At 42.4% G+C, this 72089-nt stretch overlaps 4 protein-coding genes across 8 annotated transcripts in view; 1 reads left to right on the plus strand and 3 right to left on the minus strand.

The window, feature by feature from the left end:
• Positions 1-4057: 4057 nt before the first annotated feature.
• On the minus strand, positions 4058-23996 carry strn4 (striatin, calmodulin binding protein 4). Its single transcript, XM_071543053.1, has 18 exons — positions 23431-23996; positions 15976-16079; positions 15723-15799; positions 15420-15498; positions 15076-15261; positions 13767-13944; positions 12759-12915; positions 12058-12153; positions 11179-11297; positions 10909-11084; positions 10628-10675; positions 10393-10514; positions 10121-10288; positions 9895-10035; positions 9107-9205; positions 8903-8989; positions 7748-7936; positions 4058-7536 (listed from the first exon to the last, which is right to left on the minus strand). The coding sequence occupies exons 1-17, from the start codon at positions 23725-23727 to the stop codon at positions 7767-7769; spliced, it is 2304 nt and encodes a 767-aa protein (XP_071399154.1). The 5' UTR covers positions 23728-23996; the 3' UTR covers positions 4058-7536; positions 7748-7766.
• Positions 23997-25904: 1908 nt separating this feature from the next.
• fkrp (fukutin related protein) lies at positions 25905-29062 on the plus strand. Its single transcript, XM_071543057.1, has 2 exons — positions 25905-26112; positions 26515-29062. Exon 2 carries the CDS (start codon positions 26673-26675, stop codon positions 28278-28280), a length of 1608 nt encoding a protein of 535 aa, XP_071399158.1. The 5' UTR covers positions 25905-26112; positions 26515-26672; the 3' UTR covers positions 28281-29062.
• A 1044-nt stretch (positions 29063-30106) lies between these two features.
• On the minus strand, positions 30107-40863 carry slc1a5 (solute carrier family 1 member 5). Of its 3 annotated transcripts, XM_071543054.1 has the most exons (8): positions 40131-40863; positions 34655-34697; positions 34469-34537; positions 34192-34358; positions 33808-34041; positions 33513-33707; positions 33077-33211; positions 30107-32857 (listed from the first exon to the last, which is right to left on the minus strand). In XM_071543054.1, exons 1-8 carry the CDS (start codon positions 40667-40669, stop codon positions 32620-32622), a joined length of 1620 nt encoding a protein of 539 aa, XP_071399155.1. In that variant the 5' UTR covers positions 40670-40863; the 3' UTR covers positions 30107-32619. The 3 variants fall into 3 exon arrangements, with proteins under 3 accessions (XP_071399155.1, XP_071399156.1, XP_071399157.1); XM_071543055.1 differs by lacking the exon at positions 34469-34537; XM_071543056.1 differs by lacking the exons at positions 34469-34537; positions 34655-34697 and having other exon boundaries at positions 40199-40863.
• A 30218-nt stretch (positions 40864-71081) lies between these two features.
• Positions 71082-72089, minus strand: part of egln2 (egl-9 family hypoxia-inducible factor 2) — a 20278-nt gene continuing 19270 nt past the window's right edge. For all 3 annotated transcript variants that reach the window (XM_071543050.1, XM_071543051.1, XM_071543049.1), the window contains one exon: positions 71082-72089. This exon is cut by the window's right edge and continues 1134 nt beyond it. The gene's annotated coding sequence lies outside the window, so the exon portion shown is untranslated.

A 72089-nucleotide genomic window follows, 5' to 3' on the forward strand; every position in this document is an offset into this window, starting at 1 on the left:
GTGAGAAAAGTCACAGGCATGGGTGGCTTTTTACAGCTGAGAGATAAAATCACAATGATCTTAGAAACTGAGATGTGAAACTTTACAAAAAATTAAACTCATTACACAGAACAGCTTTCTCTATCTGTTCATCGCAGCTTAGATCAGCATCCAAGTTTGCTCCTGAACGTTTGCCAATTGGCTTCACATTCGCAGACAGTACTCAGATTGGTGTTAATCAAACTGATGGAGTTCAGATAGTCAAATAAGATTTTCTGATTTCTTTTTGTTTATCTGCAAGTTTTGAGACACACTTGCTTGTTTTTCCGCTTCTTAATAAGGTGAGATACATTACAGTATTCTTAAGTGTACAGGCCCACAATTACTGAACTATATTTCCTGTGTTAAAACCTCTTAATACATGTTTTCTTCTTTCATATACAACATACACCTGCTTCCCCATGAGTGAGCAGCCAGGTGAAACATACTGTGTCCCTTGTCTCAAATACTCAGCCCATCAAACATCCCTCTACCAGTCTGCTGTATTAGATGTGGCATAACAAAGCCTAATTGAACATGGTGTTCCCTTCCAACTGTGCAAGGAACAATGGTAATTGCTCTAATTAGAGTGGAGCTAAAGGTGACAAAGTTTTGTACATTGCCTCAAAATCTGCCACAGCTGTGTGGTACTTTGTGTACCTGCATGTTCAAAATCTTTCATTTAACACCTATGAGAAAGGTACAGTGTAAATGTGTGTGTGTCTGTGTGTGTGTGTGTGTGTGTGTGTGTGTGTGTGTGTGAGAGAGCGAGAGAGAGAGAGAGAGAGAGAGAGAGAGAGAGAGAGAGATAGAGAGAGAGAGAGAAATAGACAGAGAGCTAGAGAGAGAAAAAAGGCAAATTTACGACCCAAAGTGATCATTTGGGAGACAGCTCCAGCACACATATGAGAGGTTGTCATGGGGGCCTTCACGGAAACACAAGAGCTAAGCTATTATGCAAGTGCTTCCACCTGGAAAAAACATACTTCCAGTTTTACTCATGACATGACACTCCCCATCCCCAATACAAATGTGCACACACACACAAACACACACACACACTTCCTACCTTGGTGTCAACAATCGAGCAGGCAATCTGTTTAACATAGGCCAGGTCAGCAGTCTGGGGCAGCAGGACAGATTCTCTGGTCAGGCCAATCTGGATGATGAAGGACACCCCTGCTGGGGTGGGAGGTCCAGGGGGCATCATAGCCCCGCCAGGGCCCTGCCCTGCCCCCATGTCCACCACAGGAAAGCCCCCCTGAGTAGGGGTAGGGGGCATGGACATTGGGGTTCCCTGCTGCATCACCACGGAGCCTGGGGGCGAGGGGCCCCCAGGGGGGAAGAAGACCTGGGCCATGGGCCCTGAGGGCATACATTGAGGGCTAGCGTTGGCCATTTAGGGTCCTGTCTGCTGGCCGCCTGAAGCTCACAACATACACACTCACAGACACACACAGGTGCAAAGTCTAGAATTCACAAAATCCCCACACTCATTCAAACTCTCAGTGAACGAGAGAGTGAGGGTGTGAACACCCTGGACTACACACACTCAAACATACACACAGTCAAGCAGGGAGTCCCGGTTCCTCTGTGTCCTGTGTCCACCCCCTCCCAGTGGATCAAGGAAGAGATCCCTATCCAGGAAGCAGTGTTTTTTCCTCCTTTCTGCCCTTCTTTTGCGCTCTCTCTCTCTGTTCGTGATCCGTTGTCAGACTTCTGCTTTCATTGCCCAGGCATGACAAGCATGAGCAATGTGTGTGACAGACTCATGAAAGAAAGACAGGCTGAGGGCAAAAACTACCCTCCTACTGGTTTTCCTGCTCCACCCCTCCCCTCTTTCACCTCTCTTGTCCAAAGAAGTTGTTCTGCAGAGGAGAAAGTCCAAACTTGCTCAGGAAACTCTCAGCGGAGGGAGAGAAAAACAAAAACAATGCCAAACTTTGTTGTGCTCTTCTCCAGCCTGAGTGACAAAATGGCCTCCTTAAACAGGAAACTGTGAGAATGAAGGAGAGCGAGAGACTGCACTCCTTTTACGAGTTAACTGTTTCAGTTTCAGCCCCAGTTCAGTCTTTTCTGTAGAAAAGCAGTGAGAGAGCGCGCGAGAGAGAGAGAGAGAGAGAGAGAGAGAGAGAGAGAGAGAGAGCTGTGTGAGGGTACCTCCCTCTCCCCCTCCCTCCTGCCCTCTCATCTGTGAACTTGCCACAGCCAAGGAGGAAGTGAAATGACTGATGCAGCTCTAAACCAATAGCATGTCAGGAAAGGTGGAGTAATTCTACTCAAATCTTGGTGATGTCACAGGCCCGCCCCCTGACTCCCTAGTCTACTCCCAAGCTTTTCCCTCCTCCCTTTCCTCTCTCTCTCTCTCTCTCTCTCTCTCTCTCACATTGGGGTAATTTGTCTTGTTTACCCCCTCTCCTAGTTGTGGCCAGCCTGGCTCCTCTTACACTGCCTGAGGGCCCATCACCACTCTCATAAACCCTCCCATGTCTTTCTCGTCTTCCTTCTCTCTTACTGCATACAGAGGAGCCTCCCTCTCTCTCTGTCCCTCTGTAAAAACACAGTGTTTTCTCACTGTCCTTCCTCTTGCCACCTTCTCTTTTCTCTCTGTATCTCGGTAGACACACCTCTGCCAGATTGCAGAATAGGACCACACCTATTGTTGAACTCTATTCACGCACAACTGGCTGGTCTTTAGTGGGAATAGGCCACAGTAAAATGGAGAACTCCACTTTAATGGCCTTGGAAAGAGGGAGTGGTAGGCTCCTATGTTACACACACACACAAACCAAGGAGTGTTTAGAAATTAGGCTTTGTTACCACAATCATCAACATGACAGTGACTCCTCCCCAGCCAGCCTCATCTTTGATAGAAAGCATGTGCTTTCCCTACAGCAAGGAACATGAACACTCCCTTTGGTCATGAAAACCTCTCTATATGGTAATGCTGAAAGTATTTGTTCACCTCTGTCTTACTTCTTGCCAGACCCATTATGCCATGCTACTCATAGTTGAATCTCACATTTTCTAATTTATTACCATTATGAAACTAGCCAATCATAGGCAAGCTACACTTTGCTTAAACAGTGAGGTGACAAAGAGAAACCTCCATTGAAGTATTTACTTACCAGCCAATATACTGTAGATAGTGGTTGCCAGGATCCTACTTTTCACCACAGGAGGGCAATGTTTCCATGATAGTTGGACATTGAATAATTTATACCAAATTAAAGATGAAGCTTGTAAAGCTAATTTGTTGGAGTTTTACCTCGAGATTGGTTTCATATTACAAATAGACAACCAAAACCACATGAATAAATAGTACAAATTAATTCAACAATCAGTGTTTGTGGACAAGATAATATTAGATGATGTCAAGGGAAGTTCTGTTATATATCAACAGTTGCAGTTGAGATGTACCTTGATATGCCCGGGACCTCCATGAAGATATGCCAAAAACGTAGCAAATCACTTGCCTTTTTTTTTTTTTAGATTTAGGCTGAAAGATACAAATTTTTGATCATTTTAACAATCTTAAGACAAATATTTTTGTTAAAATGTTAAAAGATCCTAAACCCCTACTTATTTGTGTGCTCAAATTATGCAGATTATCTATCATGAGCATTCATTTAAGATTACATGGGGCAGTGGTCAATTTTGGGAGGAAAAAAGTATATAGATGTAGTCTTTCGTTTGAACCCAGGTAGACCAAACGTAATATAGGCTCTCTAACAACTAAGCCTGCCTGCACCAAAGAAATTCTTACCCACCACTTTCAGTACTTTTATTTAAAAGTTAATTTTAAGTGGCTGAATTTCCCCAGACTACTATTCCATTATTATCATTTCCATTTTTACTTATTACTTATATACTTATATTTACTAAAGGATTTGTGTATTTCCATGTGTGTCAGGTTGTTTTTGCAAGCCTATAGTTCCTTATTGGGAGGGAGAGACGCTCACCACCTCATAGACAGCTGTAGAGCTATATATGAAAAGTCACAGTCAGCATGCATGAAAGATCACACAAAACACAGCTCTCAATTCACTGTACAAAACTTTCTTCATTTTTTGTGTTTTTCTTCCTTAATAATGACATACAACAGGGGACCCGTAAACAAAAAGAGAAAATGTCATTTGATACAAGCTAGAATGCAGTTCAAAAATATATATAATAAAACAAAATTAATAAAAAGCAGGTCTCTTATCCCTTGTAGTTAGAGGAAATAGTTTGAATACAGCTTAATATGATGTACAAAATATCACACAGTGATAAATTGCTATTAAAAAAATAAAAACACAAAGAAATGAGAGTCCTTTACCTTGGCCTCTGACTGATAACTGTCTTTTTTTGTTTTTGTTTTTTTACTTATTTTCTTCATTTTTCATGTTTTTTAATCATTTTGCTTTTTTACAAGTTATACATTGCCATTATCAATCACAAGCAGTTTCTATGCCTAGCAAGGAAGAATGATTCACTTATGATACTACAGTATTCTTACATCTTAATAATCATATTCATAATCAAAGAAAACAAATGCAACAAACAAAACATGAAAATGATGGACATTTACAGCACATCATGGCATCGCTAGTCTTATCATTTACAGCCTCCTTTTCAATTTCTTTTTCTTTTTTGATGTGTCATACTGATTTGTCTATTCTCAGAAAGGGGACATGGCTCCGAATGAAAAGAAAGCATCAGTGGATTTACAGTAAATCTAACTGGCAATAACTGTGGGCCATGGCCAGTCCCATGTAGTATTTACTCAACATTGGATAAGAAATACCTGCAAAACATTATTTCTGCACCCTGTCTGTCACCAATCCTAACCATCAATGAGATGTAATAATCCAGAGCTCATCTACTATTAGATGTAGTGCAACATGTAGCCAAATAGTAGTTAAGTGTCACAACAGTACACGATGCCCAGCAGCAATACAGTATTGTCGTTGCACCTGGTCGCTCTCTTTGACTGTCAAAGCAAAAGATGTACAGCTGAAAAACATCTGGTGTAAATTTGGATAAACAGCAGCCCACCGCCCTGTTTGAGAGAAAAATGTTTGAACTAAGATGGCCAGTGTCCCCAAAGATTGGGAGGGGAGTGTTTGCCTCTAGGCTCTGAACACTTAGATCTGCCCTCTGACCCCAAGAGTGACCCTGTAGTCTTGTTGAGGAGGTGGAGGCTGCCCCTTAACCAACTGATTATTTGATGAATCTTCTCATGGCTGTAGGGTCAGGAATGCTTATCAACTAATCTGAAAATAGGTCAGTTGTTAAGGGGCAACTTTTACCTAAAGCTATGTGATTGCAGGAGGGAGACAGGTGAGAGGGGTTACCGATTCTAAATGCGCTCCTGCAGTACTGTAGTCCCTAATGAGCCACTCTCGTCTCACAGAAACATTGTTTTCAGAATAGCACAGCAATGACAACAGTGACAGGAGAGGGCGGCCAGGAGCAGACTGGATGCTAACCGAGTCATGTCACCTCTGACCCGTACCGACACCCTCACTTCTCAGCTCAATGCAGTTCCATCTTTTCTGACTTTGATGAAACGATGGCAATTCTGTCTGCTTAGCTTAAGGATTAGGTAGTGCCAGGTTTCAAGTCTTTTCTAAAGAGAAGGGGGTGAATTTAAGGTGGGTTTTATTCTTTTGCCCTGGGGGCATTTTCCCCAGCATGCCTCTTTTGACACAGGAAGGAGAGACAGTTTCACACCATTAGCCCTCTGGGTAATGTGCTACTGTGCAGCTGCTGCACGTCATACAAGAGGGAACAGGAACCTCACCTCAATGCACAAGTGATGGTGATGTCACATGATAAGCTTCTCTAAAAACCTGAATAAATAACAAACAGGAACTAACTAGCCAGAACCAAGCACCACCCAAAAAACTGGCACTGACTTCAGGATGAACTGAAAAAGACAATCTGAACAGTTGTCATTACAAAACCATTTCAGTCAAGGTGGTCCTCACTGTGATATAACTATCATCAGCTCTGTATACACCACAACAAACCAGCCATCAATCCTGAAATGATAAAGGCCAACCTTATTCACATCAACCCAATGAAAAATAACCTGTAGGAACAGTGAGTGTTATTCTGAAAAATGGCAACTTACAGTATCTCAATACAGGTTAATGAAATGATTCAACAATGAAGTGTAATTTAAAAAAAAAAAAAAAAGCAGATTTACTCAATGAAGATCTATAGCCCAGTGAGTGAGAAACAAAGTCTCTCTCTCTCTCTCTCTCTCTCTCTCTCTCTCACACACACACACACACACACAAAACAGGTCCCTGATTCTGACTCAAGACTAACAAGGTCTTTCTTAGCACCGTGATTTAACTAGTGCACATGCAAACACACACACACACGCACGCAAACACACACACACACACTCTCTTCTGTACAGTAAAAAGCGCCACATGGCATAATCTGTAGCACTTCCTTAGAGTATACAGACTGACCTTCCACCCCTCTAGCATAGAGACAGTAACTGCGCTCACATGATATCTATCTTTAGTTGGTTAACACTGGGTGAGAACGGTCGTCTGCAGAAAAAGAGCGAAAATTGTACATCTGTCATGGTGATGATAATGCTTCCTCAACAGTGGAAATAGGTTCAATCATCTGGTACAGCAGAGTAACATTTCATCTCACACAAATGCGCAAACACTGTGGCAAGCAGACATACAGGTAGAGGCAGAATCATGCACACTGTTTAAATGGGGACACTGTAATACCCAGACATACAAAACAATGACTTGGTGTCTTGGCGATAAAGTTGAAATTAAAGCTATTTGTCCAACACTGGTTAGCGACTGGCTAGTGTCTCCTCACACACAACTAAGTATGACATTCTCCAACCCCAAATACTACGACACACACACTCGTCTGGAGTCTTTGGAATGTAATACATTGATTCCCTATGTAGTGGTTGGTCAGGTGGCTTCTGCCATCACTGGGAACGGTACTGTACTTAGGCATGCCTACATTATGTTAGCCACAAGTGAGTTAAACTTTGTATTTATTATAAAAAAAAAAAAAAAGCAAGACTTCAAACGAAATGTGGTGGTGCATTTGTGCGTTCCGTGTGCTGTGCACGTGCATGTGAGTGTTTCCTTGGGGATTCTCCGTAAATGTGAGTAGTGTCAGCAGTTCAAGCACACAAACACACACAGTGCCTTGTAATAACTCGGCGGACTGAAAAAAGCGGAACTGAATATTGTAGTGTAGAAAAGTGTTACTCCAAACATTAATATTTGAAAACTGAGCAGCCAGAAACTTGAAGTTATAAAAAGCGGTATGATTAGTATCACAACAAGTCACTGAGGCATCATAGAACAGTGAGGAATTAAGGGAAGTGATGTCCTGTGGCGATGACCCAGCCAGTGGGGTGCAGGACGAGTGTGTGTGTGTGTGTGTGTGTGTGTGTGTGTGGGCGTGTGTGTAAGCAGGTGAGGTTTGTCCTTTGTAGTCTTCAGTCTCTTTTGGCCCAGTTGTGGTTGTAGGACTCTATAGGCAGAAAAGGGAGGTAAACAATATTAGACCAACAGCTATTTTGGAATTGCTCATGTCAGTCCTGCCAAGGCAAACATTTACACCCATGTAATTAAAAGTATATCTGATGTGGTAATCTATAATTGCAAAAATGCACTCAATACTGAGTGTCAAGATAGACAAAATACACAAACTCAAAATCCTCCTTGTCCCACACCCCTCTCACCAGAATGATGATAGTGCTGTCAGACAAAGATCTTGGCAAGTGCGTCTGCGCCAGCGCTGGCGATGAAGGGCTGGGAAGAGTGGAAGGCCACATCGTGGATGGCCTCGTCATGCTTCTTCCTGTGGGCCGTGATCTCCTGCACGCACGTCCTGTTGTCGAGCATCCATAGGCGCACTGAGCAGTCGTGGCCTGCAGGGGGCAAGGGGGGGCAGACACAGTTATCAGGGGGCAAAGGTCACAGTAGAATACATGATACAAGGTTTTAGAAGTCAGATTTAATACACTGCTTCTTCTAGATGCATTTTGCATGGTAACATATTAGTCTATTCTAGTAGATTTCAGGTTGTTCAGTATTTTTTTGTATCAAAACATGACCTCCCTTTTGCTTAGTCTGAGGATGTAGAGTAGAACTGTAGTGTTTTTTAATAGTTTCCATGTTTTGATAAACCAGTATTTTTTTTAACCTCACTTGCAAAACACTGTCCTTTTATCTCTCCTCTATGTTTTTTCCCAATTTGTGTTTTTATCAGTACTATGTTTTATCACTGTGCAAACTAACTATTTATCAGAGCCTTAGAGCTCCAAACTGGTTTGGAAAATTTGGCATAACATTTAAAATATCATAACAGGAAAATATATTCTACTGGTTGTGTGTAATTCTTACAATGTCCTTGATTTTTTATGGAGCCAAAAATAGCTGAACTGCAAATTAGACTGTGCAGAACATTTCAGAATGCTAGTCAATACGTTTCACATTTTGAATAAGATTTTGATTATATTTTGAATAAGATTTAGATTCAATGCAACTCCTTATCCTATGGGAAGCCAGTGTTTTCCAGTTGTGTGCCACCACAGCAAGGAAATTACCACCACTGCTCGAGAAAATGTGACATTAAAATTAGCATTGTAATATAGTCTTAAAAACTTGTCTAAAACAAAAGTAAGTGCAGTCCACATAGTTTAGAAACATAACTTAGACCCAAACAGCGACAGATATGGGACAAAACTAGAATTACCCCCCCCCCCCCCAAGCACCACAACTGCATAAAATTACAGAGCAAACACTGAAACTCCATTCAGAGATGTTCAGATAAACAAGGTTCTATTGTGTTATTGTGGTAGGAGTGTTAGTAATGGTAGCTGTTTGGTACTCACTGCCAGAGATGAGGTAAGTGCCTTTAGGGTCTGTAGTAAGACAGGTGACAGCATCCAGGTGGGCCACCATTGAGTGGACCACTTTACCTGTGCAAACACACAAAACCAAATCAATCATGCACATTCACATTCCAGAAAAAAAAGTATTGTCTATAGATCTTAAAACCTTAAACTGGGAATTAACGGATTACATTATGTACATACCTGTCTTGTTGTCTAGGAAGCGGATGGTGCGGTTCTCATGTGCAGTGATGGAGATCGGCTCAGATGGGTGACTGACCACACGGTTGATCAGCTCGCTGCCTGCAGAGGAAGACAAAGACAAACAACTCATTCTACTTTCATCTCGTCTCTCACTTAGGAAAAAGAAAAAAGGACAAGAGAATATAATGAGCTTCAGACACGCTTATTAGGAGAACATGTTTATACAGAATGTGTGATAGCTACATTACAGCTAGGGGGGGCAAGAGGACCGAGGAGACATGGGCAGAAGTGGGCAGAAGTCACATGTGCAGTGAGAATAGTAACCTTGAGGTTGCAGACTCATGCTACATGAGCTGCAGCAGCAAGCAGAGTCTCGCAACCAGAGCAATGCCGTTGAGGAAAATATAAAACATAACAAGGTAAATATTGGACTTTTGGACCTACAGTACAATCGTTTGGCTACAAAACACTTGGATTATGCTGCACAAGCTGTTTGGAGAAATTTGATGCACATTTTATGCTTTTTTGAGCTTTGGAAAAGCTGGCTCTGTTAATAGTTTGGGAGACGGCCAATATAGAACTACGGGGGCTAACCTGCTCTGTGTTTGGCAGTCATACAAGTGGAGTTTTGACTGACATGGGAGTGAGTACATAATGACTGAATCTCCATTTTGGGGTGAACTATTCCTTTCAGGGCAACAGACAGAAATATCACTCAAATATATTGTTACATCAGTCTGCTCAGTCCTCTCAACAGTTACTAAGTAGGTGTTGGGAGCAGAACATACCATCCTTGGTCTGCGTCTCTAGCACCATGATGCTCTGCTCTGTGTTGAGGTCATAGAGCAGCGTCTCACCGCCGTCAAATGACACCACCACCTGGTTAGGGTCAGAGGTCACAAAGGCCACCGAGGTGGGCGTGCCGTGCTCTGGGAGAAGATAGAAGAGAGGTTGGGGTTTGGATACAATACATACATACAAAGCACACACAGTCACGCACACCAACACAGCTACCTTTCTCCTTATTGAAGACGGACAGGCAGGGTGCAGAGTTCTGGGGGTCCCAGATGCGAACAGTGCCGTCGGCCGAGCACGAGGCCAGACGATGCTGGGCTGCAGAGTAAGCCAGACCCCACACACTGTCCTCATGACCTGCCAGCACACTGCTCTCGATGCCAGGATCTGGGCAGACACACACACACAGACAGAAAATAAGACACATACTTCTGACTGAATATTAGTATCACTTGGGGGTGATTCCTGAGTAACAGGCAGCTGAGACTGACCGTAGTTGTCGTAAGGATCCACGTTGAGGTCTGGGATCTTCCAACACCGGACGGTTCCATCCAGGCCTCCGCTGTAGCAGGATTCTCCGTCCTCACCCATGGTCAGAGACAGGACAGCTCCACTGGACAAAAAGAAAAATGGATCAGAGGGCGCACTGTATGGGTGTACTTCAGTGACAGTGTGTGCGTGCGTGTGTGTGTGTTTGGTGTGTGTATGCGTCAAGACTCGGCTCACCTGTGTGCTCTAAATGTGTAGATGGGCTCAACATCCAGCGCTGCATTCCTGTGGAAGGACACAGTCTATTAGTTTTGCTCTTAATATTAATTCTCCGCTGTGTTCTCCGTCTCGTCTTTACATTCGTATCTGTCCTTGTGCTGCTTGTAAAGCACCTGGAGCTGCATTCTACATGCTTGAAAGGTGCTAAATAAATAAAGTTTATTCATTATTATTATTGATATCTTTTTCCTAATTTTTCCCCTAGCATTCTGTATGGATCTAAGGATTGTTGTTCTTACTTCTTGGAGTGCATGGCCTTGTTGAGGTTCCACAGTTTGAGCGTTCCGTCCTCGGAGGCTGTGAGCAGCACCGCCTGGCTGGGGTGAAAGGTCAAAGCGCGGATGGCGTCAAAGTGGCTGCGTAGCGTGAAACGAGGGTTCCACGTCTTCTTAAACTCCTCCCTGTTATCCTGCATCTGACAGGACACACATTTAAAAGGGATGAGTGTGTGCGCGAGTATTTAGGTTAGATTATACCCTGGGTGTCAAACAGAACGTATGCGTAATTACATCCATGGAGAGATCGTTGTCATTGGCAACAGTGAGGTCGGCCAGCTCGCCCAGGTTCATGTCCCCTCCCCCGACAGCGTCCATGATGAAGACGTCAGAGGAGAAACCCAGGGCGCCACCTGCAGGTCCGCAGGAGGAAGGGCACAACAGTCAATATTGCAACATGACTCTCCGTCATCACCCTACCACTACAGGCTAAGATTACTGTAAAAACTAGCACTGCTTCTCAGAACTCTTTGGCAAATTCATGCATCCTCTCACCTCACTTGCTCCCACAACACACTACCAGTCAAATGTTTGGACACACACATTTTTCTTTATTTTTACTATTTTTCACACAGAACAATAGCTAAGACATCAAAACTATGAAATAACACAAATGGAATTGGGCAGTGACCAAAAAAGTGTTAAACAAATCAAAACTTTCTCATATTTTAGATTCTTTAGAGTAGCCACCGTTTGCCTTGATGGAAAGGCAAAGGCTTTGGAAAGAAATTCATACATAGGCATCAACTTCACTATTTATATTTGTCTAAGAAACACATTTCAAGCATTTAAGCATAAGCCTTTAGATCAAAATGGCTTTAAGATAATGAAAAACATAGTACATTCAATCAGGTCCAAACATTTGACTGGTAGTGTATGTACTGGTGCAAACACTGGTGGGTATGGGAGTTACCTAGTAAGTTCACCCCTAAGTGAGTTTTAAAATTGAGACAAAGGGAGAGGAAGCAAGACAATGTATAAGTTTGAGATTCAACCTATATGAACTACGATCATGCGACTAGGAGACAAGGGAGACTGCGGGAGAGGACTTGGGCGTAGTGTAGAGTCTAAAGTTTCCTATGATGCATACGGTCGGGTTGGGGGGAGTCTTACCTTCCCCGGATCGAGCCTGTCCCGACACAGAAGGGGGCGGGGTAGGTTTAGGGGGGAAGTCCGACATCATGCCTTGTAACTTGTTCCTGCGGTTCTCTGAACCCGGCAAGAGGAGAGAGACACAAAACATCCAGTCATGCAGAGAGGTGGAAGGAGGAGAGAGAGGCAGACAGATGGACAGAGAGAGGCGAGAGAGATACATACATGGAAAGGGGAAGACAAATGGAGACAGGAGGCAAAAAGATAGAATATATACATTAAATACAGGACATACAAACTGAAAGAGTCTTCCGATGAGAAGAGAAGATGAAATAGATAAAAGCACAGAACTTTAAGAAGACAGTAAATGTGACTCAAAGAATGAAACCTGGACATACAAGAAGACAGCGCAGCATGCATGAAAACCTTTCAGATGACCCCGGACCACAGATAATCACAGACTCTGGACAGAAATGACAGCCACACAAATCCAAAGAGTGACAGACTGAGAGGTCGTGAAACAGGCCAGAGAGACAAGTGCTTGGGAAAGACACTGGTTTTATTGACAAGTAGAGATGCCAAGACACAGTGAGAAAAAAAAAAAGATAAAAAGGTGTGGGGTGTGGGGGGGCCGGGCAGAAATATACAGAAAAGACAGATGCACTCGTGGCAGTGATTTTGGCAGTGCTGGTGCTGATGATGTTGCTATGGCAACAGCGTACCTAACTCCCGTCCGTCCCCCGAGATCCGGGCCTCTCCCGCCCCCTCCCCCTCCTCCCCCGAGCCCAGGAAGTCAAATTCGCTGAGTGCATCTTCCGAGTCGTCTTCATCCTCCTCATCCTCAGGGTCCAGGTCCGTGGTCATGGGCTCCGAAGCCATCTGGACGGAGGGTCAGGGAGAGGGACAAAGAGAAGGAGAGGAAGAGAGAATAACACTGTCACTCATATGAAAAGTCAGGGACACAGTTCAATCGAAGGGTCTATGTGTGATTTCTGGTCCAATGCTGGCCTCTGTCGTTCAGCGTTGTCATTGCAACAACATTGCCTGCCGTAAAGCGAGACCATCAGCAGCATGGTGGCGCTGGTTGGACTGCTTCAGAATCAATACCAATGAACTTTATATCATGTTTTACACAGTTAGCGCATTTCTTTTTGTTCAATGGACGGCTTTCCATGATTAGGATCCTGACATTACCACAATTCCCGTTGTCTGTGGATTTTTGGAACATATCGAAGGTAAGGAGTCACTATTTTGTGTGTGGAGTAACACTACATCCCTGTTGCATAAATGGGCCGCTCCGTTAAAATTTGAGCTGTTAGGAAGATTATATACAGGCCAAATTTACCAGAACACCCTACCGATTAGTAATAAAGTCTCAAATTATATTTCCCGATATTTCCCTGTGTTTTTTGCCGATATGCAAGGCAAAAACAATTGCCAGATTTTTGAGCGGACCTTGGTGTGGTAGGAGGGCCTTCAAGCAACAACAACAACAACACAGCCTCAGCCCACTCCTGTGTTTTTGAATGCAGAAATCTCTGCAGCATGTGCGCTGTAGCTGTTCACTTTGTTTCACTACCATTCGGGAACCTCTGCTGATATTTACTAGTCATATTATGCTTCAGTAAAGCAGAAATATTACACATAGACCCTTTAATAAACCTAATATTTTTTATGATGTTCAATAGTTCAATAGAGTTTTATAATAATTCAATAATCATTAATCATACCTTCACACGAGACTTCTTGTTCTTGCGCGGTCCGTCGATGCAGTCGGTGGCCATGCCCTGGAAGTCGTCTTCCTCATCACTGTCATCTTCATCATCATCCTCACAGCCATGCAGGAAGGGGATCTTGTCCAGCACTGAGCCACCCAGACGTTCCTTAGAGCTTTCCTTCCCCGCGTTCCTACAAACACATGCATGCTTTAGCCTCTCCAGTCCAAGCTGAGTAGAATGGTCAGGCAGCACATTTATCACAGCACCTTATAGTGGTGGGCGGTACGGCCTTTATATCTTGAGATTTTTTACATTTTGTACAGTAACGGTGTGTATCACATCATAGTAGTTTTTCTGTTAATGTCATTTGAAAAATGTTTTATGAGTACAAGAACTCTGTAGGAATGCCTGTTTTTCAGCTCAGGTTTCAACTTATTTACCTATTTAAGGGCAGATATCAGATCTGCAGTATTTTGACTTTTATCTGAAACACTCACGTAAACTTTTTGATGAAGCTACAAAAAGTTTGCAATATTCATACTCACGTTTCATCTTCAGGTGGGAAAATATGTTGCTGGCAACGACAGATGCTCAAGCTCTTGACAGATTTCTGCAGTTTTCATAACCTAACAATGTTCGTGTGATGGAGGACGCCACCCTTTTTTAGACAATCTTTTCTTATCTTTGTTCTATTGGCTTTCATTTCGTCAGACAGTAGGTCTCCGCTTACATAAACAGAGACACATGGGTGCTACTTGCAGCCCTACCCACTTGTTCTCAGCAAATCTGCGACTAATGACGAACTGTTTGACGTCAAGTCTGTAGAAAGTTAATACGTCCACATGGCTAATGTTCAACCAAAGATTGCTCGCCTAAAGCCTTTCTGGCTCATCCAGTAGAAACTGTACAGGCAAATCTGAGCCTTAGCACAGATTTCTATCGATATATTGTTTCTACTAGTATACCGGCCACCACCAATACCTATCACACTGGAGTAGTGACCCAGGAAATACAAAGTGGACCGTCAGTGTTAAAGGGTCAAACAGGGTAAGTCATCCATGCAAAACGAGCATGGTGAAGAGTTGAGATCCAGTCAAACTTTTCTCCGCTTAGTGTGAAAGTTCAGCACCAGAAAGTACATCGTCTTAAGGTGACAACCCAATGCACAAGGCTCGGTGTGCACTGCCTCCTACATGGATTGACCCAGTTCAGACTACCATAATATTACCAGATCATGTGTGGGAAAGCGGGTATTGGCCAAGAAGATTCCCATACCCATGGGTGTGCAGGTGTGTGTGTGTCTGCTTCCAGAGAGTCTCACCTCTTGATTTGCTCCTCTATCTGTCTGACCAGCAGGGACTCCCCCCCTGCCAGGGGCTCAGGCTCGGGAGAGGCTTCAGTGGGTGGGGGGCCATTAGCCTCAGGGCTGCTCCGCCCCAGCAGGGAGCGCACACGCTTGGAACGCATGTCCAGGATGGTGTCTGAATAGCCCACCTCCTCAAGATACCTACATACACGGGAAAAAGCACAAACAGACACACACACACACACAGAAATTAGACGAACCACTCTAGACCAGATTACAAATTTAACATCAAGGATAACATCTTTAACACTGATGGAACACTACTGAAAAGAAAGGAACTCTTGAGGGAGAAGCCTTACTTGCGTAGTAGCTGACGTCCCTCCTTCCAGGACATCTGATTGGCCGGCTCAGAGTCCGATTCAGCCGGCCCATTGGGTACTACAGAGAAAAGGAAGGATTAGTCAAGAGTGATGCAACAGCAAGGAATAACCACAAATTAAGCAGAAGCAGAGAAAAGCAGAAACTTTGAGTTGCCCTAATAAAGCAGGGACACCAGCTGCTAACACTACAACATGAGTAAAAGAAACACCATCAGATAAAGAGACCTAAACTTATCCTCTAGAATATTTCCACATAGCATCTAAAAGCTTGATTAAACGTACATTGGTCTGCCTCTGTCTCTGGTTTCTTGTCCCCGGGACTCTGGTCGTTGCCTGTCTTCAGCTTCTGGTGTTTGGCCCTGCAAATACACAAACCACCACATGAGGGCAGCATTACAAGTGAATTCTAAAAATTGTTGTCGCTATCTCCAAAACATGCAAAACATTAGGATGGATGGCTGGGTGGCTGGATAAATAGATATGTAGAGACAGAGATGGAAAGACAGAAGACAGAGTTTGCGTGCGTTTGTCTCACCTCTCTTGTTTGAGTGCGTACTCCAGCATCTTGATCCGCCTTACCAGGTCCTGTTTCATATTTTCCTGCCCTTTCCTCTCACCCTGAAGGAACGCCACCTGAGCCTGCAAACACAAACACACACACACACACACACACACACACACACACACACACACAGCAAGAGAGAGAGGTTGGTAAGGAACACACAAAATACCCTAATGACATACCACACACACTCAGTAACACACATGTACACATACAAACACACACACTAACCCAATTTAGAATGACACATCTGCCACAGCTGCATTGAAACGGTTGAAAAGCAAGCATTGTTTAGACTAGTGAGTGGTGCGTTTGATATTTGCATCAAAAAAGATCACAAGCAGAATGTGAAGGGAGAGAGTTTGGTGAGAGACAAGCATAACAAACTTGACTTCTCAGAACCCAGAGGAATAAGTAGAGGGTTGTGGAGCAGGGCTCTTATTTTTAACTTCTCCTAACCAAGGGCTCACCACGCATCTGCAGAAGAGGACAAACAAGACACAGACTGGCCCCATTCAAATACCCACTCTCAAGACACATCCTTCCTTTGTCTGCTTCCTTTTTCACTTTCCGTCCTTCTTCCTTCCGCTCTGAGCTGATAAATTCTTACCTTGAGAAAAGAGACCGTGCTTACCACTTGTCAAGCAATAACAATATTCAGGCCAAGCCACAGAATGGAGGGGAAGTAGGAAGGAAGAACGTGATCATAAGAGAATGCACAGTAAACTGCACCTTCAAGCTTTGACGAGGATTATCTTTAGACAGGGTCTTCCCTAGGGTAAGCCATCCTGAGGTAAGGCTTGACAAAGATATGAAAAGGCTTCCTCGGAGTGGGTGGAGAGATTATTTTCTACTGAGAAACACATTTACAACACAGATTTCAGAAATGCTATGCTTTTCACCAGGTGACGTTTGACAGTGGGCAAAAGGAAACTTAACTCTGGCAATGAAGGAAAAGAGAGCAGAACTGTGGTTCACAAGAACCAGGATACAGGCCGCCCTCTACTGGATGGAGGAGAAAAATGCCCCAGTGGAAAAAACAACAGTGATCCCAGTTGGAAGTAGATTAAGGAGGCCTAACTCTAGTTAAGCAATTCTCAGTATTTGAATGGAGTCAATCGTAGGGACAATAGTTTGGCATCCTTTTACCGTCTCCTCTGTCTCTCCCTCTCTGTCTGCCAAGTGGTGCTGGAGCCTTTGATACCGCTTGTTTTACAGTTCATTTCTCCTCTGCATGCCCATGTCTGTGTTCGTGCCCATGCTCCCACACACACACGCACTTCGCTAAAACTAGAGCAGTCTAAAAACACTGTCTCATGGGGCAGGCACTCGGTCTACATGAGAGGGGAGTCAATCACCCAGGAAAACACACACACACACACACACACACACACACACACACACATAGCAGTCATGTAACCAGCAACCAAGGCTAGTGAAGGCAGGGAAATCTGCTTAGCAAACCTTACTGCTGCTGATGAGTAATCCTGATTAATGCACCATGGTTTTACATGCTCATCTGAGCATTTTGGAGATCGTTGTCAAACCTAGCATGTCAACGCTGTATGCACGATTTAGGAGGTCAAGGGATACAGATAGCTTAATGTGGTTTATACTTGTCATAGGCTATATAGAGTCACACATATCCAAAATGTAAAAAGAATATATGCACCAGTAATAATAACAGCAGGAGTAGCTTGGTGATCCCAAACTAATGACACCATCTAAGGAGCTTAAAATATCCAACTCAGAACCACTGAAAGGATGGGTTGAAACGCAGTGTAAAAAGGGGTTTTAAGCATGTCCCTTTAATAAGAGTAACTGTTCAGATGTAGGACTGTAACCTGCTGTGGGTCAGGTAGACGGTACTGGCTTTGGGTACAACCAGTCAGTAAGAGAGAGAGGCGCGGAGAGGAATGTGTCTAGTTTACCCTTAAGGGGCAGGGCATTGCGTATCTGCTCCTACTCAGACAGACGAGCTACAACCTGCTCACACACAAACACACAAACAGACACACACACACACACACACACACACACACACACACACACACACACACACACACACAGAGAGCACAGATAAGCATCACACCCTTGTGTGCCAGTGTCACGCTGTGTTCCTAGAGAGACAAGTTCCCACTGGCCTTTGCCTGCACTGGCGCCCGACAACCTCACATCACTGACAAGGCCATGATAGAGAGTAGGCTGCATCCATACACAGATACACACGCACGCACACCCAAATATTCACACACTCAGCACACACTCAAACACAAACACACATCCAGGAAGAACCAGCCTTTCCAGATACGTTAAGGCAGCCAAAGACAGAGGGATGACTGTGTGAAAGATTGTATTGCAGGCCCAACCATGTATAATTCCCCGTCTATTCCTTCACAAATCACTTTCATTCTTTGGCTATAACCCTTATTTTACTTAAATTACATACTTAATTTTCTTTCTCTTACAAAACGGCAGGACTAAGGGGATTGAATGGATAAAATAGGACGTTAGGGTAGACTCATTTGCCAAAGCACTCCTAGACATTAGGCTTCCTCAGGGAAGAGAAGGATGTATCTGAGATACTGCACAAAAGTAGAGCCTGCACACTGAAAGCTGTTCTCAAGGTGTATGAATTTATTAACATTAATTTCACGTGCGACGTTTCAAACGAACAAACTGCTCTTCATCAGACTAGACAATTGAGTGAAGAGCTAATGAAGAGCAGTGAGCACACGTATTGCTTTCAGCTTTAAGCTTGAGGACTCTACTTTTGTTTTGTTTTTCTGTCCGGCACCGGCTGGTTTAGATTGGGATGTGCTTGTTTATACTCTGTTCTGTACTTGAAATATTGAAATAGGTCCTGTGTGTGGGACCGGGGCCAACATTGGAGAGGCTGGGCCTTCCATTCATCACCTAGTGGAGTAGAGGTGTTTTTCCTAAGAGCACAGCTCCATACACGTCAAATGACACTTGAAATAAAGGCCACGATGGATGAGGTGCCTTGAACAGTCACTACAGATTCAGAGCAGGTTGCAACACATCACTAATTCTACAAATTGAATTATGCTAAAATAAACTGGTATAAGTTTAAATCAAAGCCATGCTCAGGAGAAACAATATGAAATGAAACTTTGGTTTTTGGATGTCTATTTGTGTAGCCTTGCCCACTTTCACCCTGAGGTTATGCTCTTTGTATTCTGTTGGTAAACTAACTATAGGGCTGATTGAACTTCAAAGAACCCTTGGTGACAGCAAACCTGTGGTGCCGTCTGATCTCTCTGTGCTGCAGGGGGCCCTTCCTCCATGTAGCCTACTGCTGCTGACCTTTTGAGAGTTTGGCGTAATGAGGAGAGCTGACACATTTAGCCTACTCCGTCAGTCCCTCTCTCCTACTAGCAGAACAGGGTCAAGGGCAGCTTTCCTCTGCCTCTCCTCCACTGGCCGCCCTCCATCCCCTCATCCCTTCATCCCCAAGAGAGAATCCATGAGCCAACAAGTAGAGCACTCAACTTTTCTAGGACAGTGCTTTGTGGCTCTGTGTGTGAGTGTGTGTGTAGTAGGTAGGTAGAGAATGGCATCCGAAACTGTAGGCTCACTGCCTATGTTTGCTTAGATGATGCTTAATAAGCATCCAGAACCAAAACTGTTATGTCAAGTATGTGATTGAGAGAGAGGCGGGGAAAAGCAAATAATGAGCTTTTCATGATACAGTGGAGTTGCAGGGAAGAAAAACATAACCATACAGCGAGATACAACAGTAGAGAGAGATGTAGATAGAGAGAGAGATGTAGAGAATGTAGAAAGAGATGTAGAGAATGTAGAAAGAGATGTAGAAATACAGAGAGAGATGTAGAAAGAGAGAGAGGTATAGAGAGAGATGTAGAAAGAGAGAGATGTAGAAAGAGAGAGAGATGGGGGGAGACAGAGAGAGAGAGAGAGAGAGAGAGAGAGAGAGAGAGAGAGAGAGAGAGAGAGAGAGAGAGAGAGAGAGAGAGAGAGAGAGAGAGAGAGAGAGAGAGAGAGAGAGAGAGAGAGAGAGAGAGAGAGAGAGAGGCTTTGGCAATATTGTCTGTGAACTTTCATGCCAATAAAGCACATTGAATTGAATTGAGAGAGAGGCTACGGGAGTTTTCTGAGCCTGCATGGGCGAGAACGTACTATAATAGTACAGTACATATGGATGTCATATGTGTGTCATGGCTGAGAGCACAGAGCTATTAATTAGAGATGTGTGTACCCAGGGGCCCCCTGGGCCACACTCAGCAGGAAGTGATGTCATCTGGGTCACCAGTAATCTATTTTACACAACTACTGAAGCTGTTAATGAAGCCAACTTGATGAGAATGAGGAGAATACAAAGATGGACAGAATAGGTAGAGGTCTCCCCTGTTCCCTCAAGTCCATATCTAAATGTGAGTGTCTAGTATGCAGTGTTTGCCAATTAAATCATAATAAGTATCAGGCTATAACAAGCTAATAGCAAGGAAGACTTGTTCAGAGACACACACACACACACGCAGTTTTGGTGTGATTTAAGAAAATATGTTTGCTGTTCTCTAGTCTGGTATGTTCACCATCATTGTGAGATGAAAAGAACCAGGCTGGCACAGACAAAGACAACTGTGACATTCAATAGAAATTTGTCTAAACAAAACAGCGCTAAGACTAGAGAAAGATCTGAAAAGCGGCTCCATTGTATGTCTGGGACAACAGGCATTTTGTGCGTGTGTGTGTGTGTGCATGTGTGTGCACGTGTGTGTGTGTACGCGCGTGCTTATGTGTGTCTGAAGGACAGAGGGCCAAGGCCGCTGCCACCTGTCCCCTGTGCTGTTGTCCCATGGTCCTGCGGGACGTCCCACCTGGCCCAGAGAGGAGAGGGCTGCATGCCTGGCCTGTCACTGGAGACACGGCACCACAGGTGTTCTGCTTTAACGACCCGATTCACACCAAAAAGCACACTACACAACTACACAGACGCCACATGCTGCATTACAGTCACTCACACTCACACACGCTAGGCTACAGTCATGGGCAGACACACAGAATCACACTACAGAGTCACAGTTTCCAGGCAAGATGATAGTGTCCATTCCTTATCACATAGTGCTGATGATTTTGCGTGTGGTTTGCTTTAGCAACCTTTAAAAGTCATGCATGCTGCAAGTGCACTAAATGCCATGCGTAGGCTACATGTGAGCTAACCATGAACACGTGTGTGATCCGCTAACTCCGCAGGACATGGCCAGAGGGCGTGCTAACTGGCATGTTGAGAGCCCTGCGAGCACGTTGGCAGCATAGCCCCCCTCCCAGCCTAGGGCTCTCTTAATGTAAGCTAGGTCAACGTTTGAGCATGGCACTCCAGCGCTCCTCTCTGTCTTTCAGCCCAGGACTTGGTGCTAATTGTACCCGTGAAACCAGACCATGTGCAGCAAATACACACAAGCACACCACGTTCCATAACAAGCTCTAATGGTGTGTTGGACATGGTGTTAGCCCGCCTCTGACTTCCACTCCCATTCTTCCCCATACTCTCCTATAAAAGCAGTGAGCACAGTCACTTTGTTATTGTCCATCCATATTTTAGTGAGCTCCTATTTATAACTACATAGGTTTGAGTCGGAGGCAGAGTGAGATGCACGGACAAGAAGGGAGGCGATGATATGTTTCTCCGTGGTTTAGTCAAGTTTATGAACTCCAGAAGATAATTTATCCTAATTAGAAGCAAACTGCGGTTACAGCAGGGCGGGCCACAAAAATGAAATGAAAAATGAGCTGTGCTTCAGTCCCAAGGCAGAGGGAAAGCATGTTTGTGTGTGTATGTTTTCCTAACCTTTATTAATACAGGGATCGTTTGCCGAGTACGCATGATCCTGTCCAGCAATACAACTCTCTGCTTTACGTTCATACAGTTACACACTTGCATGTCAGGAGGCTGCCCAGTACAGCCACAGTCCTCCACTGTTGGCCCCTGAGCAGCTGCAGCAGTTGGGGAAGTGCCTTGCTCAAGGGCACTTCAAGGGTAGTTACTCATTCACATAGATTTACCTTTCCTTTTCAGAGATTCAAATCGATGACCTTTGAGGGCACAAACCCACTCCTCTAACCTTTAGGGTGGCGCCATGTGTGTATGTGTGTGTGTGTGTGGCAGTTCACATTACATCATTGTGTTTATGTGTAATCACAGGATTTACAAATTGTACAGTACTCAGAAGCCTAGTTATAACTGTCCTGTCATGTGACCTACAATAATCAGAGACAGTAAAAAAAAAAGGTGAAAAATACTGGAAAATAAAATCGCAAACACGCTTCCATCATGCTAACCCTTAGACACCCCACTGGCTTCTCTGCTTGTGTGATAAGATAAGATGCACTTTATTGATCCCGTAGGGTCGATCTGCTCTGATTCAGGGGTCCCCAAGCGTTTTTATGTCAAGGCCCTCAAAAATAGACTACTGACCCCTATTTGATAAGATTTTGTCCTAAGGAGCTCCATCTGAGAAGATTTTTGAAGATTTACTGAAGACCTGCATAGCTGTCTGTACTGTCCATTGAGAGAGTGAAACCTATGATCAAAATAGTCATCCTGATACCTTCTCTCGTTGTGCTAAATTTGACTAATGAATAAAGCTATTCCTCATTTTGCAGGAATCCCCACAAGGATCCGTTAAGGTCCCCAGACCCCACTTTGAGAACCAGGGCTCCAATTAGTATCATTCTCTGATCCAGTGGGTTCAAAGGGAACTCATACCTATGTGACACTGACAGCAACTCCTCAGCACAATAGGGCAGCCAACTGTCCCGCTGGGATACAACAACCTGATAATAGTCTGAACTATGTTTCCATATCAGTCAAAACTATACAGTCCACGCATCTCTAAGAAATCTCATCCAGGCCTCTCTTTGATGTTTACCTGCAGTAATATCTGGGATATAGTGTAGGGTAAACCCATGTAAACTTACCCATGTTTTTATTTGCAGAATAATTTAATCACCTTTTTACGCTAAAATGAATCGTCATCATATAAATGCACAGTATATAATACGTAGGCTATAAGTTATATGATGATATGGCCTTTTAAGGTATAAAAAAAAAAGGTATAAATCAATGCTTTCTGAAAATACAACTGTTGTTTATATTGGTGGTTATTTGCCTTATGATGATCAGAGACTCGAGGTCATACTATGGCCCACGTTTTCACTTAACCACTACATCATTGCTTAGTAATACACCCTTGTAAAATGCAGTCTAATCAACTGTAACGTTAGCCCGTTAGCATTTTGTTATCCTGACTCAGACTGATGATTGGGTCTGTCCCCTGTCACAAAACACCAGTAAACGAGTTGTGGTTTGTGGATAGCTATTACAATAGTCGCCCTGGCCTTTCTTCAAAAGACGCAGGCTGAAACGATAAACAAAAAATTTACCCTGAGTTCGTCCCTCTCAGCCTCCCAGCGGTATTTCTCGGCCTGGAAGCGTCCCCACTCGTACTGGATGAAGTGCAAGATCCCAGGAAGCGACAGGCCCGAGTCCCCGTCCTGCGGTTCCCGAGGCTGCGACGATCCGGGCATCGCCCCGGCTGTCGCTGCCATCGCCCCGGCCGCCGCGGCTGATGTCGCCGCCTGGCCCAGCGCTGCTTTGGGCCCGTTCGGGTTGCGCCCCGCACCGCCGCCGCTGCCTCCGGAGTTCGGGTTCGCTACTCCGCCGGATCTGTCCGCCTCCATTTTAACCGTTCAAGGTTTCGCCAGGATAAGGAGGTGGAAACGGGCAGAGGGAATAACAATAATAAAAAAAAACCGACCCCGTCCCTTCTTCAGACCCAGCTGCACTTCCAGACCACCGTAACCTACCCTCCTTTCTTCCTTTTCTCACACGCAGAGAGCAAAATTACTATTCAGTTGGTAATATACTACACATCCGCTTCCCGACCTTCAACATAAAGCGCCATCGATTAAGTTGTTAAAAAATAGCGCGGCTTGTTTGGTTATCAATAAGGCAAATTTGAGGTCATTTTGTATTTGGAGAAGTTGATTAAAGAAATATCAAAGAAAGCCTATTAGATAATTATCACACAAAGCAAGTGTTATAATTTGGTCGGGACTCTTATTTTGTGTGTCCCGTCTGTTTCCTCCTCCTTGTGTCTTGGTGGAAATGCCCAATGTGGGTGACAAATAAGGGCCCTGTTTTCTCTGATGCACAATGAACATGTCGCAAGGGGGGCCCACTTCCTGCCATTTTGTGAGCAGCCAAGGGTTTGGTTCCGTGAAGCTAGATATAATAGTCCGCAATTATGTTTCTGGTTTACCTTTCCGAATAAAAGTTCCCCAGGTATAGCTAGTGAAATCAAATCGATAAAAGACCATGAATTGTTTTGTCGCTGTGATTGAGGGCGCTGCTTGCAATGATGAACATAGTTGCAGTTAGAATGCTCCTATATTATGATAAACATATCCCAATAAAAATGAAATGGTAAAATATAATTATATTTAATCTGACTATACTCACCTAACAAGTACAATAAACAGAAGCAAGGAGTGATGGTTTACATGTAACTGAAGTGCAGCCATCTTACTATATAAAAGGTAAAATGGTAACTGTAATCGGGTATAGTCACTGTGGAAAAACACAGTAATCAGGTTTAATATGCTTTTGAAAATTAGGTGATTACTCGTTGGATTATTAAGAAATATGAATGGGAGAAGACATTTAGATGAGACTGTAAAGCTCACAAACAAACAAACAGTTATATTATCATAGTTTGTCTGTTTGTTATAAATCTCTGAATATATAATTTTGTGTAACTGTGTAACTGTATATTCTGTTTATACTGTTCGTTACTTTATTGCTACTTTATTGCTATTTTTTTTCTTATTTATTGTTCTATTTTTACCTATTTATTGTTCTTTTATTGCATCGAGTACGGAAGCCGCAAACTTAATCTCTTTGTACTTGTACAATGACAATAAAGATATTCTATTCTATTCTATTCTATTCTATTCTATTCTTTGGAGTTTGCTGGCTAGGTCACATAAAATTATCTGAAAGTAGTCTAATTATGTTGCATCTATTAAGTAGTCCAGTAGATCACATTACTGATTGTAATTACCAGGTAATCAATAATCGATCTTACATTAGTAATGTAATATTTCCAACCCCACCAATAAATGGACATCTGTGCTGATTAAATATCTTTGATAGGTTAGCATTTGGTACTTTTATGTGTGGGCATCCACAGATGTACAGGTGCACACATATGTGGGTGAACGTGAGGGATTTTGCATTTCTTTTTAGATGGATAGAATTTATCCTTGTTGACAAAACTGTGGCATCATTCTAGATGTTTCCACATTGACATTTATAACAGTCACAGCATTTCTGGCTTGTCTGGTATGTGCTTTCCTAAACAAGGCATGAACCCAGGGCATCATTTGCAACTGTGAATACCACCACAACCACAACAACTACTACTAGTAGGCCAATAATCATAATCATAATCATAACAATGATAATGCAAATTTTTTAAACATGTTGATTTTTTAAAGTTTGGCATTGATAGAATAACTGAAAGTATAAGTTCACTGAAATAGGATGCTTTTTGTGTTTCAGTCTCCAAATATATACAATAGGAATCCATATCCTCCAGAGTAAATGTAATCCTTCCTATCCAATCGCTTGTTTTGGAGACTTTTATTCTGAAAATCCCAGGCTGGAAGTCTAGATCATTCTTTGGCTATCTTGACAATGGTAAATCCGTGCTGGTGAGCCTGCGTTAAACGACATATCTATGGAAATGGAAATGCTACGATGCGTTGTGCATGCCATGAAATTTTGGATTTCTTTCTCAGAATTTAGGAGAGCCGATTTAATGCACATCCGCCCAAGTATTAAGAAAACAGATTAATGTCAGTGTTTTCTGCTCCCGATTTAGCCACTTAGCCAGGACTGCTCCACTGTAACCAGAGCTGGCTGAGATGGACCAGCTCTTTAGATTATCATGAAAACAGAAATAACGTTACATAGATTACTTTTGATAACGTTGTGCACGATGCGATTGGTTGGGGTTGGCGACTCGGTATCTTGTAAAGAAACAGAAATAAAACAAAACTAAGGTGAGTTATGGCCATGCATTTTACCAGCCCGTTTTTAATTGACTTGTAATGCAGCTACCAGATGGCTACATGTCATATGCAGGTTTAGACTATTGTATAGGCCCACACATTTAGACACCGGTAGCCTGCCACAAGAAGTGAAGCTCCACAGTTCAGGTTAACATAATATTTTTTTCTTTAGGCTTTTGAATGGAATTTAAAGTCAGTGGATACCATCTACTGGCCATTTCTTAAATTTTATATCAACACTGTAGTCCCAATCTCCTCTTGCCATTTGTCACAGTCAAGGCATCTGCATATCTTTGTCTGCACAGATCAGTCTGTGATCAAATACAAAATACAGTTACTACATTACTGGAATTATTTCATTGTGTTCATGTTTTTTTTTCCTGTCTTCTACAGCTTGTCTTGAACCCTCAGCAGAGAGACTCACCTCTCCAGTACTACACTCATGGGGACCTAAGAACCACCGGCTTTCTGAAGTCGAACCATAGTGCTCAGAGAGCCTTCCTCTTGCCATTCTACTGCTGAGACAAAGTGGGAAGTAAACACCAGGGGCCATGCGTGTCAGTTTTTGCCAGGGCCTGTTAACCGGAGCCATTATCCTCAACCTCCTCATTCTCTATTATGTGTCCCGGGCCCAGCAGCAGATGATGGAGAAGCGGAGAGACCTTGGCAGGGGCACCAGGAGGGCTGCCCTACCGGCCTCCAGTCTCGGGGGAGGCTTAGGGGGCCTTGTGGGGCCCGGCGGCGGGCTGGCTGGGCCTGGAGGGGTCGGGGTTGAGGGAAACGGTCGTGGACCCCGCGTGACCGTGCTCCTTCGGGAGTTTGAAAACTTTGAGAATTACGTCGGGGACGTGGCTACCTCCTTCCTTCGGCAGAGGCCTGAGCTTCCCTTCCTGGCTGTGGCGGACACCTCGCCCTACCCTCCCCTGACGCTCCCAGACGGGGCTCGGCTTCTGGTGCTCTCCCCCAGCCCCGACCAGCCGCCCCAAGCTCACAGGCCGGAGTTCCATGTCCAGACGGAATTCGTGCTGCTGGTGCCTGACGGAGTGGAGTTGGAGCAGGGCCGGGCTGTGGAGAGGCTCATCAGGGAGCTGGAAGGTGAGGGCGGCGGGCCCGTGAGGCTGGTGGCTGCGCCGGTGCTGGCCAGATCCGCCGTGCAGTGCCTCCACCTGCGGGTCAGCCTGAGAGAGTGGACGGCCACCTACTCGCCAGCGGCATCTGGGAGCAGCGGGAGTGTGTGTACGGCTTTACAGGGAGACGCGGTGGTCCTCATCCGCACCGAGGACCTCTTTAACCTGTCGGTGCCTCTGGGGCGGCCCCTCTTCTCCTCGCTCTTCATCCAGACCTCCCTGAGAGGCTGGAAGGTCAAACTGCTGGAGAGCCCCTGCTTCTCCGCGAACCACCGACCCCTCTTCAGCTCCGCTCACAACCAGTGGAAGGCCGACACTCGACTGAAGGAGGCCACGGGGAGGCTCATGAGGAGCTTCGGGCTTAAGCGTCTTCGGCTGCCCGACGGGAAGGAGCAGTGGCACGGCTGCAGTAAGGAGACATCTCGCTGCTTTGGCACCGTGCGAGATGACACCCCGGACTACCTCTATCTGGAGCGCTGGACCCCACCCTGCTGTCTGCGGGCGCTCCGGGAGACCACCAAGTATGTCATCAACATCCTGGAGAGCTCTGGTGTGCGCTACTGGCTGGAGGGGGGGACTCTGTTGGGCGCCGCCCGCCATCAAGACATCATCCCGTGGGACTATGATGTGGACCTGGGTATCTACCTGGAGGACGTACCCAACTGCGATCACCTGAAGAACCTGGACTCGGGCTCTCTGGTGGATGCTAACGGCTACGTGTGGGAGCGGGCGGTGGAGGGGGATTTCTACCGGGTCCAGTACAGCGAGGCCAACCACCTCCATGTGGACCTGTGGCCGTTCTATCCGCGGAACGGCGTTATGACCAAAGACACATGGACAGAGCACAAACAAGACGTGGAGTTTCCGGAGCACTTCCTTCAGCCGCTGGTGCCCATGCCCTTTGCCGGCATCACTGCCTACGGCCCCAACAACCACCGCGCCTTCTTGGAGCTGAAGTTTGGGGAGGGGGTGATCGAGAACCCCCAGTACCCCAACCCTGCCAAGAAGAGGCTGGACAGAAGCAAGTTATGAGAGAGGATGACAAGAGACTCACTGGCCCTTTTACGTTGTGCTGTATTTGTTTGCCTAACAGTACAACAAATCCAGCCTCGACCCAATCTTTTGGACACCAGCCCAAAAGAAATGGCCAGGAATCTAATATGGTGCCAAAATAATGACTACATTTCTTGTGTGAAATCGACATGGTACCAGATGGTGTAAAGACCTAATGTGTTGTACAGTGTAAAGATTTAGACTGCTGTAAAGATGATAAACACTGACTGCAAATAATCTAAAATGATATGTGCATCTCATTGAAAGCTGCAATGTACATTATCTGAAGCAATATCTAAGGTATTGTACAATAGTTATCTATGTTAAATGAGTGGTTTTGCTTAAAAGATGTTTTATGAAGTATTATTATGAGTGTGTTGCATTGTTTTGCACTGATTCACTTTCTATTTTCAGATTTGCACAATTCATGTATGAATGTTACTGTACATGGATGCCGTTTGGTACCTGACAGCTATAGTATGGTTATTACATTTCCATCTGGTGAAATGAGGAATATACTACATCAATATCTGGCATTGTTGTAAATGGAGAGGATGAGGTGTTGCTCTTTCAGGTTTTAGTATTATGTTGAAAACATACCATTAAAAATCAACCCATTGCTCAATTATGATGATGTGTTACTACTGAACGTGTATCTGTATTGACTGAAATGTAAATTTCTTAATTTGGTGGAATATTAAAAGAAAATGTCTTAAAGGAGACATGACACATAAAACACAACACCAGCACTTCTGGGGAACCACATATTTTCCTATAGTGTTATTACTTGTGTATGATGTGTCAAGGTGTTGCTCCATTTCATAAACTGGGAAAATAAAGGAGTTGTAACAGTGCCATGTCTCTTATTTTTTGGATTTTATGATGGGACATTTGCTTTTAGGACTGTTGGAAAATCCATAGTGACTAGACATGCAATACAAGTTGCAATACTTTTTGGACACTAGGTGGCAGAAGACACTTAAATATTCTGTGGATTTTGGCACTAAATTGTCACCACTGTCAAGGGAACAAGTTTCGAGTGAGTTATTCGGCCATATGGCAGGAGCCTTGGAAGTGGAACATTTTATGACAGGAGAAACAGGAATGTTACATCACAGGAATGTAACTCACGTGTTTGCCAGAGACTAGTCTTGTGATGAAAGTCAATGAATTTCCTAATCATAGGTATACTCAACAAAGTATACTATAGATAAGTGGTTCTCACACTCACTTGTACATCAAATTCAATGACTTTTCAGTGACTTGTTTGGTGAAAACCAAGGACTCAAAACTGGCATGTTTTGGGGGTACAACATGACATTGGTCAAAATTAGACACCATAGAGGCCTCATATTTTACTAGTGAGCTTGTAAGCTGAATAAATCCTGGTGAAATCAACTCAAATCAATATCACAGGATTTTCCTCAGGATGTGACATGTTCATCTTCAAATGGAGAAACATGAGAAACATTCATAATGATGAATTTGGGTGCTACGTTTTACTTGCAGTACTTGAAAGGCCATTCATTTTTTCCCCATAACTTTCAAGGCCTTATTTTATATTTTTCAAATCCACAAACTTTCAAGGATTTGCAAGGCCCATGGGAACCCTGTTTAAAGATTCCTGTATGTTACCAAAGAATGTTATCTGGAGCTGACTGGGTGTAACCAAGAATGTGTAGCTATAGGGAGCTCATTCATTCACAACTGGTTTACTTGACTCGTGCTGAGCATGTGCAATGTATGCGTATGAAAACACCCAGTGGAGGGAAAGTTGTAATAAACAGCCAAGGGGCGCATCCAAATAAAAAAAAAAAAGCATTTATTGTTTAAAAGAGAGTACATTCAGATTGTAACCGGTACAAGTTCTTTGTAACACATGTAGGATCTCTGTGATCAAGTCATTCACTGCCGCCATGCGCGTACGCTCGACACCAACACCACGCTCCAACCAGACACACACACACACATGGTGAACCATCTGAGACTCCTATGGAATGATAACCATCTTAACAGCCTTGCACCACCAAATACAAAAAACTGTTTAACAGAATGGAAATTGCATAATAGTAGTTATTGTGAGGCAAGGCTTATCATTTCACACTCATGTATGAGGATGTAGTAATGACAGAACTGGTAAGAGACTTCAAACCTGCAATTACTGACAGCAAATATCTTTAAAAAGCAACAAAATGTAAAGCTGATAAAATGTTCATTGTAACCCAATTTTTTTTTCCTGATACATTCCGTATTGTGTAAAAAGCAAGTGCCCCAGTCAGTTTGTGTACCTTTGAACAGTTAAAGATGATATGGGTGGAAACGATAACATCAAATAAACATTTAATAGTGCAACTTTAATGTTACTGAAGTGTTACTTGAATCTACACTAACAGGCAAAAGTTTGGACACACCTGATTGAATGTACTATGTTTTTCATTATCTTCAAGCCATTTTGATCTAAAGGCTTATGCTTAAATGCTTGAAATGTGTTTCTTAAGACAAATATAAATAGTGAGGTTTATGCCTATGTATGAATTTGTTTAACACTTTTTTGGTCACTGCATAATTCCATTTGTGTTATTTCATGGTTTTGATGTCTTCACTATTATTCTAAAATGTGGTGCGTCCAAACTTTTGACAAGTAGTATATGTTGCATGTAAAAATATCTCTCTCTGGGTTTCTACCAACACTATCCATCACATACCATCACAGCTATGACACATTCTCCCAAGTTGCCCACCAATTTAACAAACTTTAAAAAGAGAAATCACTGAACAGAACCACATGGTACACATACAATCTAGACTCTCATACACAAACTGAAAATAAGACCAAGAAAAAGTCAACAGAATAAAAAGCTATCACCAACCAATGATTACAACATGATAGCTGGCAAAAAAAAAAAAAAAAAAAAAATCAAAAACAATAAAAAAAATTTTTTAGTAAGATGCCAATTTGGAGTTACTAAAACAAGAAAACTGACCTCACTACACTCAGTGCAGTGATGATCAAACCATTGGCTAAAATCTGCTTTGGGTTGATTACAGAAATAAATACAACATATAAAATAATTAAAAATTAGAGGCAAGAAAATAAAAATAACCTACAAGGCGGCGTATAGCCCAAAAAAAGAAATTGCGTTGTGACTATTTATCATAGCCAAAGCATAAATATTTATGTCTTAGGTTGTGACACTTACCTTTCACCTGTATCCTCCAGGTGCTTAGGCCTCAACAGTCAAAACAGTCAAATGTATGCACAGTCCACTGCTGCCACGTAACAATGTAGAAATAGCCTTACAGTGGAAGGAATATTATTCCTTACACACCACATCATGTAGACACACAACACTTCTTCTCCAAATCAAAACTAATTTTCCTTCTTGACTTTAAACCAACTTGTGCTTTGCTAAGACGCTGGGACCTCCATACAGCAACAACTTTGGGTAAATATTGGGCTAAATCTCCCTAGAAATGACCTTCAATGGGTGTTGTTAGGAGTTACATGATCTACTTCCCGTTTGCTGTGTCAGTTTTGGTCTCAGAAGGTTGAGGAGAAGTTGAAGGACAGTCTTTAAGCAACAGTTAAACCTGAGGTTACGCAGCCTGCCATAGCACTGAGGTCCATTTGGAGAGGCAGAAGTGCTTGGAGGTCAATCCGTTTGCGCGTTTGCGCACGTGCGCGTGTGTGTGTGCACACATGTATGTCGAGTTATATTTAGATTCCTTGAGAAAAAGGTCCTTCATTCAGCTTTTGGAAAATACAGAGGATGCAATTTCATTTGGTGTTGAATAGTATAAATATAACCTTGTGAACGTCACCATTTCCCACTATGAGAGAAGCAATGCATGTAAGAGAAAACATTGGCGTGGCGTAATCACAGATACAATACAGAGTAACAGACTGATAAAAGCCCTCAAGGCTGGCAACAGAAAAAGAAAGGTTTGACACACAGAAAAGGTTCTATTCTTCTGAATGGCAAGATGCTGAAACAAGGAAATAATGAAAAAAACATTTAGAGGTAAATGATTCCAAACGAGGGCTCTGAAAAATGCTGTCCCTCAAAAAAATAAAACAAAACAAAACAAAAAAACATGAAAAGTCTATGTGCACAATTCTAATTCTAATTTCACCCTCTACCTTTTATCTTTCCCCTCCCAGAAAAGTTGCATGTTGAGAGGAGAGAGGGCTCGTCTTTGAGTGGTAGTCCGTCTGGGCCTCTCTCCACTCACTTTTCTTCAGGGCGTGATGCAGGGAAAGGGGACAGGGGCTTCAGGTTTCAAACCGGTGGGGTCAAAGATGATGCCAGCATTTTGCTTACATCACAGACTCTTTTTCAGACCGGGGTGTGGCGGCGCTTTCTGCATCACACTTCCCACCTCGTTTCTCGATGAGTGGCGAGTGTTCGGGTGCGGCGGAAGTCGGGTCTTCCTCCAGCTTGACCTCGCTCAGCTCTGCCCCTTCCTCTGGTTTGGATGTGCGGTCCACAAAGTACTGCAAGAGCCCGGCTCCAAAGGCATCGCCCTCCACATTCAGCACCGTGCAGGTACGGTCACTAAGGAAAGAGAGGGGATGACGTAATTTATTTTGAGGTCATGTGGCATGTCACAAACTGCCCAACACAACAATCTAAGCATAAAAAATTGACAGAAATGGAGAAGTGCATGTGTCAGGGAGCATGAGAGTTGGATTGTTACTTGGCTGTCCATTAGGTGTTGCAAAAGCACCAAAGCTGCTCTGGGGTCCACGTAAAATATAAAGGTTGTGTACTCACACAAGCCAGTCGACAGCCAGGATGAGAGAGATGTCATTGGTGGGCAATCCTACTGCCTCCAGGATAATAGCTAGAGTCAGCACACCACCTGCAGGTATACCTGCTGCTCCCACACTGGATGCTGTGGCTGTCACGCTAACAGAATTGGAGAGACAAGGACACAGTTAGACACTGACAGAACAGATTAAGGAACACATAGCATTTGCAAAGTCAAAAAATCACTGAGGAACCTGTATGTATTGTAGTAAATGTGCAAATGCGTGAGAATATAAATGTATTGAACCAGTTGATAAGTCACAATTGAATTCAGTTGTGAGTCTGAGTATTGTGTCCAGTTGTGAGACTGAAGATGTGTTTCAGTTTTATTTTAAGAGAGAGCTTAGAGACAAAGTACGTGTGGATACATGAGCGCAGAGCAAAACTCTATAGGCCTTACAGGATGGTGAAGACCTGGATGAAGTTGAGAGGGATGTCGTTGAGCTGGGCGATGAAAACAGCGGCCACACACTGGAAGAGAGCAGCTCCGTCCATGTTGACCGTAGCTCCGATGGGCAGGATGAAGCGGCTGATGTGCTTGGACACGCCGTTATTCTCCTCCACACACTTCATCATCAGGGGCAGGGTGGCAGAGCTGTGGGTTGAAGAAACGAGGAAAGGGGGTATGAGCGTATGAAAGGGAATGACAGAAAAAAAGTGTGCATGAGAAATAAGGAGTAGTGCGTTTGTGTTACCTGGAGCAGGTTCCGAATGCAGTTGCCAGGGCAGTGAATATCCCCCATAGGAAGGTGAAGGGGTTCTTCCTAGTGATGATGAAGTAGATGGCTGGCAACACTAGGAGGCCATGGATGGCATGTCCAATCACACAGCATGCTATGTATTTCCCCAGGCTGGCAAACAGTGTGCCGACGTCCTCCATCTCAACAATCTTGCCCGCTACCAGGAACATGATACCCAGAGGAGCGTACCTGTAGAGGAACGAGAGAACGGGAGAGAGAAAGAAAGGGAGTATTGGTAATGGGAGTTCATTTTATGGGGACTCGATAGTGCTCAGTGAACATCCTCAACACGTTTCACAACATTTTTCATTATATTCCATTTTATTCTAAGACCCTTACCACATGATCCAGGAGACCAACACCATGGTGGCCTCGTTGAAGGAATTGAAGAACTTGATAAGGATCTCTCCTTCCTCTCCCAGCTTCCTCAAAGCCACACCAAACACGATGGCAAACACCACCAGACCCAGAATATTCATACCATCTTGGTCTGTACCAAAGGGCACCTGGACACACACAGACATGCATTAAAAACAATGTGGCACCTCATGTTATGTGGCCTATTTATGTCCCACTTTATGTGTGCAATGTGATCCCGGCCCTTCACTCTGCTCACCTTCTCCACTGTGATGTTGAGGCTTCCATTTGTGCCATTCCTGGTAATCAGCTTGTAGCTGGTTGCATACTACACCGAAGAGAAACATAGTATGATCAGTGTAGCCAAATCAGTCTATCTAAATATTTGTTTAATAAAATTACGTCATAATCAAATACAATTGTAGAATCAGGATGGGATACTGACTGATTGGAAGGCAGCAGACACCAGGTTGGAGGGAAAGATGTTTCTGTGGAGAGAAAAAAACCCCATTTAATTTCTGTTCTCAACATGCATCAAATGACTTAGGAGTCCAGATGAAAACGATACAGGTGAGAAAAGAGGGTGAGAGTCTACATATTTGGGTGCTGAAGAACATGATAGCAAGTGTATATTTCAGGGCTTTGTTTTGTTCTTCCTTTCTCCATGTAACCGCATAGAGCAACGCTGAACACTTGCATGAACACAGAGCAAAGAGACATTGTTAAAAGACAATGGCTTTGTAATAACAGAAGTTGGCTCTTTTTGGTTTTGACGAAGTTTGGATTGTTTGGACATGATGTAGGAAAGTGTAAATCAGCTACAAACTAAATCTGTATCATAGTCCTACTTTTTACTTTACATTTTCAACAATACCTCTATTGCCATTTCTACTAGTACATCTATTCTACTTTATCACCAGTGGGTGGTTCACAAGGACAGAACCACGAGGTCGATCATGTGGAAATAGCTGAGAGAATTTCACTATTAATCCCCTTTTGGTCTTTCTATGCCCCCGATGCTGCTGGCTTGGATTATTATACTCACTACATTGCTGTTGCGCTGTTCAATGTTCACTAGCAAGCACGCACAAGCATGCAAACATGCACATACACACACACAAACACATGGGTACATAGGTCCAGCCTCCAGGTCCAAGAACTCTATGAACCCCATGTACCCCCAGCTCTCTGTAATGGATTTAGACTAATGAGGGATTAACTTCTGGAGCTCCTTATCCATTCATTCACTGATTCGTTTATTCACTCCAAGTATCTCTCACTTTGGAAACCACAGTGCATCAGGATTAAACATCATGTGACCGTGCGATAGAGGAGCATGTAGCTTTGGAGCACTTGCTGAATTCTGGTTATGCTGCAGAAGACATGCAAAAAAAAAAGGCTATCAGGCTTTTTAGTCAAGGGTAGACCTGTGCTATTATATTTGTATTTTCAAATGTATTATATAGAGATCACTTTTTTTAACTGCCTGATATGACTTTAACCTAAAGCAATGGTTTTTAAACCTTTTCAGTCCAGTCAATTTAGTCTCATCCTCATTTCATTAAAACATACTCTTGCCATGTGTGATCCTACAAGACAAAGGCCTACGATCCATATTGTATCCTGGCCCATGTTTTAAGAATAGCTGGCCCAAACACTTTGGTCAGGCCTGGATGTTTGGCAAAGAACTGAATCCTGAACAAACCCATCCCTCTATGTCCTCACCCCTTCCGTTTCCTGCTACACTGTTTAATTACAACTTGATGCCTGGCACAGCCATAACATCTAAATAAAAAAATAAAAAAACTCATTCAGTGACAGCATACCACCACTGACAAAGAAAATATCCAAATACGCCAGTGTTGTCTTCACTTTCTCCTGGTCTCTTTCTCTTCATGCACATACACATAATCTTCTTTGATAATCTATGTTTTTTCTATTTTCAATTATCACCACCACACACCCAAATTTGGTATGTTCCCTTTCACAGTTGAACCCAACTAAGATTCATTCAACGCCGACTGCCTAGCCTAGCCATAGTGTGCCTCTGTGGAATGTATACAGTAGGCTAAATATACTCTATGTTAAGCATTCTATTTCAAGATTGGTTGGGCAATAGAATAACACAAAGACATTGTGTCATCTACATGAACAGACTAGCATGACAACAAACCACACCATGTGTCATTGTCACAGGATTTTAAGTGGGAGTGTTCTGTATATATGGCTGGTGAATATTTGAGCTTTCAAGGCAAGCACACTACTCTGACGCCTTCCTGGTGTCTTGTTACACCACATATTACACAGGTGATACCGGATCTGGGGACAAGACTGGGGATGAAAAGAAGGCTGGACACGCCAGTGGTGCAGGTCACATATTTGAATAATCTGCTCTAGAAGAGATAGATAGAGATCTAGATACACTAAATACTTAGTTTCACATTCAAGAACAATTAAAGGTACTGGAATTTACTCCCTTTCTATTGACAGTCTGTAACCATGTCAGCTGGTTTTGGAAGGGATCCAGACAGAATGACAAGGAGATAAAGCCTGGGCACAATGGAATGGGAGAGGAGCTGGGGAGAGTTATGGGCTTGGCTGATGCAACACACCTACTATAATACCTCATCCTCAATTGGCATTTAGTTACCTGCCAAGCGTAAGCAGCTATGTGACGTTGCCAACGTCACACACGAGGCATTCTAAAAATGCCGTAGGATAAAACATATTCAATGTAACTACCCTACTTAAAGGATGTATGATTGCTAAATATCATGAGTCTAGAAAGAAGTCCTTGTTCTCCAATTCTGAGGGGTTGATACCAAAACCTGATGTTTACCGTTTTTTTTTCAATAGCTGATTTTCTTTTATACTATCAAATTGCCCTGGAAATATCAACATGACGTTACATCATCTACGTTTGGCCAGTTATCCACGGGAATAAGAGAAGCTCAATGGGTAGAGCACGGCACCATCACCTCCGGATGCACTCATGATACTATAAGGCACTTAGGATATAAGCATCTGCCATATAGTGACTCCTGTTGAGGAATAATTTGTGCCACGCAATGCCAATGTTTACTGGTACTGCTCTATGTAGCTTAAGGCAAAGGATTTGGCAGTAAATACATGGGTGACGCGAGCCACAACTGATAGCAAACACCTGTGACTGTAGATAGAGTATGGTTCGAAGTGGGGAAAAAACAAACAAAGGCAGGGGATAAGAAATGTCAACAAGGATGTTGGGGGAGTGACTCCAATGGGATGCTTGGAACCAGGTTAAAGGAAAACATTGTTCCACGCTTCTCTTTGGCTCATCAAGGGACTACAGATGCGAATTAGCTTGCAGCTATAATCTGGTACGGTGCATCAAATGGTGACATTTATGTTTGAACGGTACATTGTCCCTTTTAAATAAATAAATAAATAAATAAACTGACGCACTCACATCACAACACTGCAGGGAAAATCTGCCAACATGTAAGATGTTTTTTGTTTTGCTGTGTGTGTGTGTGTCTGTGTGTGTTAGACAAAGACAGATGAAAAGAAAAATGGAGTGTGTGGAGCGTCTGCATGAAGAACAGGCCATCTTTCCGCTTTGATGAACAGCCCTTCAGTCACGCTCCCTCACAGTCTTTGTTGTCAAAACTAACCAGGACGCCGACAGAGGGCTCGCTGTAATGAGACACACGAGTCACGCCTGCTGCCCTATTAGGAGGATGTGTGTGTGTGTGTGTGTGTGTGGGCCTGGTGGTGGGGACATGTGTCCTGCATGGGACCAAAATTATTTTCCTTATTAGCTTTAAAAAGGAGTCAGTCTAGCCAAATGCAGTGAGATCATGATCTTAAGGCCTTCCTAAAACAGACTGAGTCTAGAAGTAAATGGTCTTTGATTAAGATCTTTACAAAGCTACTTTTCATTCCAAGCATTAAGCATGACCAGAACTAGACGTGCTAACGCAATGCTTCTTACCCTTTCAGTTTTGTGTTGCAACTCGTAGATGTGTAAAAGCTGCTGATGGCAATGGGGTAAAAATGTTAACCTGTGAATGGATACATTTTGCCCCATTACCTCTGCATGTCCAATCTGTCTCTGAGCAGTTTGAAATATTTTTAGTATGAGTTGCCAGGATTGGTTTAGGAAGAGGGAGGTTTGAACATTATGACTTCAAAATCACACAATCCTACAATTCATGGAAAATAGCACTGAGCACTCAGAAGAATGTTTACGCTAACCAGACAAAATTACGGAGGCCAGCGCAGCAGGGTTGAGTGGATTGCAGGCTAGTCGAAAAGCGTCCGTTGATCTGTGTGCTCCTGGCAAACATTCCTATAAGACAGCCAGGAACACACCTGTTAACCCCTCCCAAAGAGTTAAAAACAGACCCAAGCGGACTTGTAAAACTGCTTGTCCAGAGGCACTTTTGGAAGACACCAAATGAGCTAAGCATGGATGTGGTATGGAGTAAATCAGAGACTCTCAGCACACTTCAACAAAGGCCACTCTGTTAACCCCACTAAATCTAGTACACTTTCTAATCTTATCGAGGGAAAACATCCCTGGCTCCTACAACTCAAGACCATGGCAACAGAAAAGGTTTTTATTGCCACTGAAATTGTGTCAGTGTGTGGCCAATTAATTACACAAGGTTTAGATTCAATACACTTCACCTCCTATTAAGCTAATTATTGAATAGCCTCGCTTATCTGGGGCAGAGGATGATTTGGGTATGAAGGGGAGAAGTGAGAGAAAAAAATGTATCTGGTTTCCCTTCTCATGGAACCTGTGAGATTTGTTAATGAAATGTGTGATGATGTGTCAGAGGAGGATTTTGACAGCTCATTTGTTCAGTCAATAAGCTTGTGTCACTGACTGACTGTGCTTCCCTTTATAGCTGAAGTTCAGAAGTATCATGGCGAGTTTGGGTAGCCGAAGCTGACTGTAGCCCAAAAAAACATGCAACAGTTATGCTTTTAACGAACCTAACCCTGACAAACATAATAGCTTATCTGTTCGTTCAACCCCCATGCAACCCACTAAAATCACTGTAAAGAAAAAAGAAATCACGCAATATGCTGGGTTTTTTCCTCGTCGTCTCTGTTAGCAAAAACACTGAGAGGCAAGAAAAGGCCTTTTTTTATTTTAAGGGGGCTGTCCCGCGGAAGCTTCACAGGACTGTATGTTCCAGTCATCACACCCGCCCAAGGGGTGTGGTGTTGAAACACGTGCCTGTTTCAACACCACATGCGTGTATTGTAAAGAAAAATTAGATTTAACTGATTCATGGGTATGCAATTTTAACAATAAGATGTGATCTTCCCGTTTAAGCGGGCCGTGACTCCGCCGCGGGGAATTAACCCTACAAGTGAACACATGGTCGAGCTGATGCAACTGCTTCTACTCGTTACAGCAACCAGCCGGTAGACCTACACAGGAACTAAACATACAGCGCAATGCCTCGCCTCGTTACTACTTTAACTTATTTTCCCCTTGACATAAGACTGACATTTTGGGGGGTCTGGGAGGCAAATTATCTGACTGACCAGGAAGTCAGAGGGTCCTAAACCTGGCACGTTTGTTGCCAAGTCCTGCAAGATTGGCACCCCTTCTTGTTTTAGGCCAGCGCGAGCCTGCGGGGAGGCAATGAGGAACCCCGAATGTCTATGAATCATGGATGTAGCTATGAATCCTACTTTACATATAGAGAGCTGCACTTGAACTCATTTTGTTTGTGTGTTTGTGTGTGTGTGTGTGTGTGTGTGTGTGTGTGGGGGGGGGGGGGGGTTCTGCCACGTGTAGACCTCAGCATGATACTTTATCATCATTTCAGTGAAGATGGTGAGGGGGTCATGGGGCAAAAAGCACGCGCTGGCAGGTGACTTCTTTCAGAATGGTTTAGGTCACTATCTAATTGACTCACCTGATCAAATCTAAGAAGGAGTCGATCACCTCTTTCGGCTGGGGCAAGTCGTCATCCAAGCCTGGCACTTTAGGCTTCGTGCCGGTGACCGAGCCCGGGTTTATGATGAAAGCCATCACAACCCCGATGGCCGAGGCGATCAATGTGGTGACCAGGAAGAAGAGCATAGCCCAGCCTCCCAGCTTGCCCAGGGCTTTGGGGTCGATGCTGGCAGCTCCGGACACCAGACTGCACACAACCAGGGGGATGATGATCATCTTCAGCAGCCGGATGAGCAGCTCGCCGGGGAAGCCAATGTAGGTCATCTGGGTCCTGCTCAGCTCCATATTGCGGACACCAAGTCCAATAAAAACACCGATGATCACCCCGGCCACGGTGAGGATCACGAGCAGGTTGGCCATCACTATCCTCTTCACCCGCTGGCCCAGCGGCTCGGGGCTGCTCTTCTTGCAGCTGTTGAATCCGTTGGCCACCGGCTCGTCGAGGTGCGCCTCGCCGTTGGATGTCTTCCCCTCCTCCATGTCTATCTTCTCAGCCATTGTGCGCCCTGAAAGTTGCCCTACCTACCCTACAAACAAAAGACTTGCCTTGGGAGAACCTCTGTAATTTGGTTATTAAGGGAGGAGTAACTTCTAAATGCTGCCAACGTTAATAAACTGGCAATATCCTATTTTCGGATTGTGACACGAAGTCCCTGTGCACAGATACGCAAGATGCTCCGCCGCGCCCTCGGTGTGTGTAAGCGACTAATCCCTCCGAGCTCCTCGGGCGAGGAAAAGGCAACCCCAGCCTGACGTCACAGGAGGGGGCGGGATTTGTAGTCCCTATGTAACTTGATATTATACCATTTATCTACTAGTTTTCTCTGTACCTATCATTTATATTTTCCTATTTGTGTATTGGTTTGTCTCTCTTACTGCACGTAAACATTGTATTTGAATGTGTCATTGTTTTATAAGTGCTAATGTGAATAAAAATGTAATGCTAAGAAAAAAACTCTCTACTCATGTATAAAGACCTACAGCGCAAGGATGATTTTTAGACTGTTCATTGTGTTTTGTACTGATTATAGAAAGCTAACTTATTTTCACTTGTGTCTTTGAGCGCCTGCCCTGTGGAAAGAGATTAGTGCCAGCAGAGACTGAATTACATACATTTGAATTTGTCATGCTCAGACTGAACTGTTGAATTTAAACAAAAAAACAAAAACAACAATTTGTTGAATAAATTATTTCAAAAATGTAATTTGTGTAAGAGAGTTAGAAATAACCTCTATTATGAATTTCTACAAAATTGATATGCTTGTCTTATAGTTTTAGAGCCACCTGGTGGGTTAATAGCGCAACTGTATAGATAGGGTTCCTTCTCGCTCACCGTACATGCCTCAGCAAAGAAAAATACTTCCAAGGTGGAGGTGGGTTGACGTGAGCAATGTTGCGACCAATATTTCTATGTTTAATGCTTTGAAATTGTTTTTGCAACAGTCAGCAGCATGAATTTTGAATGTAAGCACTACTAGCATGTAATCGGAAAGTTACAGACATTTATGTGCAGGAATGGTAACTTTATCCACGAGTAGCACTTTTGGTTGCATGTTGAGCTAATGCTAGTTAGCGTAATGTTTTCTAGTAACTATTTTGGACAGTAGTAATTTTTCTACTCTTTGTTACACAGATCTGAATGCTTGCAGTTGCATAACACACTGTTGATGAGGATTGTGTAACATGTTGCACTTTATAGGACTCAAAATGGTGTTCCTTGTCTATGGATAAAATGTTTATTTAGAATGTTTTAGAATTTTTATTGTAAATGTAAAAGAAAATAGCTCTTATTGTTTAGGTGCTCTGTAGAAAATCATACATAATATTACCACTATACCACTATACGATCACATGTTTGTTTTATACTAGAATGTATAGAACAAGACTATAATAGCATTGTAATGTGAAAATTTATTCTATATTAGTCTTTTGTGATTATTACAGTATTTAACTTTTGGCTATAGTTTTAAATTCAGTTTCAGTAATTCAGATTCAGTTTCTGGTGACACACATCTCTGCATAAGGAACTTTTTTTCCCCCCAAGTGATGACATGAAAGGAAGTTGCCTCCTACAAGGCTGACGTTGGCTAACACTCCTCAATTAACCAACCACAAGCCATACGTGGCACTGCGCCTATCATTTCCTCAGCCAAATACTGAGTCTTATTCTCCTCATTTGGTGATAGAGTTACAGATTGTGTCCTAGCTATTAGTACTAGGCTGTATAGAAAGACCAATGGGCCTACATCAGTGTGCTACCTTGCAGACAGCTAGTTGTTTAAAAGCAGTGTATTGCACCCTGGCAGGCGTAGTCTGCAGCATTCACATATTTCGATATTTAGCCGTGATAGGGTAGAATATCACAGAAGCATGCATAATCCCTACAGTGACAGATAAGATCAGATATTTGAAGAAATGTAAATGATCACTTTCCTCAAACATTTAGCTGCCCAGAAATGTAGTCAGCCATTAGCCACTACCTATAGCCAACAGCTGGCAGCTGACTAGGCCACATGTTCGTGTTTTTTTTAGCTTGATTTATCAAGTTGATATGATGTTCACTAACCTGAGACCAATTACATGATTTGCAACTCTTTCAGCATGTGGTGAGAAGGCATGACCAGAAAAAAAGTCCCTTGTGCCCAGATGTGTGTCTCAGGAAGCTGAAGCTGAATTTAGCAAACTGAGTTTGAAATCATAGCTAAAAGTTCAATTGGGGCAGTGGTGGCCTAAAGGTTAGAGAAGCGAGCTTGTCACTGGAAGGTCGTTGATTCAATCCCCCGGACCGGCAGGATAAATCTGGGTGGGGAAAGTGAAAAGCAGCGCTTGCCCCTCCCTCATTACCACCACTGAGGTGCCCTTGAGCAAGGCCCTTAACCCCAGCCGCTCCAGTGGAGCTGCTCAGTGGCCAGCAGATCAGACTATGGTTGTACTGGTCAGCTTCCAGGTGTGAATGTGTGTGTGAATGTGATCAGGGCATCCTGAAAAAGAGAGCATTGCTCTCAATGAAACTCCACCTGAATAAATAAAGGTGAAAAAAAAAAAAATCAATAATAATCACATTAAATCTCAAGCTATTTCATTCAATTTCAAATTGTGCCTTACAAAGCCTTTGTTTGTTGAATATGAGCGTGACAAAATGTATGAAATTCCAATACAATCTCTGCTGGCACTAATCTCTTTCCATACTAATCTCTTTTGATAGTTGTACTTAATTGCACTAATGGACTCTGCCCAGTTTAATACTTCTTTAGAACAGAGTTAGAGGCTTTGCCTCTACAGCTGTGGAGGCTGCCACTGAACTTTGATGTGGCTTCCCCCTGTGTGTTTATTTGCTCTCCTCACGACTACCAATTCAACATAGAATGCCAATACCATTGTAGCTATAACATCAAAGGGAAATGAAGATAAAACCACAAGCATAGCAATAACATTAATGTAACATCTGGTATGTTTGAAAGAAGCAGAGAACAATTGTGAGAGAGGTGGGGTTGCCATTGCATCCTTCCAACTGCAAAGATACCACATCCCTTTCTGTTATGTGTGTGTTGTGTGTGTGGGTGGGTGGGTGTCTGTGTGTGTGCCTGCCTTCACTCCACCCTCCCTGATGCAGCGAGATTTGAGTGGAGGTAAAAAAAAAAATTAAAAAAAAGTGAAGAGAGAATGACAGGGAGAGATGGAAACAGTCAAAGAGAGGCTCCCACATTCCTCCAAAACCAGCTTTCCCATCTTTCCACCTGTGGTCTTTGGCAAGGTGTGTGTTTGTCAATCAGTAAAAAAAGACAGACTCTCATTGTCTGGATAACTGGGGGCTATGGTCTAACAGATTAAAAACTGTCTGTAGGGGTCCCAGAGAGCCCAAGGTTAGCTTACACTCAACCAACAATCCAAGCCCTTATTAAACACGGTCCCATTGGTGGAAATTTGTGGGAAAGGCACCTTTAACACCAAGGAATGCCCACAGGACCAGGATCCAGACTGGTAGGAAGCTGTCCTCTCAGCACTGGGTTTGTTATCTCAAGCTTGTTCTTTGTTCCCTCTGACTGTGTGAGTGGCTGGACGAATTGCTGTGTTTCTGTGAAATGGTGCGCTCTACTCTGTGAGAAAGGACAGCTTCAATAGCTAAAACCGCAGGCAGAGGAGAGCTGTGAGAGTTTTTCCAGTGGAGTAGGCCCCATCTATGAAAACACACACACACATACACACACTGTGGAAGGGAGTCTGAGTTTTTGCCTATACTCATAGATTTCTTTTAAATACTGACCTCTTGCAATAAATCTGTGTACAAGGAGTCTTTGATCAATGATTATCAGAACATAACAGCATTTTATTTTAAGTTTTATTTTCAGGTGAAAAGTGGATGTACTACATCATTCTCTAGGAATATATTTGGGTCAATAATCTAGTCAGTGTCACTGCACTTTTGGCAGGCGACACTGTATTACTCACATAAATCTTACAGTCAACCCATTACTTTCAGAGGATGGTCTACTAAAGGTGATTTCATTCATGTATGATATATTGATCTGTGTTTTTGTGACTTTATTAACATCTAACTACGGTGAGCAAGTCAAAAAATGTGAAATGTTGTCTTGTGAGAGTTTAATTAAATCGGTTGTACAGTCAGAATATTTGTGGGCAACCTTTTTAGGTTTAATGAGATCTACTTTTCATTTGACTTGGCAGAATTGCGCAAGCCAAAATCAACCCCCGTATTCTTTGTTTACTTTAGCCCACAACTTCTGAATTGTTATCACTACTTATATAGTTTGTTGTCAAATGATCATGTTCTTCACCTGCAGGTGGGCTGCAGGTGAAGGACAAGTCAGCTGTTAAACAGCATTGCATTCACATGCAAACCTGAAAGACAAATATTAAACAAACACGGACGTCCTAAAAAGGATGATGTGGATTTGGCTGCTTCTTTCTTTTAGAAAGTACTTCCTATAATCCTACCAGTTTCTTCGCAAGAACGATGTTGAGAAGGTAAAACGTTATTATTGTGTCATAACTAACTCTATAGCCTTAATGTGAAATTTCCAAGTAGGAAATTTGTTTTTCCAATATATCTGATATCACATAAATGCAGTTTATGTGCCATAATGGAGACCAGCTCAGGCTGCAACCCTCAGTCCATGAAATAATAAGGGCTGCTCTGCAAATATCATTAATCCAAAATCATTAACGGGAAGGCATGCTTTCTGGACTGGTTGGTCACAAAACCCAAGGTACCCACTCCAGATCTACAGTGAAGTACAGGTGCTCTAAACCAGACTGGTGAGATTATGCTTGCTGACCCAACCTGAACAAGACAGGCAGCTCAGGCAGGGAAGGGGATAGGTCCGTCATGTGACTTCTGAAAACGGGACATGCAATGCGCGACACAAAGCGCAGGGGTCTCTGGTGTCGTAAGAACAATAGGTGAGAGTCAGGAGGATTGTCAAGAAAGAAAGAAAGAGGGTTGGAAACAAAAGGAAACTGGACACCATGTTTTTATATGCCAATCTGGCAACTCCCGGCCTCTTATTTGTTTGGTTCTGCTGTCTCCCAGGAGGTCCAAGGTACAGAACAAAAAGGCATTTATTGACCGTAGGCTACTTTGAGTCACTGTAATGAGAGGGAAAGTGCATCAATGTAAGACTGATAGAAAAAATGCTGCTATGGAGGATCAAATTATACTAAGGACGTTTGTCCTAAAACTGCCAAGTCACAGTGCCCAAGGTAGGTGCTGAGTCATGATTTCAACATATGAATGAATGTTTCAAATCTAAAAGGAATGTGGGGAAGAGGAAAGCAGGGCTTTGCATCTATCAAGTCTTTTTAGCCAAGAAGCTCAGGGGCAAATTCCTTCAATATTTCTAGAGGTTAATTTCAAGGCTTAGAAAAAATTCTGTCAGGTGTACAAAATGGCACACAGTAGGATCTCAATTAACCACGACTAAATACACTGTGCATGAGAACCCATTTCAGATCAGCCTATCACCCTAATTTTTGCAACTAACATGAATACAGAATGTATTTCTATATCTTTTGTCCATCATGCTAGTTTGCGTAATTGCTTAGCATGTCAGTGTGTTGCATTCAGATGAGTGAGGTGCTGCAGTGAATGTACACAGTATGTTTTAAACCCTTAATCCCTTCATAACACCATGTTTTGATGTACCTTTCTTATCCTACAGCACATCCAGTGACCACTACCATACATAAGAAAAAAATGGAAAAGGTCTCATTCATGTTGTCACTTGGTATTCTCAAAAACCAACTACGCAGAACTATACCATACAACAACAACAAAAATTGGAAAATTGGAACAATATTTTTTAGTGTGTAGGCAGTTATGCCATTTATGTAACTCCTTTTATCAATGAATATTCTATATTTCTTTATTAAAATACACTGTTTTAATCATAAGTGAAAATGTAGATTTCTCATCTCCAGCTTTTTTGCACTGGTCTTGTATTTTCCCACAGCATGTCTGGTTGCAGTACTACTGTTATCCCTGCAGCCCAGAAGTGACAGGCAGGCCCCTAAACCCTGTCTGATCTCCTAGAGCCCGATGTGACCAGGAGGGGCCTCCCAAAAACATTTACACATTTACACTGTGTAATCAGACTTACGTGCCCTGCCCACAGCCATCCTCCCTGTCTCTGTCTGTTACAGCCATGCCTGGATTACCGACCCGGCATGCAGGGCACAGGCCCTGGGGTCCCGGGCCACCAAGGGCCCCAAAGCCCGGGTTCATGTGTAGTTTGTATATGTGTGTATTTGTATTTGTGTATTTAATAATTCATATTATGCGTACTATGTTTAAAGGGTCTATGTGTAATTTCTGGTGGATCCCTATCGTTCAGCGCTGTCATTGCAACAACACTCTGCCCTTTGTAGGTCAAGACCATCATGGAGGCGCCGGTTGGACTGTTTCAGAATCAGCAACAATGAATGTTCTATAATGTTTTATCAAGTTAGCACATTTATTTATATGATGAACGCTTGCTGTGATAAGGATACTGACATTACCACTATTCCTGTTGCTTGTGGATTTTTGGAACATAAATTGGCTGGTCTGGATTATATACAGGCTGAATTTACCAGAACAGCCTACCGATTATTAAAAAAGTCTCAAATTATAATTTCTGATGTGTGTTTTTTGCCGATAAGCAAGGCAAAAAGAAATTGCCAGATTTTTTAACGGACCTTGGTGTGCTAGGAGGGCCTTCAAACAACAACAAAAACACAACAAAAAAAACGCTCCTGTGTTTTTGAATACAGAAAACTCTGCAGCGCGTGCACTGTGGCTGTTCACATTGTTTCACTGATGACCATTCGGGTCTGCTGATATTTACTAGTCATATTATGCTTCAGTAAAGCAGAAATATTACACATTAAACCTTTAACAGTCTGAGTTTTATTCAGTCATATTTATTCTTCTAAGACAAGATCAAATGTAACTACTGCAATATACAGTAGAATCCAAAGTGAGGAACAGCAATGGGACATGATGATGACGTGGCCTGTAAGACAGAAATGTTTCAGGGTGGATGGTGGATGCTGGATGGGACCAGCTTTAGCCCAAGGCTGCTCATATGAACAGGTGCTTGGGTGGCATTATTTTCCTCAAGCCTGTCCTGTGGTTTATTGATGGTCACATCAACCTATCACAGCTACTTCTACCATTGGTCAGTATTTGTGTAATTGCTTTGTCTCCTTCCCTTTGCAGTTTTAAAGTGTGTTTTGGAGCTGAAGGGCCGCAGGGGGAACCTACTGTTGCATATCGTCCCTAAGATAATTACAGCAAAATACACAAACTAATAAGGATGGTGGATGAGCCTTACAAATAAGAAAATATGTTTCTCTTAAACCTGCAATAAACGATTTCAGACCCTATAACCAATCCTGAAACTATTGTGTGCTATGTGGAGATTTTTGTGAGATGTTATGATATAAACAAATAGTCACACACGTGGGCCAGCTGTGTTGCCGTTTTCACCTCTTTTCTAAAGCTTGTTGCCAAATTCGGGTCCGGAACGAAGCTCCTCCTGGTCCATCCAATAGCTATCCATTTAAAAAAAAAAAACTAGCTTGAGCTCCCTCGCTGTTTAAAAGCGGCCCTCAGCCCCTCCCATTCCTGACATTTCTCTTGTAATGGCAGAATCAATGAAGTGAGTGAGTAAGCTTAGTAAACTAGTAAACTTGCTACCTACCTCTTTACTTGTCATTGTTTGTGGCACACATAACCTTCAGCAGGAGAAAGATCTGTCAAAGTGAGACTAGTAACCGGCAACACTTCTCCCTTGGTACGGTTAGCTTAGCTGTTAGCCTTATGCACGGTGCTTTGCAATGTTTGTCCTTGGTTGGCCACCGTAGTGTAGTGGGCGAGTGGCTTTGCTGTGAGCTTGTTTACAAATGTGTTGCAGTTTCTGCTTACTAGAGCTTTAATAGAGTACAACAACAAACAAAACTTCCAAGGTTTATACTCATAGATGTTAGGCCCAGGTCTTTGGCCTATGAACAAAAATATAGTTTTGAAGGTTTTGAAGTCAAGTCTTTTTTTTTTGTTACAGAGCACTTTTACTAAGCAGGTTTGGCACAAAGGGCTTTTTAGACACAAAAAGGGACACAAATACATATACAAACAAAGATAATAAAACACAGAACTTTATTATAAAAGTGTACCAACAAGTTTAGGGCATTAAGCAACCTGTAGTCAAGGGTCTTGTCAACCTTTTGACTTTTAGTCAAGAGTCTCAAAGGATAAAAGCAAAAGGATGGGTAATTATTATTAGAGAGTTAGTATAGCTTAGTTACTATGTATGTGTCTCTTCTTATAAAGGACTAAAGCCTGTGGGTAACAACCAATCTATAATTGCATTGCGATGTTCCCAGTTCAAATACCCACTTTTTTTTTAGCTGCGACCAGCAGCCAGTAAAAGTCACTTTGTCGGTCGGATGGTCAGGCTCAAAAATAAAAAAAAAGTTTACTGCACATGTGATATTGCGGGACACAGCTATAAAGACTCTATGAGCTTGTTCGCCACATTACTTTGAGTTTAGTTTGGTTGGCAAAGCAGAGGTTTGCCACGCCAGAGATCCAGGATTCTAATCTTGAATCAATTTAGCACCAAGATGGTTGCTATATATCACATGCTTGTTCTATATGGTGATTAATTGGATTTCTTTCTTTTACTCTGAATACAAAGGCTAAATGCCTGGGGTTACCAATATTTGCTGCTTCACTGCTACAATTAAAGACAGCTTACAGCACAGCGATGCTGCAAATGTAAAGTGCCTAAAATAAGAATACATGATCTGTTCAGCTCTTATAGAACAAGTTACTTGCTGTATATAGCTATTTATATAGCTTCCACACACCCCAACACATTCTCTCCTTCAACACTTTTTCTCTCTCTCTCTCTCTCTCTCTCTCTCTCTCTCACACACACACACACACACACACACGCACACACACAAACACACACACACAAACCCCCCCTGTTGAGTTAATGTTTCACACACTGTGTTCATCCACACAAGAGGTCTATTTAAGAGAAACATGTCTGGCCTGTGCAGAGCATGTGTTGGAAAGCTGTTTATGTCTCCCCATGTGCCCAAATGTTTTAGCTTTAAATGTTTAACCGTGTTCCTCTGCCTCACCACCACCACCATCTCCCCCTGCTGTTTTTTCTCATGCAAGTTTCTGATTAAGGTAGTGAGGACATGCTGACACAAACTGTTTTGTACCTGTTGGTCAAGTATTTTTAGTGCATCTGCCAGTCTTGGCATCTGTAAAAACATGTTCACGCTTGGATACTAAAAGGTAATATGAAATGGGTGCTATATTTAATCATCAATGCTTGACATTTGAATCATTTTTAAGGAGCGTGACAGCTTATTGTGCTTTGATCATCTTACACCACCACGATAGTTTGCGAATTCTCATAATTGTTTGCCGTAAAGTAAAAAACATCACCTGCTGGACAAAGAGTAAGTTATCTACATGTAAATCAGTTACTGAATTGAACAATAAAAAAAAAATCAATGTTTCCATGGATATATTATATATTAACCCTGGAGTGTTTAGCTTTCAAATTCAGGCTGGTGTCACTTTATAAAATTTTGCCATCAGGAAAAAAAAAGTAGTGATCCATATAGCAGCTAGTGTAGTTTTAAGAATTACAGTCTAGCTCTTCTCTGATGCATTTCAGCACCTGACATTATATAGATGCACTCACACAGATACAGGTCATGAGTTCTTGCACCTACTGTATTATGTCACATGCATTATTCAACATCAAATGTGAATACTAATTATTATATTTATAGCAAACCCTTCACCCCTTCTTCAGTCTCAGACACTTTCTTCATCTGATAAAAATAGAGGATGGCTGCAACTGGAAATGATTCTTCCCTTCCCCCCACATTATCACATTATCCCCCTTTCCCTGCCTCTGTTCCCCTATATTTCTTCACATCTAGTCATTCAATCTCTCTCTCTCTCTCTCTCTCTCTCTCTCTCTCTCTCTCTCTCTCTCTCTCTCTCTCTCTCTCAGATAGGTAGAGTTTCCCAGCGGAGGTCATAGCTGTGTCTCTCAGGCCAGGCCACTGAAAACACACCCTGTCATTGTCTCAGTACACAGAGACCCATCAGCAGACTGGCAGAGGACAGGACACTGTACAATACAAGCCCTTTCATGTGCATGCATGTAATTACCACATTGTGTAATTGCTTGTGTGTGTGTGTGTGTGTGTGTGTGTGTGTGTGTGAGAGAGAGAGAGGGAGATTGTGTATATTTGTGTACTTGAATGAGCAACCCGCATTAGACTGAGGTCAATCAATAACACAGAGGACAAAGCAATCTATCTATTCTTGGCCTCCCTCACATCTTATGTAAACATGTAAACCGTAAAATCCCACAAGAAGATACTGCCGTTGCTTCGCCAACGACCCAGGAATCTGATGAAGCAACAAATTCTCCTTCACCTTTCCCTCCTTGTTTTTGTTTTCGCTGTTTCTACTATTCAATCAACTCAAGTCTGCACAGTTAAATTGATTCTAATGGTGAAATCAAACAGCTCAGTCTGTCCCACCACTTTCTCATCTCCCCTCTTCACCCCACCTTCACACTCCTCTTCACTCCAGCCCCCCGCTCTCTCCCTCCCTCTGCCTGCCTTACCTTCTCTTACATATGGCTACAGTAAAAGGTCAGACAGACAGTGAGATGAAAGGGAAGTTTAACATTCCTGGCATGTAAAGCTCTCAAGGACAGACAGACAGGGCATCGATCCCAGCTTGGACATTCTCAGCTGGACCATGTGAGACCTCAGGGGGTCTGGAGCATTTCTCTGAATCAGAGAAACACAACACAGAGACACATACGTGGACATACCGCAGTCCTGTCCACGCTATTCAAATTTTCCTCAATATATATGATCAAAGATGTTTAATGTCAAAATTGCTATTGATTTTGCTTTTGTGGTTAAATTTTAAATTTAACATCTTTGCTGGCTCTCCTAAATCCTCCTGGTCAGGCCAGTTTGCAGCATTTGAACCAGCACACCAGAACCAACCAGAACACCTCCACCCAGCAGGTTTACCTCATTGGAATTAGAGGAGCTGGTGTTGTTGGCCAATCAGGTTCCAGTATTGTGAAAGTTCTGCCTGTGAGGACTTGGGATGCAGTCAGACATAAGTGAATGCAGGCAATCGTTCATTGCCTGCTGAGGCGAAATTCGTATGCAGGTGTGCTGAATGTGATCGGTCCAGGAAGTGACACAGATATAAATCAGCTTGCTGGTGTGGTTTGGTGATGTTTTGTCATGGGAAGTAGAAGGGTTGTAGTGACAGGAGGAGGTTGTGTTGTGTAGAGACTGCTAAAATTAAGCTTTCCTCCATGACGAGTGTTAGCTTAAAACTACAGTGGGGTCAACCACACACACTTGAGACTACGACTTTGCCGCTCAAAGTTCACCAAATGTGAATACGCCAAGAGGAAAATGCAAAATTGCTTAACCAACAATGGAAGTGAATAGGAGACGAATGTGCATTTTGCTCATATGTGACCGCACCTTTATTTTTCAAATGCATTTAATAAATACCCTTTTGACTAAGTTACATTTATTTGCAAAACATCAGGAGGAACATTACTCTAATCCTGAGATTTGAAACTGTTGTCTCAGGGTTTTGACAGAAAGTTCAGTTATTTTTGCATATGTACTTTGCACTTACACAAAGTACTGGCATGCAGATAGATGGTTTACTTCCACAACAGATTCAGCTGCCAGAATATCTCCAACCATAAGCCAGGAGTTCACAGGGGGCCGAGGGGTCGTTGCACAAAGTGAGAGAGCAGCTAGATGAATGTGAGTCAAAGTGTAGAGAGGGTAGGAGACTTGCAGACTAAAAACACACCGAGAACACAATCTTCCCACAGGACGTCTCCAGGGAACACACAGCTCCGGGCAGCACGAACCAGACGGATTGAGCGCTCTGATTTGCTGAGATCAACACGCCCGTCTCACCACTCCCACCCCCCCCCATCCCCCAGTCCAGCTCTGGAGTCATATGATACTGTATGGCATTGGAGGAGCTCAGCATTTCCTGTGTACACATTTTCCTTTTGCCCACCCTCTCTCTCTTTCTCTCGCTCTCTACCTCCCACTTCTCTCTCGCTCACTAGGTTTCATTGTGCACATGAGGACTGAGCCGAGAGAGAAAAACTGTCTGAGAGACTCGAGGGAAAAGATGTGACTGTTCTCGGTATTTCTCATGCAATTTTGATCTCCTCCTTTCAACCGCTGCTGATTCAGAGGGGTATCTGTCTGAAATGTCAAGAGGGTCTGAGTGAAATGAGATCTGTTCTGAGAAAGATCATACTCTCACACAAGATTAGCACTGTGGATCTTTTGGTCTCTGAGTGTGTATTTCATATTTTGTTATGAAACATGCAAATGTGACGACCAATGTTGCCAAAATATCAGACATGCTGTGAGACAGTGCATCTGCTGTTTAACTAACTCTATTTGTCCCCAAACGACTCATCTCACTGCCCTACCTTGCTGGTGCTGTGATACAAACAGCTTTGTGAACTGGCTTCAAATATCGCAAAAGCGGTAGAAGCAACTTGTATTTCGCTGCTGTCTTTCAGGTGCAGAGGGCACATGTTCTGGCATGTCATGAATAGCATTTGTATTCGTATTGACTTGCCTGCATTGTAACTCCCATAATTTTGGGGGCTATTAGAGGGCAGCTGAAAAATACTCTATTCTTCTTTGGCGGGATAGGAAGCGGGTTCTATCTGGTCAAGGAATATCACAATTGTTTCTCCATTAAAACACGGGAAGGATAGAACTACTACATACACTGCTGAAGATTATTCCACATGGAGTGATTGCAGTTGGCTTGAGGATGGTGTTATTGTAGTTGTTGTAATCGTTGTAGTAATTGTTGTTGATTCTACAATGAAAATATAGGAAAAAAAAATATTGCCACAGGAACATTAAACATTAAAATGTATCCAAACTAACACATGTAAAAGTATTCCAAGTAACACAAGTGATTAAATTGCTCTAAAAAATTGTACAGGCCACACTTCCTATGATTGCAGCAAACCGCTCTACAAACAGTGATGCATACTGAACATTCTGTGCTGCAGCCACAATTCACAACTATCTGGATGCTGTCCATGCTAGAGCTACACTTAAACAGTGGCTTCAACTGCAAGCTAATGCCAGCAAAACAATAGCATCACAACATGGTGAGGAGAAACCAAAGCACTGATCAATGAATAGATAGAACACTGATCAATGAATAGATAGAGAGAAAAGGATTGTAAATTCCTACTTTGTGCAGCAGTACTAAGTTTATCAGTGTAGTTGTGTGCTTAGCTCACAAGATCCATCAAACGATTTCTTCAAACAAGGCTACTAAAAAATTACATTCACTTTTAATTAAAATAATTGAAACATTCCTCATCACAGTAACACTTTTAACTTTGAGTGCACACAGACAATATCACAATTCAATGGATTGTATTTTTGAGAACACCACATATATACTGTACTACTCAGATCCCCAACTGCTTGCCCAACTTTCATTTCTGCATGTCAGACATGGTCTCTGAGGAAAGCATCCTAAGGATGTGTTTGATGTGGCAGAGGGAAGTGAGGCCAGGTGCTCCATGGTATGAATGACATGCCAGTTTCACTGAGGGCACTTTAGGTTAAGCTGAAATGTCTTGCAAAACCTTCTTAACCATTTACTGGAAAACAATGTGTGGAAAGTAATATGCTATTATTGAAAAGACATTCTAACCTATACTTGGGGCTCAAGTAACTCCAGAACCCAGTCAAGAATCAAAATCATTGTAAAATCATTGTAAGACTGAATTATGTCAGTGGATAATATTTACATTATTGACATACAATAACATGGTAACAGTGGTGTCAGGTGTTTGTCATGGCTGTGGCCACGTAATGCTTTTCCATGACAACAAACACTACACATAAGAGGACAAAATTCAGCACAAGGAAAGATGGCATGTATCCTGTGTGTGTGTGTGTGTGTGTGTGTGTGTGTGTGTGTGTGTGTGTGTGTGTGTGTGTGTGTGTGTGTGTGTGTGTGTGTGCACGCACGCATACCATGTGTACATTCACAGCCCTGTGTACATCAGAACCATAACTGTTTCAGTCAAGAGTGTGTCCAGAATAGAAGTCACTCAGATTTATGAGTGTAAGTTCAACAAGTTGTTGTTGTGGCAAAGGTAAGAAAGAGAGTCGAGAGTGTGACCACAGTGTTTACTGTTCCTCTTTGCGTGTTACTACTGCTGTGTTCACTGACCTGTAATAAAGGCTGTTTTGAATGGGCTGGTGTCCTTCACATGGCCTTGACAGTAATATTGTACCAACACTGTACCAATAGAAACACTGAAAAGGTAGCAGATAAATAAATGACCTTCGTGCAAAAGATAAAAAGTGGAATACTACCTAACTGCCCGTGCCATAAATAAAATATCAACAAACCAAATCTAATCTATCAAATGGAAACATGGAAATGGTGATAATGAAAAAAAAATATATTAACGATACAAGGAACTATTTTAATCAGTACTGATTAACAAGAAAGATATTCAGTGACAAAGAGTCTATTTTGCATCATCAAATCCGATGCCTTTCTCAAACAAAAAGAATTGTTTCCCTCTCGCAATCCCCCCATCTCTCATCACCCTCTCCCACATATAGTCCCACCCATGGCAGTCAATCCTGATGAGATGATGAGCTGTGAATGTGGCTAATCGCCCTTTGAAAACACAGAGCGAGCCATTACTGCATGATGGATTTTCAGTTAGGGCCTGACAGATTCACATCAGTATTAATCACTGTTGATTATCCCCTTAATCATTATTTTATTCTCTGTGCAGAAAAACAAGCCAAGGTTATTTGACATTGTGACGGCAAATTTAAATGTTCATTTTCATTCACTATCTGTCTTTCAATGTTTGCAGCATCCTCCCAGAGAATACAGCTGGCTGACCCTAAGGTAAAACTGTCAGCCTCAAGCCAAGTGCTGCCATGGTAATGATGATGTCATCACCACCCCTTGGGAGGGCTACTGGTTGAGGGGAAGCGGCTCCATGTTGCTATGGCAACCATCAGTTCTGAAGGTATGGAGATTACACCTTATCTTGCATACACCCCTCTTATTTCTTCACACTGTGGAAATATCTAAAGTATTTACAGAATATAAAGACTCTGGACGTAATGTCAATGAGTATCTATGCAAATATATGACAACAAATGATATTTGTGTGTGTGATGAGCGTGTTTTAAAACCTAGGTGTTATGGTATATTGGTTCACAACAATGTTATTCTCATTTTTTTTTCACACTTGCACAAAAGTACAATACAAACACATTCCATATTGCTTTAATAATTTAAATATTTTTTCCTCTTCATTATAAAGCACGGACAGATGGGAGCCCTAGATGAATGAATAAAGTTGCCATGCTATGAGAGGGCCTTATTAAGTAAGTTGCAATTCTTCCAACTCAAATTATTTGTGATATATTTTGTTTAAATCTGTAATTGATTTCCTGAAATATTCTTGAAGTACTAGGTCAAAGCTTTATCCCCTTTTCTACCTCTCAACAAAGTTCCACTGACTTGTACATCAGTTTGCAGCCTCCATTATCAGCTTTCTGATTCCCTGTTCAAATTCTATTCTATTCTATTCTAGAGTAGCATAGGGTAAACAGGGGTCATCTTTTTTCGCAGCATTCATCCCTAATAATTTGAATATTTTCTCATACTTGCTCATTCCTCTCAAAATCCCTTATAGTGCATCCACAGATACTTTCCCCATGTGTCTGACAAGGAGTAATGCAGGTTAAAGGATTTATACTTTAATATCACCACAATCCTAGCGGTCTAAGACCTCCAATATTGCGAATGGAGGGCTGTAGACTCACTTCATAATGGCAACAACTGAGTCTGTTTAATATCATTTCATTAGTCAGCGCTATTAGAGGATTCTGCTCAAAATGAAAACACAGTCTGAGGTCTTTATGCTGAGGTACTAAGCAAACACTGACTATCCTTAATTTTCTCAGTATAAAATGAATGCTGAAATTGGTTTGTGTTTGTTTTCATTGGGATTTAACCATTATGGAAAGTATGTAATAAAAAAATCTAAACAATCTACTCTCTAAATCTGCAGATTCACCACAGTTCCCCTCCCATCCTCACGCCCATTCATTTCAGTTTCTCTCTGTTCCTGTTTCTCTTCCCACCTGTGCCTTAACCCACATGGCAACCTAATCCCCTTATAGTAGCTGATAATGCCTCTTGGCCCAGACTGATAGCTAGTGTATTAGGTGCAATGGAGGCTAAGTGGTTTGCTGCAATCAGTTAGACTGTTTCTGCTACCACTGACCCGTTTCCTACTGTCCTTATATCTGGCAACTGTGTTTCTCCCTGGTGTACAAACATGCAGACATGTGTAAGCTGACATGAACAGCAATGCTACTCCCGATCCTATTAGCCTTGCTCCCTGGTTTATTAGCCAACTGTTAGCCACTGTGTTAGCATTATCTTCTGCCCCAGTTTCTTACTGTCGTCCTAATCCTCAGCATCTACTGTCCATCCATCTCTTCTCTTGCTTGTCTAGGCCTGGCTTACACAGCAAGCTGCCTCTCAGTCAAACACTGGCCTGGCTTTGTAGGAACCATAGGCTGACTCTGTAAGAACCAACACTTAATGCTTGACCTTGGCTGGGTTTCATTTTTTTATGGTATAGACTATGCATCAAAAAAGTTCAAAAGAACCTTTCTCCTGGCCATAAATTAAAACAAACTGCCCCAAACACTGACTTCCAATGCGCAAAAATCTTCAAAGCAATAAATGAACTCAAATATAGGCTTGGTTTCACTCATGATGAGTGAAATGCATTTCAAGCTTGGTGCTCTTCCTCAGGCATTTCTAGTGACACTTCCTCAGTGTCACTAGAAATAGAGGAATAGTTGTAAATGTTGACCAGCCAGTCCTGATAGACTGGACACACTTAGTGTATTGAACCAGACCTGAAAGAATCTTGCCTGGGGGGCTCACAGAGAGAGATCGCTGCTTAGGGCCCCCTACAGACAGACGGCAGCAGTGGCAGGGCTTGTGGGGCCCACTGGAGACCCAGGCAGAGGTCAGGCAGAGGGGTCAGACTGTCTAAGCCCTCCTGTGTTGGAGACGCCCCTAGGATGGGTGCGCAGACACACCCCATCCCGTGAGAACGGCCACATTGCACGGCTCCCCTGGGACACACAGATACATACACATGCATGTAAAAAGTCCACCTAGCCAACCGTGCTTAAGTATGTCTGTCATTCTACGCACACATAAACACACAGAGAAATACAACACACACTCACACAGACAGACATATACATACACAAGCTTTGCCAAAAGTCCAATACATGCATGCATGTAAAAAGGTCTGCTAGCCAATGGTTCTTACATGTGTGTCATTGTACACATAGACAAACACAACGGGCACTCACAAACACACACACACACACGCATGAAATACAAGCTCAGTACACAGACACATGTTCGGTACACACGCTCATATGTGAGGAGACAGGCTATTGATTTGACTTTAACTATGGGGGGGATACACAATCCCATGGGAGACAGTGACATCCACCAGAAATACTATTCATCTGATTATTCAAAGCTATACTGAGCACAAGACCCATCACCATGGCAACTGCACACATGACCTTAGAGTAGAGGGCATGTTAAAGGCAGTATATTTCCAAACAGGAAAAAATTATCTGACTGTATCAGCTAGACATATAAGATTCAAGATTCAAGATTACTTTATTTGTCCCTAGGGAAATTTGTCTTGGACATAAAGGCTGCCACATAAAAATGCATACAATTATAGTGCAGTAACAGACACGAAGTGCATAGCACAAACAAGTGCAGACATAAGTGCATTCAAGGACATGCAACACAGCCCCTCATTTCACACCCTCCTTATGTCCTGAGTTTAGGAGATTCACTGATAGAGGGATGAAAGCATTTTTATACCTATTCAGGTATCTTTTCCTGTATTTAATGGGAACCCTGTAGCGTCTACCTGATGGGAGCAGTTCGTATTCTGAATACAGGACATGGGAGGGGTCAGTGATAACTTTCCTAGCCTATTTAACTATAGTCCTCTCAAAGAGCATTTGGAGGGAGGGATGCTCCCTCACCCCCATCACTTTCATTGCTGTGTGGACCAGTCTATTTATTTGTGATTTTAACTTAACTGATATGTTACCAAACCAACCATGTTACCAATATAGAAAGAATATACGCATCTCATGGGTCCTGTGCTTATAAAATCAGAGCTATAGCTGCAGGCTTATAATAACTTTAATTTACTGTTTGATTTTTCTGCTTTCCCTTTCTCTTTTCTCTACAGGAGGACAGGATTGTACAACTGGGAAGAGGATGGAGTTAATTGAGAGATAATTACACATGTTGACATTCCATACCGAAGAGAACACCATGTCCCTTTGGCTCTAAGGTCAGTTGTCAGAAGACAGGAATGTGTGAAAGCAAAGAAAAATAGACACTTTTGTGCCAATGGCCACTGATGTCTCAGAGTGAAACCAAAAATACTGAGAGTGAGTGGGTGTCATGGAAGATGGCAAGGGACAAGGCAAAGGTAAAAAAGAAACAGAGAAAGGGAAATGAGAATGAAAAAGAATAAATGAACACTGTAGAAATTCAGGATGCTTCAGCTGATAGATGTGATGATTTATGGCCCCTCTGGGACCCTGTTTCAAGCTATGGTTAGAGATGGCACGCCAGCTATGTGATGCTCACACACACACACACACACACACACACACACACACACACACACACACACAAATACCCACAAACATGGATGGAGAGAGAGAGACTACAAACACAAGGAGAGGGAAAGACAGAGAAAGAGAAATAGAGAGAAACAGATTCTTTATCAAAGAGGAAGTCCGAGCCAGACATCGAATTTCCTGAGCATGTTGGCTGCTTTCATGATAATATGTGTGTGTGTGTGTGTATGTGTGTGTGTATGTCCAAGACAGGGAGACATGGATGTGTTCTGAAAATCCTTTCCCTGACAAACAAACCTGTGCCTAATTGGAAAGGTCTGCAGGATATGTGTTAGGGTGGCACCATGCAAGCATGACAGTTCAGTCTGCATTTGTGAACACAAACAAGTCTCTCCCACTGCTAGACACAAGAAAGCCAAGAGTGTAACCAGTAATATCATCAAAAGATAAAGCCTGGACCATAGGCCTGGAGGTACTTCAGTGATTGTGAATGAAACCTTTTCATTGTGATAGGCTATAGCACTGGAGATCATCTTCTGGACACACTGTATGGTCTCATTTTTACGGCATTTCTGCTATTAGATAGCATATAGTGGAGAGTGGCAGGAAAGAATTAGAATAGCAAGAATAACAATAATATGAAACTTTATTGATCCATCTAGGGAAATTCTCTTCTCACGTGCCCTAGTCTGCAGGATTTGTTGACTTCTACAGGATTCCTGCAGGACACCCACACAATGCCTTCACAAAGGCTACAATTCCTGCAGGACTTATTCGTAGCACAGCAAACAAGCCCTATTGTTGACATACTGTATAACATAGTCTACAATTAGGATGGCACCAAGAAAAATGACTTACACCACATCATTGTCAAAGACTAAAGAAACATTTTTGGCATTTTTAAACATTATGATTGAGTGTCCATCAGATGTGCTGCCATAAGACTTCTAATGGGGCTGCTGATATCATATCCACGAAACAAAGGCAAATCAGTGTATAATTCAGTAAAAACAAGTTAAATGTTCTTGTAAATGCAACCCAAAGGTGATCTGGTTGCACATCTGTGTTTTATTTCCCTTTAAATTGCCACAGAAAAAAATCAGTATACCAACACAGGCATTTCAGACATGTGCAGTTCATTAAGTACCACTGGAAAAACAACTCAGTGGCAAATACAGATACAGACACTTGCCCTTCTGACAAGTTTCAAAATGTGAAATATACACCAATCCACCTATCCTATACACCTATCCATTAAGTCTAATTTATCTCCAAACCAAGTAGGTCAAATTATTACTAATTGTCAACATTAACAGCCTTTATCTTTAGTATTAGTAATATCCCAACATTAAGAAACTTCACCATGTGGGGAAACTAGGCCATACAGCAAAAGCAATAGGTTTCAGCAGGGAAAAAAACAGACAATAGAATAAAACAGACCATGGAATAAATCAGTATGTATACAGTATGAAATAGTGAAACCATTCTGAAAATATTGGTATATACAGAAAATACTAATAAGAGAGATATGTGAAAACTGAAGAAGCAGGTATGTGAAAGGTATGCAAAATGCATGATGTGCAAATGTGCATCTTATTCACCATACTCTGCTCTACTATACTGCCTCCAGGGTGTCCAGGCTCAGCTTAACAACACGGCCAGCCCCTTTAACCTGTTTGTTAATCCTGCCTGCATCCCCAGCCTTGATGTTGCCTGCCGGCCACGACTGACTGGAAGAACATGGTGAGTAATTTGTTGCCTCTGAGCCTCCTCAAGAAAGGAGCCAGAGTTGAATCTAACATCCGAGGTGCAGAGGGTGAACAGGAAAGTTGACAGTACAGTCTCCTGGGGTGCCTCCTGTGCTATTGCATGTCCAACAGACTGCTCTGGAGTTGGATGAACCTGTCTGTTAAATAGTCAATAATCCACCATGGTGTTGTCCGCCTGCATCGCTCTGAGCTTCACCCCGAGTAGGAGGGGCTGGATGGTATTGAAGGCACTGGAGAAGTAAAAAAACATGACCCTCACTGTTCTTCCTGGCCTCTCCAAGTGGGAATAAGCCTTGTGGAACAGGTATATAATGGCATCATCCGTGCCTATGTTGGCCTGGTATGCAAATTTGGGTCAGGAGAGAGGGGGGAGGGGTGAGCAAGGCTGGGGAGGTTGAGATGTGGGGCTGACAGTGGCAGGTAGGCTTGAGAGGCTGGATGGGGTCATGACCTTGACCCCTTGTGTGATGGATGTGATGGACAGGCTGGGACAGGGCAGAGGGGCCGTGATGGAGACAGACATGCTGTCATTCGAGGGAGAGGGGGAGGGGTGAGCAGAGTGTGAGGTGGATATATGATGGGACAGTAAACGGCGACCCATTAAACTGACCTGCTGTGAGCTAGGGGAGCTCACCTGTGGTCAAGCCTGTTTTTCAACAGGTTTAGTATGTAGATTAGCTAACATTATGGATAGGTGAACCACTGGTATGAACAGATCTTTTCTTCAACACCATGGATAGACCAGATATATATCAGTTGCTGTAGCCTTTGACTTTCGTAAATAATTTGGCCTCAAGTTCTGCTCATCTCTCAAAAATATCGAAGGATAATTTTGATGTATATTTTACTTTTCAGTAAAATATACACCAAAGAATCACATGACTTTTAAATAAGGAAACTATGGAAAAATGGGAGTTTATGGTTTCCCATTTTCTTGGCTATTAGATACAATGACAAATGCGTACATCTGTAAAATATAGGACCTTTAATTCTAAATATTTTGCAGTCTGTTGATGTATACAGTATGTAAGATGACAAGGCTAACTACCTGACACACCTACATCTAAAATAGCTGTTTATATTGGTTGATTCACCACTGGAATTATGTGATTTGGGTGGTGCAAATGTGTAACTCGCCAGCAGTGATAAAAGGTACAAGTCTGTGCTTTGTTTTCTCACAGTGCAGTGTGTTTCTTTTTTGCACTTAGCCATTTCTCTCTCTCTGTGTATATACAGTATATGCAGTCAAAGTAGATTTCCAATTCATTGTCACTGAGCAGATCGAAGTTTCTCTTCTTGATGACATCACAAATTAGGGCGTAGGCCTTTTCATCATTGCCGAGCCACCCATAGATACCGATTTCTGTCCAAAATCATAGGAATGACATATATATAAAATCTGTTTTATAGTGGATTTTCACCCTACAAAAAGTAAACACACAGATACAACTCACATACTAACGCTCTCTCTCTCTATACATATATATATAAAATTCCCCAATCTTACATTTCTCCACAATGACATTTGGTGGTTATCTGTGTTAATCCACCTGCACTTCAATCCCAGTCTCAAAGGCAAAGGGGGAAACTGAAGACTGCACGAAAACTAAAGATAAAAAAAAAAAAAACAATTTTTGTACACACAAAAAATGATTTTGGTCTGTCTTGTAGCAACAGCTCAGCATCCATGTGTACAGTAGGCACAGTGTAGGGAAGGCAATTTAGAAACCGTACAATACATGCCTCTGATATTGTTTTTCATTGTTTCTTCTTATCATATTATCTTGTTCCCTTAAAAACTCACTACTAATCTTCCAAGAATGTCGCATTTGCTCCCGTTTTTTGCTTTGTTGTTCAGATATGGACACTACTTCCTCAATAAGGACAAGAATGCATTCAGGTCATCGTTCTAAATCTCTGTCTCTGTCTTTGAATTCTCAATGAAACAGCTACTGTACATATCCATGTCAACAAACACACATCCAAGCCCATGCATGCGCAGATGTGCATGCGCCTACACATATACACAGACACCAGATAAGACTAACACACACACACACACACACACACACACAGACACACACACACACACACCCAACCTCACATAAATATTCAGGAGGAAGAGAGGGAGAAAGGAAAGCCAAACAGACAGACAAAACAAAAGCTTTACAGTTTCAACTCTCAGCTTAGCGAGCTACAACACAGAGAAAACTTCAGTTACCGCTCCTATTTTGTCCATCCATACAATACATTTCTCTACTACGTGCTGTTAACCCTCTTTTTCCTCATCTTTTTCCCTCTCTCTTTCTCTCTCCATAAAACTATGGTGTGAAAGTTATATGAAGACATCACCCATATGGTACTGACATGTCTCCATCTGACTCAGTGAATTACACCCTCTCCCTCTCACCTCTTTTTCAATCTTCTCCCTGCTTCTACCTCTCCCCACTATCACTGATATCAGTCATAAAGTCTTCCAGAGGGACCGGAGGAGAAGATTTACTGCGGAGCCATAAAAGAAACGGTGTGACCTGAGCACAACATCAGTCTCTACCTTATCACCGCTGCCGCTATACAGTCCAGAGTGATTTGTGGCAGTGGGAGTACAGCACCTGGGTGTCACAACAGATGTGAGGTCCCAAAAACAATTAGAGTCCAACAAGACAGGGGATTCATTTTGTGCAGTGACCACAGTCAAGTTTGAGTGGCAAGGTAGAGGAGAGAGAGAGAGAGAGAGAGATAAAAGAGGAAAGGTCTGTCAGGCCTGAGCTGCATGGATGGGTATTGGAGACCAGGACACTAGATGTGTTTTTAACGCAACAAGCTATAGGGCAATGTTACATGAAGAGGACTTGGAATTATAAGTGTATTCTTTATCATGTTTGCTCTATAGACTGGATTTTATATGGGCGATGACTGGAACTAAAAGCTACTTGCACATTTTAGATGCAGTGGTGGAAAACCCATGAATTAAATCATCGTACAAAGTGGCCAAATTACTAGAAAACAGGGATTCAAAGAGCCAAAAGAAGACATTTCGAAACTTACAAAAGAGAAGGAAAAACACTCAGGGCTGATTTAAAAAAAATAGTGCATAAGAGTAATGGAAAACCCATGAATGAAACCATCAGGATGAAATATTGAAACTTACAAAAGAGGAAGAAAAACAGTCAGTGCATAAGAGTGAAACTGTTTCGCTATGCAAAAAAGTGTATTAGAGGGATAGAGCAGAGATGGATAGAGAGAGGCACACCCGCTGAAGCAATGGCATTTATTTGCATACCCAGTCACAGAGAAGCAATGGTCACATGGCTATTTTTGGAAAGAGCAATGCTTGGAAGGATTGCATCATTGTGACCAGGGTGCAAAAAGAAAACCTAAGAACCCAGAGGATGTAGGAACCAAGAACAATATTTACCTCCAGGTGATTTTATGTTTGTTTACTGAGGGGCAAGTCAAAAAGTCAATATCATACAGTTATACTGCACCAAGCAGGTGCAGATGACTGTGTTTCCATGAGTTCCCATGTATGTGAGTCCACGTGCCTATGAATGCACCTGCCTATGCCTCAAGTAGTGGGTGTGTTAGAGTTAGTGTGGTTTTGTTAGTGTGTGTGTGTGTGGTTGTGTGTGTGTGTGTGTGTTTATGTGTGTGTGTGTGTGTGTGTGTGTGTGTGTGAGAGAGAGAGAGAGAGAGAGAGAGAGTGAGCGAGAGAGAGAGAGAGAGATTTGGTATTTGATTTGTATTTATATTTTTTAACTGCAATGTCCACATTTTTCTATTTTTATTTTAAGTTATCTTTACTTATCTGTATATACTGTACATATTTGTATATACTGTATATATATTTTTTGAATGGCACAATTTTTCTGTTTGTATTTTTAAGTTAATTTTACCTACTTTATGTACTATTTATATATTTGATTGCAATGTTGCAATGTTACACAGCTCTGTTTACACATTTCTTTATTCTAGTATATCTTTAATTGTACATACATTTTTTGTTTTTATTTCACACTTGCTGTGGCAATGTAAATGCATGTTTCCCATGCCAATAAAGCCCCTTTGAATTGAATTGAAATTGAGAGAGAGAGAGAGAGAGAGAGAGAGATACCTTGAGTAAAGGAACAGTTGCAGATTAGACTAAGCCTAACTTGTGGAAGAGCACCCTGTAAGAGCTTACATTCACATACTTTACACATGCATTCACACACTCATTTGAGGATGTTAGGCAGGCTTCATTTGTCACGTTCTGACCTCTGGTGGATGGACATGCCACTGCAGGAAAATTACAACTCAGCTGCTATAGAAGAACTGAGCCACAAGGTGGGGAGAGATGACAACAACACAGCAGATAGCTGTTTTACTACCTGAACCTCTGCAACTACATAGACACAGCTGAATTTAGTAAAGATCACTGTGTTGAGTCTGTCTTTAGTATATTGATCAAGGGCTTTCTATGGTCAATGCTCCTGACAAGGTACTAGAGAAGCCTGGGGTAATTTGCATAATCAGTCAATACTAGAAATTAACAATTATATGAAAGACACTCTCTGCATTAGCCTCAGCAGCAGATGTATGAGCAAAGGTTCCCCATCTCACGCCTCTTGTTATTACTCACTATTGTAACTCACCTTGTCATTCCTCAGAGTGAGAACGGTGGCAGAAGCCGTGGTTTCATGTCATGTTGACCACACTGTTTATGTGAAGTGCAAAGCAGAAAATCTCTCATATTCTAAGAAATCAAGGGCGTAATCATAAGGATGTTGCCACACCCTATTTAGCCTACTTACCGAGCTCTAGGGCAATATGTGCGGTGTAGAGAGGAGTAGAAATTGATGATGTCAGCACTTTTTGTCACATAGAAATAATGGCAACATCCTAACTTTATATTCCATGATGTTTTCAGCAAAAATATTAAATAAGTTTGAATATCTTTCTTTTATGTGCATAATGTGTGTGTTCCTTACTGTCATTTTTCTTTTATATAGTAAAAAATTCTAAAATGTACACCCATATGCTCATTGTTATGTCGTTTAATATTCTTTTCAATAAAAATATTTTGCAAAACAAAATGTTTGAATAAATTATAGCTCCGACAAAGGGCCAAAACAAAGCGTAGAAACAAAAACCTAAATGGAAGCAGATAGTGTTCATGCGTGACACTTGAATAGGTAATTGTATAGGTGTCTGTGTGAGGTATTGGTTGTTGCAGTGACTATATAGTCCCAGCCAGGCTCCAGGAGTGTGTGAAGTGAAGCAGAGGCGGAAGTATATCTGAAAGGCCTTGTTCCAAACAGAAGCCAGAGGCACAGGGAGCATTGTCTTGGTGTGTTTGTCTGACCCTGCTGTTTATCTTTCCAATTTGTTTCAGACAGTTAACTTGTTAGGCTTGTGCATGTGCATACGTGTGTGTATGTGTGTGTGTGTGTGTGTGTTTACAGAGAAAGTGGGACTAATACTAGACTATATTCTGCTATATTTGGATTGCTTGTTTATGTGTGCGGCATGTGTGTAAATAAACTAATGAACACCATCTGTGTTTCCTGTGTCAGTGTCAGAGAGTGTGTTTGGAGGGGGGACATTTACTTTGGCACAGGCTGTTGTGGACTCTTCTAGAGCAGGAATTATATGGTTGCAGTGTGTCGGGGTGATCAGTGAAAGGGTAAGGGTGATACGCACGTATGCATGCTGACACACACACACACACACACACACACACACACATCTTTCACAACTGATGCAGGGGCTAGCTTGTTAGGGCGAGGGGTTTCAGCAAAGTGAACTCTCTTTGCTCTTCTTCTTTGGGGTCTCACACATAGGCGTAATCGGCGGCGGCGGGGGGGGGGGGGGGGGGGGGGGTTCAAAGTAGCCAAAATTGTCCCCGCCAATAAAATTGACGGTTCACATGCGCCGTCTTTTGCGCGTGCAAATCCGTTATTATCAGTGTGGGGGCGCTGAAAAGCAAAAGCAGCACAGTTGCGGTGCGCATGCGTTGCGAGGCGTCTTCTTTTTACAGGCACGACCATGGTGTCCTGGGATAAAAAAAAATATCTCAACGTTTTTGAATGCGGCAAGCGAACTGCATATCACATAGCCCGAAAGCCTGAAATAAGCCTTGAATCGCTCACCATCCAAACGAAGGTCCAGGATCTACCGGTGATATTCTCTGTACTCTTGTATTTTTGCTAAATCCTATATGGGTTTGGGTTGGGTGTTTTTTTTTTGTTAACCGCGCCTCTTCTACCATCCACCAGCTCTTCAACGAACCGCATTCGCTAGCCACCACGCCACCTGGTCCAAACTGTCAAAATTCACTAGAAAAAAAAACAAAAAACTAAAGGCAAAGTTTCCAAACACGCCCATCAAGCGTCCAATAGCTACTGGTCTGAAATGAGGACCTTGTAAAAAGAAAGACCCTCTTGCCACGGTCGAAGCAACAGCTGTACCAGCGCTCATGGGAGTTCATACCTTACCGTGTGGTAAGGTATGAAGGTCAAGACCTCCAGCGGGGCCTTTTATGTCCTGAGCTGCTGCGACCAAACACGTCAGAATTCTGATTGTGATGTCATCAGTGCAGCTGAGACAGGCTCTGGTTGGTAGAGCAGAGTCCAGCTCCATCGAATGATGTCATAATCGGTTAGAATGGCGAAGCGAAGCCGAGTTCTGATTGGTGGAGGAGAAACATCGGGCCAAGCCGCAGATTGAATGCCAAAAATTAGATTGGATTATTTGAAATGATATTTAGCCTATTACGTAGAACTGTATTTCTATTTGGAGTAGGTTTGTAGGCTACAGTAGGCCTAAATGTTGGCAGCCTTGAAGCATACACACGGCGCCAAGCCTCCAGCCAGTCCAGCTGCGCCGGGATGAAAGTGGCGAACAACTCACAGAAATTAGAGAAATTTGTGGCTGAGATCAGACAATAAATAAAAAATAATTAAAAAAAAGATATTAATAGAGTTAAGCTGTCCAAGTAGTCCATTTTGTCCAACAATGTCTGATAGGAAATAATTGCAATATTTGTGTGAAGAATTCCCTGTAAGTCTCCATTTTCTGCGGCCGTCACTTTCTCTCCTCCCTTTGTCATTGTCCTTCCCAATTACGCAATCCTAAGCAGCGTGGATGCGCGAGGCGCGCGTAACACACACCCTGGAGATCGCTGTGAATGGAGGAAGAGGTTGTCGCGTCTGACAGCCTCTACTGAATCTGGATCTTCAGTTTAACAATTGATTGTCTTTTTGCGTTCTTGCCAATGTGAGTTGAGTCATTACATTCATTTGCAATAGGAAATACGGTCAGATCAATGTCTGCTAAATTCTATACGGTCGACGCACAGTATCCTGGCGCTAGGTCAAATTCATACGCCACGTCATCATTCATTCAGTTTGTTTGTGAAACGGGACATTCACTATCGAAACCATTATGTCATCAATCACCACACATGTCATCATATCCTAACCTCATCCCAAACTGGAGTCTGCCTTGTGTTTGATACCTCTGAACACAGTGAGTGGGCATCAAATTAACCAGCAAAACTAAAGTTGTAAAAATAAAAGCCCTCAAACTGCAAGGGACAGCAGCTGGAAAAATAATCCGCTCACTCCATCTCTGTACATGGGATCATTGCTATCATGGTGTTTTCCACTGTCTAATGTCATGTTCTAGCCAGGTACACAGCAAAGAAAAACAATAGAATAAAAAAAGCTTCGAAAGGAAAACTTTAAAAACACAAGAACTGGTCCCATGTCATTGTAATGGGCATGGTCAGCATTCACAGACCTGAAAGACTTGCATCTTGACTTGCAATTATGAAGACTTACAGTAAACCCTGAAAGACTTGAGACTTGTCTCAAGTGACTTGAGCCTTGACATGGACTTGCCTCGAATGACTTGAGACTTGACTTGGACTTGCACCAAAAGACTTAAAAACAGCTCTGCTGTCTAATAGCTGGACGATAAACACCTGTAGCCACACACTAATGGTGACTGTTTGAATAGATGCATCACTTCAATAACATTTAGCACACACACACACACACACACACACAATGTTATGGTACCTGTGGGGTTGGAATAATACACTCTGCTGAATAATATGAATTGTATCCGTCTCAAGTTCTCATTAATTATCTTCTGGATTATATTGTAATGTGCTTTTACATTAGCTTGCTCTCATGTGACTTGGTAGATGTAAGTTAATGGAGCATTACAGATCCACAATACAAAACTAGTGGTCTTTAAACAAGAGAATGTAATATGTGTCCAGTCATGCACGTTTCATGTAGGCTAGCTGGTTGTGTTGATCTTTACTCCATTGTTAAGATTTATGTAGTTAGCCTTTTTTCCAAGTAGACACATTACACTGTAAAAGAAAAAATATATAACTAATAGAGAAAAGGATGGTATTAAAAACTGTTTTAATTTTGTTCAAAACTTAGGCCTACATATATCAATAGTTTGACACTTAGCATTTTCCTTTTTTGGTGAAGGTGATTTAGTCTATCTTTTACTGTTTTCAAGAAAGCTCAACAGTGATGCCAAAGTATCTAGAATAGCAGGAAATTAATCTAAAATTAGTAAAATTTTCTGGGGGAACCCCCAGGCCCCCGACCTTCAGTTGGTCTCCCCCAATGTTTTAGACACAATTTTGCCACTGGTCTCATACATACATAGAAGGCCACCTGCTTCCCTCTTTTCTCTGGTCCTTCTTGGCTTACTCTTCTGTGTATATATAAAGTATAATGTTAGGGATTAGGCACATTAGAAAAACATGCACTTCAAGCAAAAAGGTCAAGTCCAAATCTCCCTGTCTGTCACTACAGGTAATCTAAATGATACCAGAAAGTTTTGGTCTGTCGTGATTTGGCTTCTTGTGTAGTCCAGGACTCAACCACTGTATATGATAAGACTGAAATGTTGAATAGCTTTAACAAGCACTTTGTAACCTCTGACTCTTTGTTTGATTCTGTTTCTTCTGTCTCTCTCTGCAATCCCATGTTGAAGAGCCCTTAAGAAAATATCAGTCTTCTTCATACACATTGCAGATAGCACTGAAAGTACTAGTATTGCTTACATACAATTGAGGCAGTGGGTGGTTTGTAAACTTTTGTAAAATCCAGAGTCCAGTGCACTCAATTTGATGGTTTGACTTCAAACATAACAATTGCAACTTGGTGGAAAAGTAGGCCACATGATCTTTAAACTATTGTAAGCATGGAAGGCAACATGATTGAGACTGTTGGATCTTAGTAAGTACCAAGTAGATGAGTACTTATAATACTTCAGCACCTTGTCCCTGACACTTTTATGCCAGTACTTGATTATGACAACGTTTTACATTTACCTGCCTTCATGTCATGTCGAGCCTTGGACACTACATCATGGAGCAGAGAGGTTTATTACCGACTATAAAGCTGTCACTCATGATCGCACCTAGTCTGCTCTGGTTGATTGGCCACTTCACTCGTTGACTTATTCATTAGTATATTTTTATCTATGAAGTCATTCCGGGTCTGCTTCATAATTATTTGTGCTACTGTTCTTAAAAAACTTGTTTCTCTAATGCTAAGGCTAATGCTGTTTTGCTGCTGCTGTTTTGCTATTGCTAATTTTGTGTGTTGTTTGCCTGCAGCTTTTAAGTTTGTCTTGATGCTCTCTTGGACAGGTCTCCCTTGAAAGAGACTCTTAATTTCGACAGGACATAAAGGGTGAATAGAAATGAAATTGCAGGTCAAGTTTTACCCAAAAATTCCATTACAAAGTCTTTGTGTACAAAAACAGACAGGTTTTAATTAAATACTGCAAAAAATCCAAAAGATTAGGCAAACAAATTCTGTTTGTTCTCATTGTTTTAGTTTCTATTGCATTTGAATGACCATATTATCCACAGCATAAAGGCATTAAACTAAATTTTCAGTTATATTTTTTCTTCTATCATTCACGCATGGCATTTCAAACAATAAAGTGCTTTTTTTATACCCTTCTTCTCTTAACCAATCTAACACACACTGAGACAACATCTGCAACCGCCTTCAAGACAGTGGAATTCGATACACACATGTGCAAGCACACATCCACATACATACTCAAACCCACACACTAGCAGGCAGTAGTGTCACACTGTAGTTCACATACTGTGTATGTGCTCTCTGTGCTTAATAAATTGTCTTAAAGTGTACAAGTTGACTGAGGTTATGATTCAGTTAAGTTCTTTTTAGTACAATTTTTGTCTTTTTATTTTCTTATTTTTAATTGATTGATCTTATCCATCTTTTGTGTGTGTTTGGGCAGAATGTGCAGTGAAATGACAGGGAGGAGGCAAGCTGAATGTACACACAGGCATACATGCATACACACACACACACACACAGAAAATACACTCCATTTCATCGAACCCTGTTTTGACCCCTCTCCATGAGCTGTGCATTTCTCTGAGTGCATTGAATACCAATCTATGTGTAAGAGCTTTGTGTAGCTTTGTCAAAATCTGTTACACATTACAACTAAGAACCAAATGTCCATGCTGTCAGAGTGCAGCAGACTATAGCCAATGGATACTCAATTAGATCAGCGGTTCTCAAACTGGGGGTCGTGAGATAATTTTGGGGGGTTGCGGGATGATTTATGGGATAGGAAAAAAACATATTAGACATACATACAAGATACACATTTATTATTATGTGTAATTTCTCTGATTTTTCTCTAATTTTTGCATTTTTCCTGTGAAATACTGAATAGTTTTGAGCCTCTAGGCCTCCTCTGATAAGCAAATGAAACAACCAGAAAGGGGAAAA

This window comes from Centroberyx affinis, unplaced genomic scaffold (genome assembly GCF_046629955.1).
Source record: "Centroberyx affinis isolate AG114_WGS23_722 - 3 ecotype Tasmania unplaced genomic scaffold, CSIRO-AGI_Caff_v1 ptg004214l_1, whole genome shotgun sequence".
NCBI classification, from domain to species: domain Eukaryota; kingdom Metazoa; phylum Chordata; class Actinopteri; order Beryciformes; family Berycidae; genus Centroberyx; species Centroberyx affinis.

Coding starts and splice junctions, on each gene's coding strand:
- strn4 (XM_071543053.1), bottom strand. CDS start 23,727: ATGGAGGCGGACAGATCCGGCGGAGTAGCGAACCCGAACTCCGGAGGC. Junction 11,298..12,057: donor ACAGGCTCGATCCGGGGAAG/GTAAGACTCCCC, acceptor GCGGACCTGCAG/GTGGCGCCCTGGGTTTCTCC. Junction 9,206..9,894: donor AGAGACGCAGACCAAGGATG/GTATGTTCTGCT, acceptor CTTCCTCTGCAG/GCAGCGAGCTGATCAACCGT.
- fkrp (XM_071543057.1), top strand. CDS start 26,673: ATGCGTGTCAGTTTTTGCCAGGGCCTGTTAACCGGAGCCATTATCCTC.
- slc1a5 (XM_071543054.1), bottom strand. CDS start 40,669: ATGGCTGAGAAGATAGACATGGAGGAGGGGAAGACATCCAACGGCGAG. Junction 34,359..34,468: donor TCAACATCACAGTGGAGAAG/GTGAGCAGAGTG, acceptor GTGTGTGTCCAG/GTGCCCTTTGGTACAGACCA. Junction 34,042..34,191: donor TTGGTCTCCTGGATCATGTG/GTAAGGGTCTTA, acceptor GTTCCTCTACAG/GTACGCTCCTCTGGGTATCA.